General features: G+C 34.7%; 3 protein-coding genes across 3 annotated transcripts; 2 read left to right on the top strand and 1 right to left on the bottom strand.

The window, feature by feature from the left end:
• The first annotated feature begins 24,487 nt into the window (after window positions 1-24,487).
• On the top strand, window positions 24,488-34,156 carry LOC132267212 (uncharacterized). Its single transcript, XM_059768305.1, has 4 exons — window positions 24,488-24,608; window positions 26,140-27,164; window positions 31,644-32,511; window positions 33,781-34,156. Exons 2-4 carry the CDS (start codon window positions 26,196-26,198, stop codon window positions 33,825-33,827), a joined length of 1,884 nt encoding a protein of 627 aa, XP_059624288.1. The 5' UTR covers window positions 24,488-24,608; window positions 26,140-26,195; the 3' UTR covers window positions 33,828-34,156.
• Window positions 34,157-35,994: 1,838 nt separating this feature from the next.
• On the bottom strand, window positions 35,995-39,481 carry LOC132267210 (annexin Gh1-like). The gene is made up of 5 exons (XM_059768304.1): window positions 39,280-39,481; window positions 38,166-38,311; window positions 37,800-38,018; window positions 36,833-37,045; window positions 35,995-36,458 (listed from the first exon to the last, which is right to left on the bottom strand). Exons 1-5 carry the CDS (start codon window positions 39,350-39,352, stop codon window positions 36,162-36,164), a joined length of 948 nt encoding a protein of 315 aa, XP_059624287.1. The 5' UTR covers window positions 39,353-39,481; the 3' UTR covers window positions 35,995-36,161.
• Window positions 39,482-52,145: 12,664 nt separating this feature from the next.
• LOC132266221 (uncharacterized) lies at window positions 52,146-52,540 on the top strand. The gene is made up of 2 exons (XM_059767074.1): window positions 52,146-52,227; window positions 52,365-52,540. The coding sequence occupies exons 1-2, from the start codon at window positions 52,146-52,148 to the stop codon at window positions 52,538-52,540; spliced, it is 258 nt and encodes an 85-aa protein (XP_059623057.1).
• Window positions 52,541-72,089: the final 19,549 nt, after the last annotated feature.

The raw sequence follows: 72,089 nt of genomic DNA, 5'->3' as shown, positions 1-72,089 counted from the left end.
TGGCGCTTGTCTCCCATGATACAACGGTCTACATCCACCAATAGCAGCACTACAAACTCGTGGATACGGCAAACCACCTCCTCTGTGTAATACTCTCTCAAATTCAAAAATGTATCTATATTATATAATTGCTAGATTGGGTATAATCCGAACCAAATGGTTTGGACCAATCTTAATATAACTCGATGAAATTGGATTGGGATCTAAGCAGCTCAGACCACTTAACCTATGGTTTGAACAAACTTAGGTTGGGTTCAAGTCTAGAGAGGTAGAAAAGAAAATGAATTGAACAAATTGCAAATGGTAGCCTAAGGAGGTATTTATAGAAATAGAAGTGCCTTTTCAGATTGAGTATGTCTCTTCATCACTAGACACGACCATTTATATGTGTCTTTTTATTATTGGACACAACCATTTATATGTGTCTCTTCATCACTGGACGCAACCATTTATATGTGTCTGTTCATAACTAGACACACCCACTACTATAGGTTGCAATGGTTCACATTCAATAGGTTATGTCTATTGGTTTTGAGTTGCATCTTTTCATCTCACAACCAACCAGTGATCACACATGTTCAGTCCAAGGCATCAATTGATGACTGATGAAATAATTTTCATTCACAAATTCTAACAATCCCCTATATGAATGGAAATTGGCTGCTTAAATGCAAAAAATGATAATCCAAACATTAGAAAAAGTATAGGCAAAAAGTTACTGCATCAGGATAGGTAGCTTTTGGCCTTGAACCTTCCCTAGTATATGACTATCGGATTTAGTAAACCAATGAATGTGATGTCTTGAACTGTTCAGCCGTTGATATAAACCAAGACAATAGCAAACACACAGTGCCCTTCCTTACAGAGTTGGTTCTCATTATTGTGTTCATTGGCCCTGAACACTTCTAGCATTCATGAGTGCTCCAGAAAACTTAGCATTTATAGTTCTCATAGAGGCGGCCCCACTTCACACTCATATAGGTGACGTCTTATTAAGAGTATCCTACCATACCCCCACTTGAATTTTCAAGGTATGAGAGTCATTAAAAGTGTAGCTTATCTTAATCCTCGTTGTTGATAGCACTGTCTCATCATAGAAATGGGTAGAAGATTTATATCTTTCTAGTGCTTCTGGTGAGTCATTCAGAATTTTTGTTGTCCCTTTGAACCTAGATATTGGAATCTCCAGTCAGTTAGGTTGGGTTTCCATTAAGATGACTCATTAGCTTTCGACTTTAACCCCAATCCTTTCGATGATCTGTACAATTGCTCTCTAGTACAACCCTCAATTTTATATGTGGCCACATGATTATATATAAAAATATTATACTCCACAGAGATTTCACCAGTTGAGAGCAAATGTATACTTTGTGCCCTAAAATTACTTATTATTATAAATTATTTTCTTTAGTGGCACAGATGTAGGCTTACTTTGAAATGTCCTCTAAGTTAAGTTTATTGATTTTTTATGTTTGATTTATTCAAATTTTCTACCTTTGATTCTTTAAAAGAACATACAACTACACCTTTAATGTTAAAGACATATCCACTCTTGGATTTGAAATCTTTAACATACCACATCCAGATTGCATCATTGTTACATCTCTAATTTAGTTAGATACCTCGATCTATGCAATAATAGACTTAGGGTGTATCTCAACAACCCAATTTATTATTTTTCAGTGATCCTATCCTGGATTCAAAGTGTGTTATTAATCACAGTTATTAATATGCCTTGCAATCTCAACCAGTGATATACTTTGACTAATATTTATATTTGAGATTTACATCTACAAAATTTAGCTAGGCTTTTGTTATCATAACTAGTATTATCTCAATCTCACTCTATTAAGAATATACTATGTTATTAAATGTTAAATCTTTCATATCAAATATAATAATTAGTATATCATTGATTTTTTAAGGCATATAATGACTTATGCATCACATTTATGCCATTGTCTTGGTACTATCTTTAATACACTTAAGGGCTTATAAGTTTGCACACTTAACTCAAGCTGGAACAATGAACTTGTCCCATTAAATATTTTCCTCATAGGAAACAAGATGCACTATTGTTATAACCAATAATATAAATGATTTTTCATCTGACAAGGTAACTCGTAGCAAAATTCATCTATGGACAATATCCCCCCACAACATTGGGATTGTAATGACCCGGTCTTTTTCCTTCTTTTCTTTTCTCAGATTTTTTCGGATATTTTTTTTTCCCGTTGATCTTTCCTTTCTGAGTTCGGTTTCTCATCACTTAGTGTCGTCTTGAGTGCTCTGGAATGATTTCTGAGACTCTTTTCTTTGGATTGACATCTTCCTTTGAGGACCGAGTCATTTCCATATTTTTTTCACTTTTTGGACACTATTCACTTTTCATCGTTTTCCCTATTTTGTCATTTTCCCTATTTTGTCTTTTCCCTGTTTGTCACTTTGTTGGTATAATCTCACTCCTTATGTTTGGAGTTGATTTTTGACTTCACATATCTTCATTCTAATTGGTTTCCACGAAATACGAATCTTTACTTTTGTAAGAAAGCATTATGGTTGCTCCCGGTGTCCATAGAGGCATGAATACATAATTTTTCAGAATCTTTTTCTTTTCTTGGGGTATTTTTTGTAAATATCTTTTGAAGATATTTTATTTCAGGGGTTTTAAGGAAATATTTTTGGAAGATATTTTCATTCTGGGCCATTAGTGCAGTTTTCACTTTTTGAAGAGACCATTGTGCAATTAACGAAAGTTATTGCAAAAATACCTCGCCTGGAGCCTGGATCCTCGCACGGGATTTATTTTCACATTTCATCGAGTCGTGCACTCTTAGAATTTCCTTTTGGTCATTTTTCTCTAGTTTCAGAGTTTCTGAACCTCGTTTGCGCCAAAATTATTCGGGGCATATCTCTCTGCTCGGGATTCGTTTTTTGACGCTGTTTCTTCCTTTGTTCATGTTTTCTTATTTTGAATCTTTTTTGTTAATGGAGTTTTGCCCTTTGAGCATGTCAGCTCAAATTCCACTTTTCTAGACCAGGCGGGGCCCTTTCGGGGCACTTTTTGAGATTTTCTATAAATAGGGGACTTAAAGAAGAAAAATCAGATTTTTCTCTTCCTCTTCCTCTCTTGGCCGGCAGCCATGGATGGTCATGGAGCTGCCACTTTCTCTCTCCTCCTTTGATCTACTTTTCCTAAGTGAAAAGTCTTCGGCCTTAAGATTTATTGTTCCCCTCGTCGTGCTCTATCTTTCACCCTTATTAGAATTCATTTCTGACCATTTCTTGAATTCGGGGTTTGAAATCAAGTTGTGATTTTGATGGGGCTTCGTGGGGGTTCATGTAGATCATGTTGTCCCCGACAAAACCTAAAAGTTTCGTCGGATTCGGAACGATTTCATTTTGGTGGGGACTTGAGATTTCATCTCAAATAGAGGTAGGGGGTGTTATAATTTCATGTTTTTGTTGTCTTGCATGTTTTTGATGCTTATACAACTTGTATGCATGCTTTGGTTAAGAATCTAGAATTTAATTTAATTATTTTATATGGTTAAGATTTAATTCTCATGGTGGTATTCAACTTAGAATTAAATTGTGGCATGCTAGAAAATTAAGTTTTGATGTGTTTGTTAACATATATTAAATTTGGATTATTTGGAAAAGAATTGCAACTTTTTTTTAATATTTTTCTTTTGTGAAAGATTAATTATCATGGTCGTACCTTGCATGAAATTAAGTTGTGATATGCTTTTAAATTAAGTCTTGGCATATTCTTCAACATACTTTAATTTGAGAGCATTTGGATAAGTATGAAAATCTAGAGATTTTAATTAAAATGATTAATTTAAAATCTATTTAAAGGTTCCATTGGTTTAATTAAGTTTTTGACTTGGTATTTGTGAGGACTAGGACTTGTATACTAGCATATATTAATATGGAACCATTTGATGTTGTTTTAGGATTTAGGGATTTAATTATCATGTTTTAATTAAATTCCATCCTATTGATCCAATAACCTAGGTAAGCTTTTGATTTGATTCATGTAATGAATAAGTTATGTTGTTTAACATGTGTTAATTATGGTTCATTTGATTGAGATATGAAACTTAGATAAATTAATTAGATTATATAATTAATTTTCGTTTCCATTACATTATTGATTAAATCATGTGTTTAACATTGATAGTATGTTTGAAGTATGATTTTAGACTTGTAATGAATTTGTGCGATTATGTTTCAATATTGAATTATATTGTTATAGCGTGTAACGAATCGCACACCGAAAATTCGACATGTGATGTTATTATAGCGCGTAACAAATCGCGCTCTGAAGATTCGACATTGTCATCCTATAGTAGTTGTGGATTTAGAACTTGTATTGTGTGGTTTCAACCTACTTGTGCATGGAATGTAGTTTCATGTTGTATATATATATTTCGTATATAAGTTGTTAACTTATTTATTTTGGAGTCTTGGGACATTGTTACTGTGACGTGGCTAGAGTTTGGCTCTAGTGCGGGAGGTATGAGTTCTCCCCAATTGAGATAGTGCGCACTAGGGTGGTCTTCCCAGCGGGTTAATGCCCAGAATAACCATTTTGTTCTTGGTTTAGTCCGGGACGTGATGTCCAAGTCTTCCACTATTTGATTTCGCATTCAATTCCAAGTTGACAATCATGTTTAATTGTGACTTATGGTTTTGGCTATTGGCGATTTGATGTTGTTAAGTACATCCATACTAAATTGATATATTTAGTTGTTTGCACACTTTTAGATTTCAAGTTGATAACTTAGAGAATTTATGTCTTGATGTGTGGTATTAGAAATTCTAATTATACTAAATTGTTATATTTAGTTATTATTGAATTTTAGATTTCAAGGTAATGGCTTTGAGAATCTATGTCTTGATGTTTTGTATAGCATGCACCTATGTTGTTGAAATTGCATAAGGGATGTGTTTTATGCTAGAAATGATTTAAGGTAGCTTAGGATGCTCCCTGAGCCTAACCTTTGACATAGACGTTAGGTGGCATGACCCTTTTTCACTGTTTCATGATAGTCTAAAAATCTGTAAGAAATCGAGTCGATGCATGCACATTCTCTACGAGTAAACTTGTTTACTCACCCCGAAGTTACTGGGGGATTTGTTCAGGCACAGGATTCAAGATTGGAAACTTGCACTTGCCTTGGGTGATTTGTAGATTTGAAGCTTCATTTAAAAGCATTCTTGTTTACATGCAAGTGTTAGCATGTTTAAGTTTCACTTTTAACATTATAATACTTGACTAAGTGCAATTATGTCATTTTTGTCTTAAAACATGTAAAGTGTACTTAGATACACTATTTGGAACCTAATTGATATGTACGACATAAGGCCAAGAGCCACAAACCTTTAAGTTCAAGTGTACGTATTTAAATTTCAAGTTTTGCCTATGAAATGTAATTTTTCTAACTTGGAGGTTTGACATGTCAAATGTTGTAAATGAATTGTAATAAGGCCATAGGCCATTGTAGCATGTTTAAAATACCATTTTACACTTGCGTGTATGTTCACATCATCATACATTAGCATGTAATTAAGTTTAATCATACTATGGGGGATTCAAGTGAGTCTTAAAGTCTCCTTTTTAGTTTTGGTGCATATCAGGTTCATCTTTACATTTTTGCCCAGTTTCGGTCGACCGGTGGCCTGTTTCGGTTTGTAACGACCTTGGATTTTTCAACCCAGTGTGTCCTGTGATGAACCATAGTTTGACCCGATAACGGATCCGAAATGCAGAAGCGAAAATAGAAAACAGGACTCTAAAAAGTCAAAGTGACCTTCCATGTGGTCGTGGAACTTAATGAGAACTGATGCGGAAGCAAAGATCGAAAATTTGACAAATAAGCCCCCAGGGGCAAAATAGTTATTTCTGAAAACTATGGACTCGGATGCTACCGAGCACACCGTTGGAAGGACAACAAAAAACTAATCAAGATGGACTCAAGAATCGCATGATTTAGACTCCGGATGAAGGAGATATGAAGCTCCAAAGTCTCATAAAAATCAACTTTCCGGGTTAAAAATCAGTGCGGTAAGGGTACTTTACAAGGGGTAAAATGGTCTTTTTAGATAAAAATAGATACAACTGATCATACCATTAGATAAAATTAGAAACATTAATGAATCTAGACTCAAGAATCACTTGATTCGGAGTTCAGATGAAGAAGATATGAAACGTCAAAGTTTCAGAAAAAACCAACTTTTGGGTTTAAAATCAGTGTGGCAAGGGTATTTGACAAGGGGTAAAATGGTCTTTTAAGATAGAATTGGATGCAACCATGCATACCGTTGTATAGACCAGCAAAAACTAAAAAACTTAGACTCAAAAATCACTTGATTTGGAGTAGGGACGAAGAAGATATGAAGCCTCAAAGTTAAAAAAAAAAAAACCAACTTTCTGGGTTCAAATCTGAGTAGGACCTGTACAGATTTTTAGACTTCAAATGTGGTTTTGAGGGCTTAAACCATAATTTTTGACAAAAAGTTGTGAACAAACCCCCCCCCCCCCCCCCCCTCCCCAAAATCATGTTTTTTACATGACAATGTCAAGAAAAGATTTTATTTTACAAGTGAAATACCCGAAATGCCCCTTAGATCAGCACTTTTTCTGGAAAAACTTGGAACGCACCAGGTTTCCAGATCTGCGAGTTATTTTCGGCATCAAAACGATTTTATTTGTAAAAACACAGAGAAGAAACCCCCCTTAAAATCATGTTTTCTACCTGAAATGGAAAGGAAAATGAAAAAAATGCACTGTAAAGTACCCAGAATGCCCCTAGATCAGAAAAGGGCAAGAGGATTAAAAAGCTGTTATATGCATAACAGAAAGCTGAACTTTGCATGGTATTTCTGGCACCAAGGCGACATTTTCTGGAAAAACACGAAGAAAAAACCCCCCCTAAAATCACGTTTTCTAAGTGACCATGTTAAGGCCGGAATTTATTTCCTGAAAGAAAATCCCAAAATGCCCTTAAACCGGATTATGCAAGAAAAATGTGAAATGAGTCCATAGGAGGCTCAAATCACAAAGGAAAGGGTTTTTCTTGAAAACAACCATGCACACAAATGTAACTTACTTATTAGGATGCGCTACAATGATCCATGGCTTAAAAATACCGCCGATACAAAATCCGACCCCCCCAACGGGCAAAAAGGCAAAAATGAACAAGAAAAGGGAAATTTGAAAACCAAATTTATCAAATGATTTCAAATTACCGTTTGGCCCTTAGCCACACTTCAAACATGATTTATAAGAACCTATGAAAGAATAAAAATGAAATTACCACACCCGATGCAAAAGTTATGAAGCAATGACGTAGCATTTTTCAATATTTTCATAATATTTCATGAAATCAAAAGTTACATAGGATACAAATTAGATGTCATTGGACTATGGCCTCATCTCATACATGTCAAATACATTGTAAACAGTGTACTTATGTACATGTTACATGATTTGAAACAAATATACACATTTTGACATATAAGGCTACAAGTGGTATTTCAAGCCTACTTTTACAAGAATTGAAACCTTCAAGGCTACAAATCATCCAAGCAATATGAGAATCTCGAACCTTGATTCCTATACCTAAAAAATGTCCCCACTACGTGAGTGAGTAACATAAAGCTACTCGTAGGAGATGAGCATGCATCGACCTAACATTTTACAATTCTATCACCTTAAGGTGAAACATGTTAAAAGGGCTCATGCCACCTAATATCTATGTCAAAATGAGGCTCAGGGATCATCCTAAGCTACTCATGCAATTGAATTGAACAACGACATACAAGTATACATGCTCAAGTACACTAAATCGTATTAAAACATGATACACGATATACAAGCATATATTTTCAAGTATATTAAACCATATTAAGACAAGTCATGCAATGTCTAAGCATATGTACACAAGTATACATTTTATATGGAAATCTAATAAATCAAGTATACGAACACAAGTATACTAAGCTAAAAAAGATACGCCTAAAACAAGTATACACGGCACAAGCATACTAAATGAAATTTAAACTCACGGAGCAAGTATACAAGTTCAAGTATACTGAGTAGGATTCAAATATCCAAAGCAAGCATCAATTCTCAAGCTACAAGTAATCCATGATTAACAACTTGAAATTAAATGCAAAATCAAATAGTGGAAAGACTAGGACATGCGGTCGCTGGACCAAGCAAGTATTTTCGGGTAATTACGACCCACAAAGTACCACCTAGTGCGCACATGCATAAGTTATTTTGGGCAATTATGACCCACAAGGTACTACCTAGTGCACACTCATGACTTAGAAGACTTTTGTCTCCGTACTAGAGCCAAACCCTAGCCATCACGTGAAATATGTCCTTACAAGCTTCCCAAAATCAATAAGTTCAAAACTTATACCAAAATCAATAAGTTAGACCAAACTTATATCAAAATCAATAATGCATAAAACCATATTCCATGCACAAATAAGGTTGAATCCACACAAACCATGTCCTAGGATTCAGGTCTAAATAGCATATGACATGTCAAGTCTTCAATATGCAATTATACACAAAGCAAGAATATTTTACAACAATTGAATCACATTGCCATCCTAAGCCACAAGTACTAAATAAGCTTTAATTTAGTAACAAGCTTTCAAGGTAAACAATTGTAATATTCTAACAAGCTATATATCTACACAAGATATATTTAAACAAGCTTTACAAGTCAATGATATTCTATATCATGCTAAGTCCAATTACCATTTTAAGAGGCCCCAAGTACTAATTCTACATCCAATTAGTAATATGCTCACAAGGTAATTAATTTCACTACATTAAAAGAGATTTTCAACCTAACATGAAAAGTCTCTAGATTTCATATTAATCCCAAATAAACTCAAATTAATATATGTTAAAGGACATAGCATAGTCTTCACATATATTATACCTAAAATCAATTTAAGTGACTACAACACTTAAAAATAAAATTAATTAAGCTAATTAATTAATTTTCTCTAGATTTTCAAACATATCTAAATGTCCTCAATTTAATATATGTTAAAGAACTCACTAAAGCCTACTTTAATATCACATTACAAGTTGATTCCATGCTTGGTACAACTAGGTGAATTAAACTATCACAAAAGATAAATATTAAATAAAATTTGCACTTCTTATTCAAATAATCCCAATTTAATATATATCAACCACCACACCAAGGCCTAAATTTCTAGCATGCTACAATTTAATTCTAAGTTGCCTAGCATCATGAGAATTAAATCTTAAACAAAGAAAATAATTAAATTAAATTCTATAACTTGAACAAGGCATGCTCACAAGTTGTATATGCTCATATAACAATCAATACAACATTAATATAATCCTAAAACGTCCCCTACCTCAATTTGAGATGAAAATCTCAAAGGCCACCTACACGAAACGGCTCCGAATCCGACAATACTTCGGGGTTTTGTCGGGGACAACGCCATGAACAAGAATCCCAAGAAAGCTCCACGAAAATCACAACTTGACCTTAAACTCGAACTCAAGAAATGGTCAGAAATGGATTCTAATAAGGGTGAAAGAAGCGCGTAATCAAGACAAACACAAAACGCGAAGGCACTATGACTTTATAACAAAAGGAAGGAGGTTTAAATGAGAGGAGAAGGGTGGCAGCCCCCCTTGGGCTGCCATGGAAGATCCAGGTCGTGCTTGGAGAGGGGAGAAGATTCTTTTTGACTTTAAGTCCCCCTATTTATAGAAAATCTCAAAAAGTGCCCCGAACGGGTCCCACCGGGTTCGGAAAAGTGACATTTGAGCGGATGCACTCAAACGGAAAAACTATGTGAACAAAAAAGATTCAAAATGAGAAAATATGAACAACGGAAGAAATGGCATCTGAAACCGAGTCCCGAGCAGAAAGTTATGCCCCGAACAAGTTCGGCAGCAACTAGAGTCAGAAACTCTGAAACTAGAGAAAAACGACCAGAACGGAATTCTATGAGTACACGACTCATCAAAAAGTGAAAATGAATCCCATACGAGGATCTAGGCTCAAAACGAGGCATTTTTGTAATAACTTTCATTAATTGCACAATAACCCCTCCAAAAAGTGAAAACTGCACTAATGACCCGGAATGAAAATATCTTCCAAAAATATTTTCTTAAAAACCCCTGAAATAAAATATCTTCAAAAGATATTTATGAAAAGCACCCCAAGAAAAGAAAATAATTTCAAAGAACTTTACATCCATGCCCCTATGGACACCGGGAGCAACCAGAGTACTTTCTTGCAAAAGTAAAGATACGTATTTCGTGGAAACCACTTAGAATGAAGATACGTGAAGTCAGAAACTAACTTTGAACACAAAGTGTAAGGTTATGCCAACAAAGTGACAAACAGGGAAAAGACAAAATAGGGAAAAGGACAAAAAGTGAATAGTATCGAAAAACGAAAAATGTGGAAATGACTCGGTCCTCAAAGGAAGTTGTCAATCCAAAGAAGAGAGTCTCATAAACCATTTCCGGGCACTTGAGATAACACTAAGTGACGAGAAACTGAACTCAGACAAGAAATTTCAACGAAAAAAATTCATCCATCAAATTCTGAGGAAAAAGAAAACCTCTCTTGGTTTTCATGGTTCAGCAAAAAAAAACCCAATTCCAGTAGCCTTTTTCACTTTGAGGCTTATTTCGGTCGACTGGTTCTTTGCATCGGTCGACCGAAACTCTTTTTTTTTTTTATCTCGAGCCTTAAACCGGTCGACCGATTTGTCACTTCAGTCGACCGAACTGAGAGCTCCTTTCTCTTCTTTTTTCCAGGCTTATTTCGGCAAACCGATGCTCCATTTCGTTCGACTGAAATGGAGCTGCCTTGTTGATTTTGTTTAGTTGCTATCTCTTCAGGCTTGTACCAATTAGTTTACTTACACTCAACTTCGTTAATCATGTTTGGGCCACGTAACGGCATATGTGTCTAGTTGAACTAGGTTTTATTTCCCTTGGTTGTCATTGGTGCTACAGGGTACCATTTAACCTTTTTACTCTAGTTTCCATTCTGGTTATTTCTTTAAGTTTCATGACTTCATGGAAAGTCATTTGGGTGTCTTAAGGATAATTGATGTCCCTATTGATCTTGTTTTTGGTTTCACTTCCGCATTTCGGATCCCTTATCGGGTCATCTTTTTGTTCATCACTGACGCACCGGGTTGAAAATTTTGGGACGTCCCAAGTGGTATCAGAGCTCCTAGGTTTGAATACCTTGGACGACGGGTTTGGGTGCATATCATGCTTATGTTGCCATGCTCTATGTGTTTATATGCTTCCTGATAACATGTTATGGTTTGATAACATATTTATGTGCTTATGTGGTATATATAGTATGCAGTTTGTTTAAGCATGATTTTAATTCTTATGTAAAGAGCATGACATATGATGTATGCTAGATTAGATTTGTATATGCATAATTGTGTTACATATTTGGCATGACACGGGATTGGTCATTAAGGCACGAGTTTGGGTTAAGGGTGATTGTAGTCACAGTCTTGTGGTAGCATAGGTTGTGTCGACCTAGCATTGGTTTAGTGGTAGGTGGTGAGTCACTTTTGTTTAAGCTCTTGTGAAGTGAGTAGTTAGGCATTGCCGTAGTGTTGGATTTGTTGGTTTTAGGCCAAGATGAGGTTACGGACCTCTTAGGATCCTTAATTGTTCAGGATGATTCCTCTGGGATTGCGATTTTCGTGGGCGGGTACGTTTGTGGGCGGATGTATGGCACTGTCATGCTACCGTACTGGCTAGCTACAAGTGCAGTTCAGATGGAATCAGTGTTGGTTTTGTTTTGATAGGCGTTGTCCTTATGATCGATGATGATGATGGTTGTTTTGGGGATCATTCGCAGTGATTGATTTGGTTGTTGTTGGTATGGCTATAGTTGCCATTTTCTTTGAGTTCTCCTTGCGTGATGACACTTTTGGGATCAAGTCGATTAATTGATGTTTTGGATAGAGAGAACATCGCACTGTTAGTGTCACTTGTAGTGTCACCTTTAGATTCAGAGATGGATTGTTAGAGTCTTACCATTGTGGTAAGGGCACACGTATGTTTTGAGACAGGTTGTTATCGCATTGGTTTTTGGAGTCAGTTTATGGCTAGGATTGGTCTTTCCTTTTATCTAGACACTCTAGGACACAATGTCCATAGGGTTCATTATTGCATCATTTTTATCTTATGCAGTTTCGTTTACTACCATGTTAGTAGTAAGATTTATGTTATTGTGATGCGTGAGTAGGTGGAGGTCTACCCACATTTGCCTTCTTGTTGTGTGGCATTAGCATGCCTTCTTTATATGCTTAGAGATGCCATGTTGTTACTATACTTTAGTGACATGATTTTGTGCTTACGTGAAGACGTGCTGCATGTATCCTTGATTTTATCTATATGAGTAGATTTACTTTCTTGGTAGTTGCCTTTCCTTGTTATTTGTATGACTTCCATGTTTAGTTTTTCCCTTTTGTTTCCCCTCGGTCGCACATAATGTGTATGTGGGTTTCCGTAAGGGTTTCGTTGTGAGATTCCTTGTAGAGGAGTTGTCACATTTGTTTTGTCTTGGGCTGTCCACTTCCCTAAGGTGGGAAGGATGCTCCATTTTCGTGTTTGTCATATCGACACTTGTGGGAGAATAGGATTTCTTCTCTTTTCTTGGTTCAAGTAAGGGACTTCACAAGGAGTGAGTCTCTTCTCTTCATTGCGTTGTGCACAGCTTTGGGGTTGGCTGGTCCGTAAGGACCACTATCGTTGTCTTGAGTCCTTGGTAAGGATTTGATGGATTTTAGTCGACTTACTTCCATGTAGGGGGTGACGTCTTTAACCTTGTTGTCTTTCACTTCAGAGATGAAGTCATGGGGTAGTCCTTCTTAGAACTGATGGTTCCCTTTCTTTCGTGTCTTACGTTCAAGAGTTTTGCCGTGGTTGTTGACGGAGTTGTGGTGCTCAGAGTGAGTTAATTGGTGTGACATCATTTGTACGGGGACTTATGTCCATATTATTGAGGAATTGTTTGATTCGTGAGGTGAGCTCGATGCTCTTTTGAGGATGTCTTTTGGAGACTTGCTTTGGTTTTGGAGATCTAGATGTGGTTGACTCTTAGGAGAAGTTTTGGAGGATCGCTGTTGGATATGACTTGTTTGTGGAGTTTTTTCGTCCTAGCTATGGCTAGGCGTAGTTTTGAGGAATCGTAGTTCCGATGATTGGTCGTCGATCGAAATTGAGAAATTTTGATTTAGCTTGGTGTTGCCAAGCACGATTTTGAGAGACTTGTTTTGTGACCTCGTTCGTCAAGATTATGATATGTGTGCCACTTGGTGGACTTATTTTTCGAGGATTTAGTTATCCATGATAAAGATGTAGATCCGATGTCTGATTACAGTGTAGTCTTGTAGTTGATCTGTTTCAGGGAGAAATGAAGGACTTTCGATGAAATGTCTTATTGTGAAGTTCGTTTTGATTTTGTAGGCATTAATTTGTTTATCGGGCTTTGGATTCTTGATTGATATTGTTAATAGGAGTTTTTTGAGACATTGGAGTTGTTGGTTTTGTTGTATTGAGGATTTAAGGCCTTAAGCATAATGGTGCCTATGACATTGTTGTTAGAGTTTGGGATTGGCCAGGATGGTCTGAAACGTCTTTGGACCATATTCCAACTCTCACAGATGCCTGGTTTCCACATTGCTTTTGGCTATGATCATTTATGACATTGATGTCATTTGTATCGAGAGGTTTCATGGGTAGACTTAGTAGAGGGTAGGTTATGAACTAGTGTCTTATACCGTCATGCTACTGTACAAAGTTGTATGTTGTAGGCGAGTACTAGTTGCCGTCGATACTACCTTACTGACGAGTAACTGTGGGCGGCCGCTAAGTACTGTCATTGCTACCACACATTTGAGTGCGTCGTGGGCGGGTCCTGGTCGCTATTCGTACTGCCATGTCGTCTTTGTTCGGTACCTTAATTTGATACGTGGTTATCTTGGAGTTCTTTTGGTGATTGTTTTTGGATCGGTATGATGGTTCATCTGGAGGGATGCTTACGGTTATTATTTTCTATTCTTTTGTCTGACCTTGGATTCTGTATATATGTTCTGACTTGTCATATGGCCATGTGGTCACTTTTCCTCTGAGAGGTTGTCTTGTCATGAGCACATGGGTGCAAATGACATTGGTTTATGGATTTCCTTTCAGTTTTGAGGTCGTTGGTGTAGCGTGTTGTGTGGGATACTTGGAGATGTACTCCGTAGTTATCCTGGTTTCGCCTTTTGTTTTGTTGGGGAAGGATTTCGATGACGAAATCCCTTTAAGGTGGGAAGGTTGTAATGATCCGGTCTTTTTCCTTCCTCTCTTTTCTCAGATTTTTACGGATATTTTTTTTTCGTTGATATTTCCTTTCTGAGTTCGGTTTCTCGTCACTTAGTGTCGTCTTGAGTGCTCTGGAATGATTTCTGAGACTCTTTTCTTTGGATTGACAACTTCCTTTGAGGACAGAGTCATTTTCATATTTTTTTCACTTTTTGGACACTATTAACTTTTCGTCTTTTTCCCTATTTTGTCATTTTCCTTATTTTGTCTTTTCCCCGTTTGTTACTTTGTTGGTATAACCTCACTCATTGTGTTTGGAGTTGGTTTTTGACTTCACATATCTTCATTCTAAGTGGTTTCCACGAAATACATATCTTTACTTTTGTAAGAAAGTACTATGGTTGCTCCCGGTGTCCATAAGGGCATGGATGCATGATTTTTCAGAATCTTTTTCTTTTCTTGGGTTGTTTTCGTAAATATCTTTTGAAGATATTTTATTTCAGGGGTTTTTAAGGAAATATTTTTGGTATATATTTTCATTCTGGGCCATTAGTGCAATTTTCACTTTTTGGAGGGGCCATTGTGCAATTAACGAAAGTTATTGCAAAAATACCTCGCCTGGAGTTTGGATCCTCGTACGGGATTCATTTTCACATTTCATCGAGTCATGCACTCTTAGAATTTCCTTCTGGTCATTTTTCTCCAATTTCTGAGTTTCTGAACAAGGTTTACGCCAAACTTGTTCGGGGCATATCTCTCTGCTCGGGATTCGGCTTAAGACGCCATTTCTTCCGTTATTCATGTTTTCTTATTTTGAATCTTTTTTGTTCATGGAGTTTTGTTGTTTGAGCATGTCTGCTCAAATTCCACTTTTCTAGACCCGGCGGGGCCTTTTCAGAGCACATTTTGAGATTTTCTATAAATAGGGGACTTAAAGAAGAAAAATTAAATTTTTCTCTTCTTCTTCCTCTCTTGGCCAGCAGCCATGGATGCTCATGGAGCTGCCACTTTCTCTCTCCTCCTTTGATCTACTTTTCTTAAGTGAAAAGTCTTCGGCCTTAAGATTTATTGTTCCCCTCGTCGTGTTCTATCTTTCACCCTTATTAGAATTCATTTCTGACCATTTCTTGAATTCAGGGTTTGAAGTCAAGGTGTGATTTTGATGGGGCTTCGTGGAGGTTCATGTAGATCGTGCTGTCCCCGACAAAACCTAGAAATTTCGTCGAATTCGGAACGGTTTCATTTTGGTAGGGATTTGAGATTTCATCTCAAATGGAGGTAGAGGGTGTTATAATTTCATGTTTTTGTTGTCTTGCATATTTTTTATGCTTATACAACTTGTATGCATGCTTTTGTTAAGAATTTAGAATTTAATTTAATTATTTTATATGGTTAAGATTTAATTCTCATGGTGGTATTCAACTTAGAATTAAATTGTGGCATGTTAGGAAATTAAGTTTTGATGTGTTTGTTAACATATATTAAATTTGAATTATTTGGAAAATAATTGCAACTTTTATTTAATATTTTTCTTTTGTGAAAGATTAATTATCATAGTCGTACCTAGCATAAAATTAAGTTGTGATATACTTTTAAATTAAGTCTTGGCATGTTCTTCAACATACTTTAATTTGAGAGCATTTGGATAAGTATGAAAATCTAGAGATTTTAATTAAAATGATTAATTTAAAATTTATTTAAAGGTTCCATTGGTTTAATTAAGTTTTTGACTTGGTATTTGTGAGGACTAGGACTTATATACTAGCATATATTAATATGGGACCATTTGATGTTGTTTTAGGATTTGGGGATTTAATTATCATGTTTTAATTAAATTCCATCCTATTGATCCAATAACCTAAGTAAGCTTTTGATTTGATTCATATAATGAATAAGTTATGTTGTTTAACATATGTTAATTAGGGTTCATTTGATTGAGATATGAAACTTAGAGAAATTAATTAGATTATATAATTAATTTTCGTTTCTATTACATTATTGATTAAATCATGTGTTTAACATTGATATTATGTTTGAAACATGATTTTAGACTTGCAATGGATTTATGCGATTATGTTTCAATATTGAATTATATTGTTATAGCGCTTAATGAATCGCACACTGAAAATTGAACATGTGATGTTATTATAGTGCGTAACGAATCACGCACTGAAGATTCGACATTGTCATCCTATAATAGTTGTGGATTTAGAACATGTATTGTGTGGTTTCAACCTACTTGTGTATGGAATGTAGTTTCGTGCTGTATATATATATTTCGTATATAAATTGTTAACTTATTTGTTTTGGAGTCTTGGGACATTGTTACTGTGATGTGGCTAGAGTTTGGCTCTAGTGCGGGAGGTATGAGTTCTCCCCAATTGAGATAGTGCGCACTAGGGTGGTCTTCCCAGCGGGTTAATGCCCGGAATAACCATTTTGTTCTTGGTTTAGTCCGGGACGTGATGTCCAAGTCTTCCACTATTTGATTTCGCATTCAATTCCAAGTTGACAATCATGTTTAATTGTGACTTGTGGTTTTGGCTATTGGCGATTTGATATTGTTATGTATATCCATACTAAATTGCTATATTTAGTTGTTTGCACACTTTTAGATTTCAAGTTGATAACTTAGAGAATTTATGTCTTGATGTGTGGTATTAGAAATTCTAATTAAACTAAATTATTATATTTAGTGGTTATTGCATTTTAGATTTCAAGGTAATGGCTTTGAGAATCTATGTCTTGATGTTTTGTATAGCATGCACCTATGTTGTTGAAATTGCATAAGGGATGTGTTTTATGCTAGAAATGATTTAAGGTAGCTTAGGATGCTCCCTGAGCCTAACCTTTGACATAGACGTTAGGTGGCATGACCCTTTTTCACTGTTTCATGATAGTCTAAAAATCTGTAAGAAATCGAGTCGATGCATGCTCATTCTCTACGAGTAAACTTGTTTACTCACCCCGAAGTTACTGGGGGATTTGTTCAGGTACAGGATTCAAGATTGGAAACTTGCACTTGCCTTGGGTGATTTGTAGATTTGAAGCTTCATTTAAAAGCATTCTTGTTCACATACAAGTGTTAGCATGTTTAAGTTTCACTTTTAACGTTGTAATACTTAGCTAAGTGCAATTATGTCATTTTTGTCTTAAAACATGTAAAGTGTACTTGGATACACTATTTGGAACCTAATTGATATGTATGACATGAGGTCAAGGGCCACAAACCTTTAAGTTCAAGTGTATGTATTTAAATTTCAAGTTTTGCCTACGAAATGTAATTTTTCTAACTTGGAGGTTTGACATGTCAAATGTTGTAAATGAATTGTAATAAGGCCATAGACCATTATAGCATGTTTAAAATACTATTTTACACTTGCGTGTATGTTTACGTCATCATACATTAGCATGTAATTAAGTTTGATCATGCTATGGGGGATTCAAGTGAGGCTTAAAGTCTCTTTTTTAGTTTTGGTGCATAACAGGTTCATCTTTACATTTTTACCCAATTTCGGTCGACCGGTGGCCTGTTTCGGTCGACCGAACCTCTCTTGGTTTTCATGGTTCAGCAAAAAAAATCCCAATTCCAGTAGCCTTTTTCACTTCGAGGCTTATTTTGGTCGACCGGTTCTCTACATCAGTCGACCGAAACTCATTTTTTTTTTATCTCGAGCCTTAAACCGGTCAACCGGTTTGTCACTTCGGTCTACTGAACTGAGAGCTCCTTTCTCTTCTTTTTTCCAGGCTTATTTCGGCAAACCAATGCTCCATTTCAGTCGACCGAAATGGAGCTGCCTTGTTGATTTTGTTTGGTTGCTGTCTCTTCAGGCTTGTACCAATTGGTTTACTTACACTCAACTTCGTTAATTATGTTTGGGCCACGTAACGGCATATATGGTCTAGTTGAACTAGGTTTTATTTCCCTTGGTTGTCATTGGTGCTACAGGGTACCATTTGACCTTTTTACTCTAGTTTCCACTTCCGGTTATTTCTTTGAGTTTCATGACTTCATGGAAAGTCATTTGGGTGTCTTAGAGATGATTGATGTCCCTATTGATCTTGTTTTTGGTTTTGCTTCCGCATTTCGGATCCCTTATCGGGTTATCTTTTGGTTCATCACTGACGCACCGGGTTGAAATACTTGGGTTATCACAGGGATAATCCTAAAATTTTATTTATGATGCATTTATCATGGTTTTCTAACTCTTGAAATACCATATACTAAATACTTCACCTCATCTACCTTTCCAAGGTTCTATATATCCGTTTCTCAACAAACATGTATAACAGTCTCTAATGCATATGTACTCACTTTATCTCTAGCTTGTTCTTATAACATGTCACAGACGTTATTGTAAATTAATGCTAGATATACTAATTATAATGGGCTCTAATTAATATTTACTTCTACATCTCGTATTTATTAATTGAGTTATTCATGTTTAAGTTTATGTTTAGTCAGTCATATTAACATGTCATAACCTTTCATGTGTTACACATCACATAACTCAATTATTTAAGCAAATAATTCACTTATTATTTAAGCTTTTGATACATCACCACATAGTGATCACTTACTTCTCAGCTATTATTACTAGTTAAAAGTGAGTTCTTAACTAGCATTATTACCTTAGATTAAGCGCACTCTTCTCATTAATCACTACTAGCTTATAGTGAACACTCACTTCTTAGCTATTACCACTAGCTTGAAGTTAAGTTTGCTCAACTATCATTTCTAGTAGCTCTTAGCTTTAGTACACACTTATCTAAGTAATCTAACTTGGTAGTAGAGGAATTTGTTTTGAAGAATATTATTTTAAAAAAAAGATTACTACTTTATAAGTAGTATTCTTCCCTCCTATAAAATCAAATATGATGTATAACTTAAATAGCTTATAGCTAAAATAGCTATTTATCATCCTCTTATTTTTTTCTACCAAGTTGAGAACGGAACCAACTAATAGATTTTAATCTGCCTCTTCAATGTTGTGTACCTCAATAATCATTTTAGCTTATAGCTGGATAACTTTTACTCTATTGCTAACTCACTTGCACCTCAGTAACATTTTAGCTTTTAGCTAAATTGTACTTTGTAGCTACTAGCTTTAATTAGCTTGTCACTTTTAGCTCAATGTATTAGCTTAGTGTATCCATAACATTTTTCATTAAACTCTTTAGAGTTATCGAAAAATCTCCTCTCATTCAGCCCATTCACTGCTATACATGTCTTAGACACTAGTATAGATCTTTTTTCCATGACTATCAGGAGTATTGACATAGTTGGACTAATCAATTTTTGTCTGTTATATTAAATACACAAACCAGTCATGAACTGATACAAAATTAATAATATCACACATTAAATAAACTATATTGTAAAATCGAATTCCTATGCACACTAAGTAATTCAACTACATAGCTCAATATTATAGTATCAAATAAAAGTAACCACTTATAAAAAAAAAATATTGAACTCACATAAAATAATATAGTTTAATATTATATCACATGATTAATTATATCATATAATTAATTTAAGAAATAATTTAATAATAATATTCAGAAGAAGACTTTGCTTCCTTATAGCTTTGTGGCTCATTCTCCAATAAATATGTTAGAAATTTAGGACCAAAGGATTTAGACGTTCTAGCCCTCCAGCTACGTCTAAGCTCATCCTTATTTTCATTGTATGATTTATGCACAAGAAAATGATATGCATTATTGTTATAAGCATAGCCTATCAAAGGTTTTATGTAATCATCCACTCTACCACATGGTATGATAATGTCTGTTTTGGGCCTGAACCATCACGGTTTTGTTCTTGGGTTTTATCCCAAAAGACCTCATACCAATTGGAGATAACAACACCACATAAAAGCATTTCACCTTTCCCTTTCCAGGTTATGTGGGACTGTGCACCTGTAACTCACCCAGTGTGGTAACTTGTTAGTGCCTCTTGCACCTACCCATGGCACACCCACCCACAAGGTCGTCCCATTTTAACTTTCTTAGGAGTAGGAACTGCAACCTTAGTTAGACACCCCCACACTTTTAAAAATTTATAAAAAGGTTTTCGACCTTTCCATAATTCATATGGTGTCACATTAGTTTTCTGTTGAGGTATTTTATTGAGAACATAATTTGCGGAAAGCAAAACTTTCCCCCACAAATTCTGAGTTAAACCAGAACTTATCAACATAACATTCATCATTTCTTTTAATGTATAGTTTTGCATTTAACAACACCGTTCTGTTGAGGTAGGGAATGGTAGTTTAATGAATAATATCATATTCTGAACAAACATCAGCACATGATGTTTTGTATTCACCACCTCTATCATTTCTTAACACCTTGATCTTTTTGCCAAATTGACTCTTAAACTAATTTTTGTAATGTTTAAACATTTATAAGGTTTGATCTTTACTTCATAGCAAATATACATAATAGTATCTTGTGCAATCATTGATAAAAGTAAAGAAGTGCCCTTTTACCACCTCTAGTTGGCACAAATATAATATATTACATATTAACATATTGCAAAATTAAAATAATTCAACCAATATTAAATTATATAATCTACTTATATAACATGCTTCGATTTCACATAATATCGAACACATCAATATTTAGCATATAAGAATGTATATAACATTATTATATTATATCTCAATTATTAATATAATCTCTACTTGTTTATATCTTAAATAAAAACATATAATAAAATCTACATAAGGAATAAATTGTCTTAAGATTGTTGTAAAAATTATATGCTTTAAATGACATTTAAGATATAATTAACCTTATACTAATATGCCATAAGATAATTAATAATATGCTAAAAAATAATTAATTAAATATACAACTCGATATTTAATTAAACATGCAAATTAAAACAATAAAATAATAATAATAAATAAAGAACTTAGACCGAGACTAGTATTGAATATTATGTCATTAAGACAATTTACGCCTTGCGTGATGCTAACGAATTTTGTAGCGTTTGTCTCCCAAGATACAACGGTTTACATCCACCAGTAGCAGCACTACAAACTCGTGGATACAGCGAACCACCTCATCTGTGTAATACTCTTTCTAACTTAAAAATGCATTTATACTATATAAATGTTAAATTGGGTGCAATCCGAACCAAATGATTCGAACCAATCTTAATATAGCTCGATGAAATTGGATTAGGGTTTAAGTGGCTACGACCACTTGACCTATGGTTTGAACCTACTTAAGTTAGGTTCAAGTCTAGAGAGGGAGAAAAAAGAAAATGAATTAAACGAATTGCAAATGGCAGCCCAATGGGTATTTATAGAAATAGAAGTGCCTTTTTCGGATTGAGTGTGTCTCTTCATCACTGGACACAACCATTTATATGTGTCTTTTTATCACCAGACATACCCACTGCAATAAGTTACAATGGTTCACATTTAATAGGTTATGTCTATTGGCTATTAGTTGCATATTTTCATCCCACAACCAACTAGTGATCACACATGTTCAGCCCAAGGCATCGTTGATGACTGATGAAACAATTTTCATTCACAAATTCTAACAGATGTCTCCTAATTTTTATGTATAAGCCTGGCCAACTTATATATGAAAATTTTCCGTTATCATATTTGTCGTCTGTGCACATGAATTTATCCTATCATAATTAATGGACAACGGACATCAGAATCTCTAGATCTAACCAGTACAGTATCATCAATATTATATGAAGATTAATAAATCAGAAATTAGAATAAATGTCAATAATGGTTTTGCAGGACATACAACCTTAACAATATGAACACCCATTATACACATGAATCAATCCGTATAATTACAGGGCACCCCAATCTATCTCATGAATTGATCAATACACATTATTTTCCATATATATATACATGTATATATGTGTGTGTGTGTGTAAAAACATTTAACCACATTTTGCATTAACATAAAATGTCAATTACAATCAAATTGCTATGACATATAATAACTAAACATTGTATGAAAAAATAGTTTAATGTTCTTGGAATATCAATGACACGGTATCACCCACTAATTAAATACTAATACATAATGATGAGATTCACTAAAATAAATGTATTTTTACTTATATGACAAGTTATAATTAATTGATAATACTAATAACATGGTACCACCAATGTCTTGATTTAGTGAAGTATTAGTTCCTCTGCATATATAATCAATTGATGACACTAATAACTTAGTGTAACTAATGTAGTGAAATTTTTGACCCTCTTAGATATAATTGATTGATAACCCCAGTAAACTAAATATCAACCGTGCAATGAGGTATTTGGCCCTCAATCAATCATGACTACACACTCAGTGTTTATGAGTTAATTCACCATCAATTGTTTTGGCACCCTTAATAGTTGGATGTAGAGGACCTTTAGATATTTAACTCCCAAAATTAAATAAGATAGTTAACTTCTACATGACTCTTTTGTGATTTGTTGATTTTTAAAGCGTACAAATCTCGAGTGTTAGAACTAGATTTGTACATTTAGGTTCGTTGAACATAAGTTTTAAAAATAATTAATAATGAAAATGATATCAGAGTACAAAATTAAGTGTACATTTTTATTTTGTTCTCTCTTCTAGTGTCCAATTTGCACATTGATTTATTACATCTCCATTTATTTGCATCTCCATGGTTGGATTCACTCTTTAAAAGGTTGCCGTTTATTGAATTTTTCTATATTTAAAAATTTTCAAATTGTAGATTATTACTTTTCAATCTACTAGAAATCAATTCTTCCATACAAGAAAATTTTGGATCCTTTATGAAATGCTTTAACTATGAACATCATCCAAAAATGAGTAAAAACAAACGATAATATATCTCTTATCTAAATCTTAATAATAAATACACTATGGACAAGAAAAAAAACTCATACTCTACAATTGGGAATTATTATTATTATTATTATTTTAATGCAAATGTATCATTTATATGATTATTTTAATTATTTAGAATGATGATGTCAAATATCTTTGCACCTTATAATCTACCACCGAACACATACAATTTTCCGTCCCATATACTTTGGGTAATTGTTTTATATGTACTTACATTCCTCCAACATTGCATATACATAAACTCATCTCGATCGTTCAGAATCCTAAAGACTTGATATCTTGCCATTTCCAGTTATAGTCATGATTTAAGAGATATCAATGCCCCTTTTTTCTTTTTCTCTTTTCATTTTTTTTTTTCTTTTTTTGTTGACTATAGTGATGTCGGATCTCATAAAGCATTTTATAATCCACCGCCGGTAATAGTTTAATGACTGGTCCTAGAGTTATTACATTAAAATCGCAAGTTAGGGTCATAATTTAAACAAAATTGATAATTTGCGGAAGATAGCAAATTTGCTTAGATATGCATAGTTAGAAACATTTTTTTTTTTTTTTTTTTTTTAACAAATAATGCATGTACCAACTTGCTCCCATGTGCACTTGATGTTTTCATCCTTTCACATTAGAACGTGTGAGAAAGTATTACTAAGTTACGTCCATGATTTTAACATTTACTAGACAATAAAAAGTAAATAAATAAAATTTATGAAATAATTACACTTACCTCCTTTATAGATTGCCTAGATAACAAGAAAATCCTCTATAATTTTAAATATAACCTCCCCTGTTATTAAATGTGACATTCTTATTTAATGATGTTATATTCAATATTTACTTAAAATCCAATAAAGTCCTTAAAAGGCTTTAAAATATTATTTTGTCCATAAAAAAGCATATATTTTATATTAAAATAATAAAAATATAATGAATATAATAGTCATTTAACACATTCATGTTAAAGAAAACACTAACAAAAGAAGTCAATGTTATATTTAAAACCATAAGTTACGTAGACCGTCTATGTGGAAGGTAAGTGTACTCATCCGAAATTTTATATAAGGCAAAATGGCGCGTGAAAAAAAGCGCTTGAGGTGCAAAATCTATTTCCAAGAATTAATAGTGGTGGTATTTTCATTTACAAAGGGAAAAATAACTTTCATTACAAAGATATCCTCTGTGCTGTCAAAATCATCCAAACACACCTCCCACTTCCTCTACTACTCTACCCTCCTTTTCCGTTATTTCAAAAGCAAATTGCTTTTGCGCAACACAACAAACACTTTCTTTGTCCGAACCAATTTAACTAAAACCCTTTTCTTCTCACTCATCTCTAGCAGCTGATACTTCCGAGGTATCTTCTCTACTCTCTCTCTCTCTCTCTCTCTCTCTATATATATATATATATAATATATACGCACATACACATACATGAATGTATGAGTATGAGTATATTACTGCTCTTGATTCATGACCAATAGCTGTTTTTGTTTTTCATGTTTATAGTCTATGATTAGGGTTTCCTAATAATTGAATCTTTACTTTAAGACTTGAGGGTTTTGCTTCTTTTTTTTCTGTTCTTTTCTTTTTTCTTTTTTTTTTTTTGCTTTTTTTTTTTTTTTAAGTTGATTGGAAAATTTAATCTTCTTCGGATCTAGTTGATTTGGATTCTTGTTACCATTTTGTTCATTTGCTAATGCTGAGATGGTTATTCTGTGCTTCAGAATTATTATGATTTTTGTGTAAATTAATGAGTGAGTTCTGTGGAGTGTGGACAAACTATCATTGTTGATTTTTGCTACTGATAGAAGAACTGAAATTTGATTCTGAAACTTAATATAAACATATAAGAAGACGGTACAATGTCAAGTTGCCATTACTTTGATGAAGCTGTCATGGTTATTTGAGAACTTCAACAATTTGGAATTTTGTTCGAATTTGAATTTCTGATTTTCTTTCAAGTTGCAGCTGCAGTGGGATACAAGGATGGTGTTTGGTTCAGAGCTTATTTAGAAATATTATATATATATATACATAGATATATCTAAATTGTGGGAGGAAATATTTTGAATATTGTGTTTTATGTTCATTTGTGTGACTAACTGTAAGCCTAATTCCCAAGTGATTGAATTTTGTGAGGGTTTGTCATTTCTGTAGACAACTTTTGGACAATTGTCAGCGATCTCTGTCCAAGACCCTTCTAACATTCTAGAAATTATTTTCCTAGGGAATTATTTTGTAATCAAGGAGTTAGTTTGGAAAATACTGACGAAGTAGTCGTTAAGCTGTTGCTATGGATAAGATTGAGCAAGAATTTTGACAGTACTTTCAGTTACTTAAAAGGAATTTGGTTAAGGGAAAAGGTAGAGAACAGGAAGTAGAAGTATTTTTTGTCATTCTATAATTTCTAGAATAATTTTGGAAATAACAATTTGAAACTATTTCCTTAATATTTGTATTGGCGTAATTTAGTACAAAAACATGAAAAAATGAAATCGTGGAGGAAGTTGCACTGGTAGCCAAGTTGGTTACATGGTAGCTGAACAGCCAAACATCTCCGATTCAACTCTCCCAGAGTTATGTACTGTGGTTTGCACGTAATTGCACGTCAACTAATATGGCTTACCATGGAAATGTATCCAAAAGTTCATATTGCAGGCTTAATAAGATAATCGTTTATGGGATGTAGTAATTTAAAATTGTTTTCGCGATGTTCGGTATTTCTTCAGAAATTAATGTAAATTATGCTCAATTAAATGCAAATATATCTGTGGACCTTTCCCAGGGGAAAAAAATGCTGTTGTAGCAAAATTGTGGACAACTTCATATTTTGCATCTAATCTTCTTATGGGTCTTAAACTAATCTTCTCATATGATCTTTGCAGTTGTTGGAGGAATTAACTTCATGCCCTGTGGGTACTAAATAGTTCACTGTGTGAGCATGGATAAGGTATCCCATGGTTGTCCATACCCGGGATGCTTCTTCTGTGTCATGAAGGTAGGAAACCCAAGTAAACGCAAAGCAAGTGTACTGAAATTTTTCCAAGAACTTCCTTCTCAGGATGACGATGGTCAGGTTCTCCCTATTAGTGGTCTTTGGAACACTGCGATGACGCATCCTAATGATCCTGAATTCATTGAGTTGGGAATATTTGAATGCATGGCAGCACTCATTTGGAAGGGTTTCAAGAACCGCCGTTGGCTTTCCCATGACCAAAATGTATATATTCCTTATTATGCTGCACATATAATTGGATCCTACACCATGAACATGGAAGAATTTGCTGAAAGTGCCGTCCATGCTGGTGTAATCCCTCCCTTAGTTGAACTTCTAGGAGGGAGGTTAACTTGGGTTGAACAGAGAGTAGCTGTACGAGCTCTAGGTCACTTGGCTACATATGTCAGCACTTTTCCTGCTGTCGCAAGTCACGGTGAGATCCTTGAGCTTTCTATTCAACTAGCGATGAGTTCACTTGAAATTGTTTACTCTCACTTTTACCAGTATGTTGACAGAAGGCTAAGTTATCACTGTGACCTACTTACACGTGGCATGGGTGGTGTTGAAATGGAGTCCAGGAAGGCAGAGGAATGGGCTAGTCAGCTGCAGTGCTGGTCCCTTCAACTTATTAATTGCTTTGCATTTAAACCCGAATTTCTTTCTACTGTATGCAAACCAGAATTTTTAGTAAAATTACCAGGGATGTGGGGCGGACTTGTCAATGAAACTTCACCAGCTGGTATTGGTTTACTACGAACAATTTGTCATCATAAGCTTGGAAGGGGACCCGTGGCTAGCTGTCCTGGTATTATTGAAGCATTGTGTAATATTGCTCGCTCATCAGACGATTGGCAGTATATGGCTATTGATTGTCTTCTTTGGTTGCTCCAAGATCCAAGCACCTGTCATAAGGTAATACTCATTCAGATCTATGCTAGCTACTCCTCGTCATAAATTTATTTTCATTTCTGGAAATTTATTACATGGAAATTCTTCAAAATGAGTTCATTTTCGGAAATCTTTACATGGAAATTCTTCTTGCTGAGTATTAATGGTTAAAAGGTTAACTTGATTGCTTATTGAGGATTGCTCACATGCAGATTCTAACATTATGCTCTTTTCAATAACTTCTATATCTATATACTTTTGTTTATCAAATCCTTATAATCACATTAGTTACAGTCATCTATTAAATCCAAAAACAGATCCTTCGAATTCTGGTTTCCTCTAGCTTAGTTTCTCTGTTTATGTATCGATGTCAATGAAATATCACTCTCTGTCAAATCTTTTAGTGCCTTTAAGATTGAATCTCAATAAAAATTTGATCAATTCCATAAAAAGAAAATGGGAAAAGAAAAAAATATATATCTAAAGACTCATTTGCGGGGTCAAATCTGATATGCACAGCTGTTGGACCTTTAACTTGTTAGACAACCACTTGCCGCAAAAGTCTCAACATGCTAAAGAAAAAGCATGAAAATGTATATCAAGTTCTTACACCCTCTCATGTGCGACACCCTTCTGCATGTGAACAGACAGGAAATACAGAAAAATAGTGCAGATTCAACAGATAATGGAGGAACACATGCAAATGGAGTCTTGAACCTTAGACCTCCTAAGATCGTAGCTCTGATGCCATGGCTTATTTTTTTTTTTTTTTTTGATAAGTAAGATTGTATTAGAAAGCATTTAAACGGGGAACACATCCCATAAAAGCTACACAAGGCCAAAAAGCCTCTAAAGTCCCAAAGAGTCCAAAAAATCAACTATCTCCCCCATTGATTTACAATTTCTCCCCAAAACCCAACAAAAAAAGAGGACAAATATTAGCCCTGATAGAATGTAGGACCAGATTGTGAGGCTATGATAGTAGAGTTAGCACAACAATATGAATAAGTTAAATATAGAGAGCAGAAATAAATAAATCATGCAACCACACAAGAACACACGATATTTACGTGCAGAATCCCAATGTGAAAATATCACACCTTGTGAGAAATATATTACAACTAGGTTAACAGTTTCCAAACTCTAGAACCATTAGTTACTTCTGACACAAACGATGCCAAACTTTCCCTTGAAAGTCTCCAAGTTGTCCATCCGCTCATTAATAAATATTGCTCCTCATGAATCTGCTTATCCACCGTGATTCGGTCTCAGCATAATTTAGTCTTAGCCACTAGTCGTTCAGGTTGTGTGTTTGTTTTATAGAAACACTGCAGTGTTGATGATGATGTAAACTCCACAAGATAATGATCAACACTCTGAAAAACATATGTTCTAAATATATGATCTATCTCTATTTGATCTCTCAATAATGTTTAGAGATCTCTCTGTATATTCTCTACATGTGTTTGGAGCCTAGAGGTCTTTATATAATGCTTTGAATCCAATGAATTAAGGTTTCTTAGTTGTAATTGAAAAAAGAAACTTAAGCCTTATAGGATTCTGATTTAGAGAAGTTTCCAAACATTATTCCCCCACAGTTCTAACAATAACATAGACTGATGCGATACTGGTGCGACGATGCACTGTTTCCTTGACCTATGTTTGGTGCTTAATTAGTAGTTGTCAAAGGTTTTTCAGATTTAATCGATGTTCGAAATGGTTGTATTAACCATTTAAAACAACTCTTTAAATGGATCAGGGAGCTTGAGTTATTTGATGAGTGGAGTGTAAAAGTAGAAGACAAAACAAAGTGATATGTTGCTAGCCTCTCGAGCTTGTGACAACCTTGTCAAGTAACAACAATTTAAAGAAGGAAATTTGATCTTGCAAGTAACAATGAAGGTCAAAGGACTTATTGTGTCTACTAAGTTTAACCCAAATTTGAGAGGCACTGTATATAATATCGGATGCTTCTAACTTGGGATAGTACATGTTGAAAACACCGGAGGGAAAGGATCTTCATGATCCAATTAATGGAATGTGGCCAAAAGCCTGTTGTGCTTGAAATATTATAGCATAAAGTACTCAGATTTGGGCTTATAACAAGCAAATGAGTTTATTCTTCTCCTTTGAGAAAAGGATGCCAACAGTACCTATCAAAAAAGAAGAGAAAATGATGCCAACAGTAAAACATATTAACAATGAGAACAAGCATTCTATACTCAGGGCAACAGAGTGCAGTTAGCCTAGAGTAGTTGAGCATTATTAGCTAAGAGTGGTTAGTAGTTCTGCCCAAAAACACAGAGCAAGTGGTTTAGCTGAGAAAGAAAGTGTTTGTAGCATTTAGTGAGTAACAGAGAGCATGCCCGAGCAATCTGAGGTGAAGTCAATTTGATTCCCTTAGACTACCCGATAAAGCAGCATAACCTAGATGAAATGAGTAATCCAACCTTGAAGATCATAATATAGAAAATCATTTTAGAGAATACAAGGTTGAGAGTACCAGTGCAAGTATAATGGTAGAGGCACCATGAGTAAAATGGTAGTGGTACTTGTAACATATTAATATATTACAAGTAAGAAGGCGGAGGAGTCTGTGAACCACCTTCTTCTTCATTGTCCAGTGGCGGGGGATGTTTGGTCTATGTTTTTGGCTTTGTTTGGTAAGCATTGGGTGTCTCCCAGTTCCACGGTGGGCATGATCGAGGTTTGCAGAGGGTGTATAGTGGAGAGCCGAGCCAGGGATGCTTGGAGGGCCACTCCCCTTTGTTTATGGTGGGGCTTGTGGCGCTAGAGGAATAGGAGATCCTTTGATGGAAAGGAGACTCCTATTTGGTCTCTCAAGTACATCATCATTATTTCTTTATTCTTTGGGATAAATGGGCGAAATTGTAAATTTGTGGGTGATTTTGTGGATTTTGTTGATACCTTTAGATTATAGTTGGTCATTATCGGTTTTTGTGTATTTCCTTGGGAGCGCTCCCCTCTTGGGCGCCTTTTAATGAAACCTTACTTATCAAAAAAATATATTACAAGTAAACTGGCGGAAGTACTATTGAATCTCGAGTAACAGGTAAACTGGTAGAAGTAGATTAAATCTCAAGTAACAGGGATAACCAGACAAGAGAAAAGAGAAACAAGACATGGAATATTATTCTAAAACAAGAAAGAGAGAGAGTAATAGAAATAGTAATCTTAAAAGAGAAGTAAAAAATGAAGCCAAAGGATTAGCAAAGCAATTCAGAAGTAATTAAATTGATAAATGAAGTTTAGTGAACATCAGGTGATGTGCTCTACAGTCAGGGACTAAATACAAATAAACTGACGTAACAGGAAAAGTGTTACATGGGAACCATAAAATAGCTAAAACCAACACAAAGCCATGAATGAAACGAGAAAACTAAGAAACAATAAGTTGGGTGGCTCTCCAAGTTTAACATGATTGAAATTGACACGGAAAAGGCACCTTCAAGAGGATTAGAATATTTGACCCAACCTATAGGTTGAAACCAAAGTAGTTGGAATTCAGTTATTGCTAATTGCTGAAATTGTGGGCTTCTAAGCCGCCAAACCCAATGTGAATTACACAACTAAAGCATGATTATTGAAGCTTTAATGAGCTGTTGCAACTTTATAAGTAGAATACTTGTGCTCAGAAAATTCAAAAGTAACAATTCAAGAAATCCAGCAAAACTCTGCAAAAATGCAAGGTTAAAAAAACATAGTTTAAGGACTCGAGAAGTTTCTTAGAGAATTTCAGCAAAAATCAAAGCAATTCGTCCATAACTTGAATTCGAGTTTGGTAATTTGTCATGAGTAATTCAATATTGTAACCGTATATCACCAATTAAGGTCCTAGAGAATTGGTTTAAGAGTTGAGAATGTTTATTAGTATAGTTTGGCACAACAGAGAATAATAAGATATTGAGTATGTTAGATGTGTAATAATTCCTTTCACACATTCAACGCCTCTGTCTTCCATGTCAGATACAAATTTGGACACTTAAAGACAAAGACACAAAGTGAATATGGGTTTATTATGGACCCAACCAAAGTTATTAGCCTATCGTAAGTTATTACATATCTGTCACGGTCCTCTCTCTGGTTCTTCTACAGAGACACAAATACAAACAAATATAAATCTAAAAACATTAGGAGGACATGTATAGATGTATAGACATGTCCTTGCTACATTTAGGAGTTGCTGTATCTAAAGGTTGTGGTTGGAAAAATTACCATCTTGTGCTTATACATTGGTCAATATTGCTTTTTTTCCTTTTGTCTAATGAGTTTTTTGGACGAGAAATATGTCAACAAATAATCATTTTCAAGTTCCGACTCTACATAGCACCTTTTTAAGGGACTGAAAATGTCAAACAAGTTTGAGAAAAATTCAGGGAAGGTAACTTATACCTAGATACCTATATCATGTTCTACAAACATTTACCACTTAATTAATCATAAACATTTTATGGAATTCATATTTTATGATTTGTTGTGTAGGTGATTAATGAGGCGGTACCTGCACTTGTGGACCTTGCTGAAATATCAAGTCTAGGGGATCACAAAAAGCTTGGGGATTCCATTGTTAATGTTCTTCAGGAATGTATCCAATCACAAGGGACAGGACGGAACTCTCTCAGCAAATGCACTAAAGAACAGATCGAGGAGATTTTAAGTTCTAAACAGAGACTAAAATTGGAAAAGAATATGCCGAAAGAGGATCTCCATGTCAAACAGGTAGAAGCATTAGTGGTAAAGCTTGAAGGAAATTCTCTGTTCTCGTCAGGAAATATATCAGGAGCAGCATCAAAGTACTCAGAAGCATTGGCAGTGTGTCCAATGCGATTGAAAAAAGAGAGGGTTGTGCTGTACAGTAATCGAGCGCAGTGTCATCTTTTGTTGCAACAACCATTGGAGGCCATAAGTGACGCCACACGAGCACTGTGTCTTCATAACCCGGTTAACCGTCATGCCAATAGCCTTTGGAGAAGAGCTCGGGCTTATGATATGCTTGGGTTAGCTAAAGAAAGCTTGTTAGACACTATATTGTTCATAAATGAGTGCTCTCTGTCACCTGATCCTGATATCTCCTCAAGGCAAAACAAGGTTCCTGACTATGCTGAGCGTTTGGTCAAGAAGCAGATGCGTGCAGCTTGGTTATTTAGTGAGGCAGCTATCAAACATGGGGGCATCCACTGCAAAGGTGACAATGGCAACACCTATGGCCAAGAGACTGATGATTCTGAATGGGAGACAGCAAGTGAAAGTGATATAGGAAATGATGGAAGGGATGAAATGGGTGAAGACGATTGTGAATGGAAGAATGAGGACGAGAGGAAAGACAAGTACGCAAAACCTTCAATCAAAGGTACTATGATTATGTTTTTCTGTTAGGGGACGATCTTTAGTTTAATAGTGTAACTTTAGTGGTAACTTGCATCTAACAACGAGACTTCAATGCAGACATGGCTTTTCATAGAGTAGCCAACCTAAGAGATTTTGTGGTTTAACAATAAACCTCATATATCGATGGTTACCGTTTCTTTAGCACGTTGTTTTGCCTATTCAAACTGATCATACACCTCTAGTTTTTGGTTTTTTTATTTTTATTCTTTTTCTTTTTCTTCATTGAAACCTCTAGTTGTTGGATCTAGTGATTATGTTTAAGCTTCTGCACATATTTCAACTGGTTTTCCTCTTACGAAACATGCATTGGCTGTTTCTGTGTACCGTTTAGTGTATAGCAAGAACAACCACCTAATAAAACTAGATATATTTATTTGAGGCCCCTTTCTTTTGATGTTAGTGACTAATCTTCTTTTAATAATATTCATCCACTGACATTTTTAAATTTAGATTTTGCTGTCATAGCTTTAAAATTTCGTGTCTAAAGTTCTAAATTTAGGGAACAAAATATCACAAAATCGAACATCCAGTTATCCTAAGCTTGCTTGTTATGCATCTTACGGGTGGAATTGTTCGTATCAACTATTGGTACTAAGATTGCAAGTGTTAACATTTCAATTACATAATTTTCAACTCTGAATTTGTCTTACAACTTAAAGGTAGATGTTATCGGTTAAAGCATTATTAGTCCACCATCTTGATTATTTGAAATCTCAAGTTGCGTTTTTGAGCTGGAGTCCGGATCCTCTGTTGTGCACAATATTGTGTTGTATTGTGCGCAACACAATATTTTGAGGATGCAACACAACTAAATCGCAGTTGTAACATGATTAATTGGGGATCAACATCATTATTTCACTCCTCGATTAATTGCGTTGCACCTCAAAATAGTTGTGTTGTATGCTTGAAATATGTGTGTTTGGTAAGATTTTTTTTGGTAAGCAGCATGCTCAAAGTAAGTGTGTTGCGCTTGTACAACACAAAACGAGTACAGCAGAGGATCCGGACTCTTTCAGCTGATGTAGGTTTTCTGGTTGTTCCAGGTTCAGATACCTACTAGTAATATTCAATATTCCTCATATTTTCTGCACTTTTTTCCTGTTTTTTGGTAGTTCAGCTTCATGTCCACACACACACACACACGTGATAATTTGATCAGGTGCTTGTTTTAATGTTTATACAGTTTCTTGTGGCCTTTCTAACATTATTTTGGAACTTTGAATTGATACAGACATGAAGAATGGATACAATGTGCAGCTTATGGGAGATGAAATGTGAATTTTGGATTATTTGGGCCAATTTGTGTGTGCAGGATGGAAGAGGGACATGTCTTTGGTCATTGTGTTATACTTGAGTTATACATTTGTTGTTTTTGCTATCCATTTTCATGTTAAAATCCAATTGTGAAAAAAAAAAAAAAACTATAGATACTGAATGTAGAGGATGTGGATTTTTTTTTTTTTTTCTTTTTCTATTTTTTTTTTTCATTTAATTTCAGCTTTTAATTTGTGTGAGATTCAAGAGGCTTGTATATAAACGCTTCGGGGGATTTTTGACTGAATTGTCAACTGAATGTAGAACGTGTGGTTTTAATTTTGTGTGATTGAAGAGACTTCTATATATACCCTTTAAGGGTTTTGACTGAAGTATCAACTATTCATATTTAAATAAGGAAAATGAGTCTAACTTTTAAGTAATATTTATGGTTTTCGCATGCAATTTTTTTTATTGTTAAGGCAATTGATGTAACTAATCGAGGAATTCTATGAGTAACCTTTATTTGGATATGGTAATAGCCTTGTTACATAAGGCTTTGCCCAGTTAGGTGAAACCTTTATTTGGATATGGTAATAGCCTTGTTACATAAGGCTTTGCCCACTGAGGTGAGGGTTTAAGTTTTTGCAGGAACAAATGGGTGTGTTAGTTAAGATCTGTTTGGTTCCGTTTTTTGAAAATAATTTTAAAAAAATTTTCAAAAGAAAACTGTTTTCAGATAAAAATAAAATACAGTTCTTTGAAACAAACGTTTTTATAATTGAGTTTTCAAAAAACTGAACCAAAAAATCTTGTACAATTTTCTCAAAACTGTTTTTTGAATGACAAACAAAGCAAGCCCCTTAGTTCTTGTGACTATCGTGATCGCCCGAGAACAACTATAGAGAGGACATAAGTCACTTACCTCTCTTGGGTACTTCTCTGACATGGCTTCCATGACTCACAACATTCATCTGCAGAGGGAGGATGGTTGGATCATGACCAGTGCTCCAAGCCCAGAACCATGTCAATGCTTTGTGCTGATTTTTGACAATTTATTTTGCAACTTACAACCATTTAACGCGGGTACTAAAAGTAATGCATATTAAGGTGTGGTGACTTAATAATTCGAGTGGTGCGTTTGCTAGATTGATTGTTTAATCATGAAATTACTAATTATTAACCATAATCAAATGTAGCATTGTGTGCATGTTATGACAATTTATTTAGAAATTGCAAGAGTTTTATCTTGCAAAAATGGTGGTTCACTTTCTGGAAGTAGCACATTCATCTATATTTGGTGTGGCAAATAACTACCACGATACACCATTGGTAGACTTGATCTCTCTACTTTTTACTTTGAATGAAATAGACAGACTTGAACTCTCTACGAAAAGACATACTATTAGGTGGCTGATCTTAATGAAGTGCCTTATAATTCTAGTGTTATGTTTATGTAATTTGTTTATAGACAAATTACTATTTTTTTTTTCCAAATGGGTACTCACACCTCCCTCTCCAACAAATTGTTTGTACCTGACAGGAATCGATCCTGAAATGATACTTCATGAGGCACCAAGGCCAAGTCTTTTCCAACCAGGCTAACCGTGTTTCAAATTATTAATTATTGTAAGAAAATAAGAGATTGTGAGAAGAAAGTTGGATAGGTTGTGACCAGAGTATGGAGTTTGTGGATGTGAGAAACACTGAAAGGTGAAGCAAATTTAGCGGTACTTGATCTTTGCAAGAGAAATGAAAGGAGGGGTATTTGGTCTTTTTATGAGGATCATTTTCATCTTTTGATCAAAAGGTTCAAGGACATTTTGATTCACATATTTACCAGAAGCGGGGTGAAAAAAACACCCACCTTGATGGGTCCTCCTGTAAAAGCAGTCAAGGCTAATGCAAAAGCAGGACCCACTAGCCAAAATAGTGTCGTCTTCTCTTTCAAATGAGAAGAGATTGATGCTTAGAGTTCCTTGTGCGACATTAGCGTGTGACAGTACGTGTGTAAACCATCAAAAAATGAAGGGAACCAACAGAAGGGTACTCTTTTATGGCCTCTTGGAGAACAATTGGGACCCTCTGGCCTCTGCTAAGCTGAATTTGATCGATTGTTTCAGGTCCATGGCACACCTGATTGAATAAAGCACACACCAGGAGAAAAGCAGCACGAATACACGACGCCATATTTCTCTAGTTTAAAGTTTCATCAAACCGGGAAAAGTACATAAAAACAGAGTCCACAAAACACAGCAGCATTACATGCGACAATACGGTAAAGCAGAATAGATAATAATAGACATTAAACAGTGCTCACACTGCAAGTAACTCTCAAAGCAGAGCAAGGAAGTATGCTCAAGCATCCCCATGTCCGATCAAGGCTAGAAGCATTTTCTCGTAGTCTCCAGAGGTGTCTCCAGCAATTGCACGATCCAGAGGGACAGTGTTCCTCTTCTGGTAATGGTCTTTGATACGATGCATGTCGACCTCAGCACGAGTTGCGACGACTCGAGTGAGAGCCCACTCATCTGTACCAGTCTTGTTGATGGCCAATCGGAGAAGCTTCTCAAAGTATTTCTCTGGGCAGGTCAGGCACTTTATTGTTGCTCGGAGTAGAGTGAGGTACTCATCCTTGGGGTCAGTCTTCAGATTCTGCAACCACACACCCCATATCAGTTTAAACTACAGCAAATTACTGTTCGAACCCATAATCAATGCATCAATTTCCAACCAAAGAGGCAATCTTGAATGTCAATAAGAGTTGACATTGTTAAGGTTAGAAGTTCAAATATAAGGTTTAATGTAGAAGTTCAAATATAAGGTTAATGTGAAATTTTTAGAAGTCAAAATAGCTTCTACAAACATTCTTAGTTAATAAAAAACATTACATATATATAAATTTCTATTTCTCAGGCATTTCAAAAATAAAAATATGGAAATCAAGATTAAATAATTGCACAATTTTGCTTGATTACTTTACAACATGATTCTAGGAATGCTTGGAAGACTGGAAAGAAGAAATATACCTTGTTGATGGCATTACCGAACGTATTGTTGTAGTGGTTGAGGGTTGCATTAAGCTGTGCTTTACTCCTTGTACTCAGAATCCTGATAAGCTCCTCGTGGTTGTAAGCCTTATCAGAGATCTTCTCATGAAGTATCTTAGCCTCCGATTTTGCCAATGTCATGTTCACCTCATCTCCTTCATAGCGGAATGCACACACAAGAGGAACCAACAGCTGTGTGGGAATTAAAATAACAGTAAATGACCAGCCAACACATGTTTCAAAGTTACACAAAAGAGATGACAAAATTTTATATTGAATAAATCAACATATGCTTGCAAGTTTCAAAACACAATTATACTTGAGTCCCGATTTTCTGGTCTTTTTAACTAACTTGTTCAAGAGTAATGCCATAAATTAATTTTTGTGGAGATCCAAGTATCATCTTGAAGCTCATATGTGAGCCTGGTAAGTCGGGCGGGTTAATTGAACTTTATTTAGGATTATTCTATCAGAAAACCTTTTCAATGATTTATTTCATGAATAATATATCCAAAAAAACTAAGAATCCAATTGGTTCTGCCATTCACCATTAGCTATTAGCTTTATATCCATATAAGATCCCACCCAACAGTAGATGATCATGCTTTTCTTTTTTTTTTCCAGTTGGTACTCACACACACATGCCTTTACTAAGGCTCGAAGCCTGACTTCTCTTTGAGAAGTAGAAGTTTGGTACCCCCATATCAGTTTAAACTACAGCAAATTACTGTTCGAATCCATAATCAATGCATCATGCTTAAGGTGCTTTAGTGACTAAATTGTGCACCTCAATAAAGCAATCTCCATTATTTTCCCCATCTTCTAATCAGAAGACTTCATCTAAACTACAACCAAAAATTTATATATATATCCATACATAGAAAACAATAGAAGCTAAAAATATTTTACACCAAATCTACAAGGGCCTGGAAATTTAGGGATATACCTTGCGGAAGTCCCCAGTAGTATGATATGCAACATCTTCTTCTAGGGATTTCTTATAACGAGCGTGATAAGCCTGCCTCACCGAGAATAGATGATGCGAAGACCTAGCACAAGCAATTTCCATTAGAACTGAGTTGCTCGCAGTAAACTTCTTTGTAGCTTCATTAGCCAGGTATGCATCGCGCTCAGCTGGATCCAATGTCCATAGCATAACTATCCGCTGTTTGGAGCAAACAAATTATAAGCAGCAGTAGTCATGAGCATTCCTAGAGGCAGTGCTAATTCATAAATGGCAATGGAAAGCATTTTCATTTAAAACTAATATAAAAAAAGTTTAAAAAAAAAAAAAAGTAAATCAAAAACTGACCTCAAAGTCACTAGAGAGTTCTTTGTCCAGATCTTTCAAGAGATCTTCTCCATAGGTTGAAGCATAACAATCGCGAATCTGTTTGCGCTGAGCTGCACTCCTATGAGCCAAAATTTGAATAATCAAAGCCTCATTTGTTCCCCATCCTGCACATATATTGATCACAACAGCCCACCTCATCATTCATCATCATACAGTAAAGGCATCATCCTACAGTAAAGGTATCATCATACAGTAAAAAGGTAAAAGGTTAGAGAGAAACAATTCCATCGTATCAACATATCTCGGAATGATTGAATAACCACAACTAATGCACCCAATGTAGAGATGAGAAAAACTTTCAATCATCCAACAATTTCCGCATATCCTCTCACTAAATCAAAGATCACATCTTTCGTTTTTAACACCATACTAATAAGTAGTAGATCATAGAAATTGTGACCTAAGTTACATATTTTTCTAAACTAGTAGTAGATCACATAGAAATTGTGCCCTAACTTACATAATTTTTCTAAACAATGTTGGGCTCTCAAACTAGAGAGACGCTCTTAGCCCTATCCTACTAGGTGTGACTTAAAAAAATAAAAAATAAAAAATAAAAAATAAAAAAAATTTATCTTCCGCAATTAACGATCATGTCCTACCACACCCCTAAATCAACCACATGTAAGCATAAAGAAGAATTCTTTAAATAAAAACAAAAATGACAACAAATTCTACGCAATCACAATTTCTATGATGTAGCAAATTTCTTTGACATAAATCAACAGTTCAAGAGAATTTTTAATTTTTAAAATCAGAGTCAATCAACGATCTAACACCAACAGAACACTAAAAATTATCAAATCAAACATGACCAACACGCTATACTCAATATAGTCAAATCAACAGTGAATATTTTCATGCTAAAAGCCTGAAAATAACATCAAGCATCTGATCCACCATACGCACATACTTATATATATATATATATATATATATACACACACACACACACACATTTATACATCTGTATATATAGATATGCTTGTATACAAAGATCGAGAATGTCTAGCTATGAATTTTGAATTTTGGAGCAGATCAAGTGCAAATCAAGCCAAGATCAGATTGAGACCTGTGAAGGCTTTCCTGAGTTGCTCGCAATCCTCGGCTGCAGAAACTGATTGAGGAAATGTAAGAGTCGCCATTGTTTTCTCTCTCTAAAACTCTCTCTCTCTCTCTATAAACTTCTCTCACTGGCACCCTATCTTATATAGTATATCTGTGCGGAACCGAAAACGTGACATTTGGCCTTCTAATCCCAGAAAGGAAGCACAAAAGCCATCGAAATCTACGTTAAAAATTTAAAATACACCAATATGATTTATTTAATAAGACAACTGAGGAAGCTTCGTTATTTATTAATAATTTTATATTATTTTACAATAAATGTAGTTTTTGTTGTTATTAGCACTCCACAATTGACCTCTTACACTCCCATTTTATATATTTTATAATGAATAAATATAAGAAGTTTGTTAAAATTCTTGTTATTATCAATTTATATCACAATGAAAAAGCAAGCAATTCTCTAAAATATTTAACAAATTAATTAATACTACTTCATAATAAATGTAAATATTCGAGACGTATAAACACTAGGTGTTTGACCCAAGCACTTCCCTTTTAAGATTTATAATTAATAAATATAAAAAATTTGTTAAAAGACTTGTTAGACTATTCTGTAATTTATTTATAAAATTATGAAATTGTTCTTTCAAGTTTAAATATGTATATTATAAGTTAAAAAAAATTTAAAGTAATCAAGAAAAGATTACCTTTATATTTTTTATTTTGACTTCTTAAAATGAAACAACTATTATGGAAACAACCCAACAAAATAATAATAATAATAAAGACAACTAAAAAGAAGGAGAGAAAATATCAATTTAAAATGCCAGTGAAAAAGCACATAATCACCAAATTAGTAATTCTATAAAATATTTGACAAATTAATTAAGTATATATTTGAAATTATGTTTTACGAGAAAAAAAAGGAGGTGCTGTATGTGTTTCCCAAAAAAAAAAAAGAGAGAGAGGAAATGCTATAATAAAAAAATTATTGTTAGTGAATTTATGAACTTAATTAAGGTGTGATTTTATTGTTCTAAATAAAAATTATATTGGATTTGATTGTCCTTTTAATTGGAAGGCAGGACATAATAGTCCTTTCAAAGGCCAATCATGCTCAAACAGCTAGCACTGTCTCCAATGGAGCATTTAATTATGTGTCAGAGGATAAGAAGAGATTAGGAGCATTTAATTATTGCCTGTGTCAGGATACCACGAGATTAACATAGACAATCATGGAGTGGGTTGTCAACCACTCAACTTACTGAAAAAGCAAAAAAAGATAAATTTTAATATATATATATATATATATATATATATCAAACTTTGAAAAAAATCCCTAAACTACAAAAGAATTACTATAAATTACTTCCATCTTTCATTCAATTATTAAAAAAAATGAAAAAATCAAGTATTTGAAAAAGATATATATCTAAAATTGAGATGACTTAAGATCGAAATAATTCAGCTCATTTTTTTTCTATTTGAGTTCCAAAAATAAATTGCTTTATAGTATATTTTTATATAACATTAAGGTAAAGTGCAAAAAATTCTAAATTATATAACATTAAGGTAATGTGCAAATATTTACAAAAAAAATTATAATAATAAAATCGTTCATTTTTTAAATTGAACAAATAAAGATTTCTTAAAATGTATTTATGATAAAATAAAAATAAAAATAAAATATACTAAAATTTCCATTCAGTAGGAAGGGAAAAAATTTAATGGAAGGGAGAGAAGAAATGATGACTGAGATATCCTAGGGAAGAGAGTTTCCCTCTTTTTGTTCGATTTGATGAAAGATAATAGAAAAAACTGACAATTTAATTTGATAAGTAGAATAAAAGAAAAGATAAATTTTAAATTATTTTTACCATTAAACACATCCCTTACTTTATTTATAGGATTTATTAAATATTTATGAAGGGTGATGTAGTAATTTAAAACTTCTATAATAGACTCACTCTTTTTCTCTCCTATCTGCCGCCCATATTTGGACGGATGAAAATTTGTGAACGAGAAAGAATGACTCATTCTTTCTATTATCCTTTTTTTATATATATATATCATCTCTACCGAATGAAGGAAATTTATCTCTTCCTTCCTATTTTCCTTTCACCCCTCTTTTTTCCTTCCTACATAACATAGGTAATATTTTGAATTTTTATAAAATAAAAAATTAGTCAAAATTGATAGTCAACCGATATTGGGGTAATTCACACACATTTTCAAATGTTAATGATTTATATACACGTACTAAATAATATGGACACAATTTTTTTTATAATATTAAGGTAAAGTGCAAGAAATTCTAAATTATATAGCATTAAGGTACTGTGCAAATATTTTTTATGGTGTAAAAACAAAAACAAAAATAAAATTCGTACATTTTTTAAATTGAGCAAATAAGGATTTCTTAAAATGTATTTATGATAAAATAAAAATAAAATATACTAATTTCATAATGAGAGAGAGATTATTTTCTCTGTTCAGTAGGAAGGAAGAAATTGAATGGAATGGGGAGAAGAAATGATGAGCGAGACATCCCTAGAGAAGAGATTAAGTGTTTCCCTCTTTTTGTTTCAATTGGATGGAAGAGAATGGAAAAAACTGACAATTAAATTTGATAAGTAGGATAAACGGAAAAATAAATTTTAAGTTATTTTTACTATTAAACATATTACTTACTTTATTTATGGGCTTTATGAAGGGTGATGTAATAATTTAAAATTTCTATAATAGGCTCAGTTGTATTCTCTCCTATCTTCCGCCCATATTTAGATGGATGAAATTTATGAAGGAAGAATGATAACTCATTATTTATATTATCCTTTCTTTCCTTAGGATGGCAAATGAGCGAGTTGGGTCGAGTTTGGGTTAGGTTGAAAATGGGTGGGTCAATACGGGTTAATACCCATACTCAATCCCGTTCAAAACGGGTTGAAAATAGACAGGGTTAACCCATTATGACCCGTGAATCCATTAATTATTATTTTTTATTAATTATTATTTTATTAATTTTTCATTTTTTTTCTTTATTTTTTTATACTTTTAGAAAAATAATGAAAATTTAGTAATGGAGAGATAAGAGTTATGAATACGAACCATCAATTAAAAATGTAAGATTAGTTACCAAATATTTACAACTTTATTAATAATGAAATTTTAGTAATGGAGAGATAGGAGTCATGAATATGAACCATTAACTAATTATTGTATGTTTGTATATTAATAAAAGAAATAAATTAAAGTATATATATCAAATGAAAAAAAAAAAAAAAAATTGTTAAGAAATAGCTTACACTTTCAAAAAAATAATGAAAATTTAGTAATGGAGAGATAGGAGTTATGAATATAGAAGCTATGAATATAAACTATCAACTAATTATTGTATGTGTGTATATTAATAAAAGAAATAAATTAAAGTATATATATCAAATAAAAAAATAAAAAATAAAAAAAATTGTTAAGAAATAGCTTACACTTTCAAAAAAAATAATGAAAATTTAGTAATGGAGAGATAAGAGTTATAAATTCGAACCATCAACTAATTATTGTATGTGTAATATATGAAAGCAATAAATTAAAGTATATATATCAAATAAAAAAAATAACAATTTTGACTAGCACGCATGGATTTATGATACCGTTTCTGTTTTCTTATAAATTTATGCAAAAATAGTATAACGAAACATCTAACAGTAAAAGTATTTGAACTAACCTTGACTCCAAATTCACAAATACAATAATTTTATTAAAGATAAAATCTACAATCATTGAAAGAAGAAGAAAATCAAGAATGACGAAATATCAACTAAGAGAACCCGACGTCGTCCATGTAATTTCTCACATGTCACATGTGACTGTTCAAAAGAAAAAGAACGTACTTTGCAATGAAAAACAACTTCATTTATCTATGGTCCAATAGTTTTCTGTTAAATTTATTCTCACTGGGCACAATTTTTTGGAGAATTCAAATCTGAATTGTGCGTCAGGGAAAAAATTGCATTTATTTTAAATAATTTAAAGTTAATCACCCATAAACTAAATTGAAATTTTCTCAAATTGTTACTGGTTCTATCTAATTTAAGAGAGAGAGGGAAGAGATCTGCAGGCAAATGGAGAAGGATCCTATTATGGTGAAAATAAAAATGTATTCAATGATTGTCTTCAACACTCTTAAAAATAAGAACTGCTAGGTAAAAATTAATTATGGAATACCTTGAACTAGAACTATTAAGAAACCACATGGGACCACATAATTTTGACTAGCAGGCATGGATTTATAATGTAATTATTATTTTTATTTATTTATTATTTTTTAAATTTTTAATTTTTAAAATTTTTTAATTTAATTTTAAATTATTTTTTCAAAAGGTTTTAAAATTTTTTATTTTTATTTTATTTTTAAAATTATTTTTAATTATTTAAATTATTTTTTAATTTTTTAAAATTTTTAAAATTATTTTTTTATTATTTATTTTTTTTTAGAAGAAATTTGAGAAACTTAGAAAGAGAAGGATTGATGAGAGACAAATTTAGAGAGAGGATTGTGAGTGAAAGAATTTTAGATAGAGAAATGAGTTGAGTGCAATATAGAATAGATGTGTGTTGTGTGTTTCTTATGTGATGGGTGAAATATGGGTTGAATATAATTAACCATATTCAACCCATCTTGACGTTCAAATTAAATGATTAAAAATTACCCAACACATTTTAACCTCAAATTAAATATGATTCACTCATAACCATTAAAAAGATATGGGTGGATTAATAGTTCCTCACTTATTTTGTCACGCCTAATCTCTACCGAATAAAGAAAATTTGTTCATTCCTTCCTATTTTTCTTCTACCCCTCTTCTTGCCTTTCTACCGAACATTGGTATTTTGAATTTTTATAAAATAAAAATTTAGTCAAAATTGATGATCAACCAATATTTGGGTAATTCACACATTTTTAAATGTTAAAGGATTTATATACACATACTAAATAATATGGGCACAATTTTTTTTATATATAATATTAAGGTAAAGTGCAAAAAATCGTACATTTTTTAACTTGAGGAAATAAGGATTTCTTAAAATGTATTTATGATAAAATAAAAATAAAATATACTAATTTCATAATGAGAGAGAGATTATTTTCGGTAGGAAGGAAAAAAATTGAATAGAATGAAGAGAAGAAAAAATGACTGAGACATACCTAGGAAAGGAATTAAGTGTTTCAATCTTTTTGTTTGGTGAGATGAAAGAGAATGGAAATGAAAGATAAATTTTAAATTATTTTTACCATTAAACACATCACTTACTTTATTTATAGGATTTATTAAATATTTATGAACGGTGATGTAGTAATTTAAAACTTTTATAATAGGCTCACTTGTAATCTCTCCCATCTTCCGCGCATATTTAGATGGATGAAAATTTGTGAAGGAGGAAGGATAACTCATCTTTCTATTATCCTTTTTTTGCTTATATCATCTCAACCGAATAAAGGAAATTTATTCATTCCTTCCTATTTTCTTTTCACCCCTCTTCTTACCTTTTTACCGAACATAGATTTTGAAATTTTATAAAATAAAAAGGGGTAATTTGCACTTACACCTTCTCAGGTTTGCAATAAGGACAGGTAGATATAACTTAGAAAGAGTGTGATCCAATTGCTCCTTCAAATTTGCAAACTTGAATAACAACACCCCAACCATGGTAAGAGTATCTAATTGCCCTTTAACTTCTGAATTGACTCATATAAATTATTAAAGTACAATATTAACCTTTATAGGTCCTTTTATTTGACCAAAATGACCCTTAGCAAAAAAAAAAAAAGAAGAAGAAGAAAAAGAAGAAAAGAAAAGTCAAACTCCACCGTTGTAGCCGCCATATGCATACATACAGTGACGAACCGAGGAATTTTAAATTGGTGGGGCCAAACTAGTAATGAAAAATTAAAATTTTAAAATAACATAAAATCATTGTAAGAATTTTTTAATTTTAAAATAACATAAAATCATTGTAAGAATATTTTTTTTTTGCAAGTTTAATGTATATTGTTAAAATGTGTTTATAAATAATATGTAATAAAATTGAAGAGAAAAGTTGTCGATTGAATCATTGTTGTTATCAAGTGAATAAATTTTTTCTTTCTTTCTAATTCATAACAAATAATATTTATGTATGTGTGTGAATATATGTGTGACTAAATATAGTATGTTGTTATAATGATTACCATAACAATATATATATATATATATATATATATTACTAAATTTGATCTTTTATGGCAAGAGGTTTATTGGAATTTGAAGGGGTTAAAAGTAATTTTATTATTAAACTATATTTAATATCAGGAAATCATATAGATTTAAAAAAAAAAAAAAAAAATTAGAGAGATCAACTTTAATTTTTATATAGAAAACAACTATTAAATAGTATCTATGATTTAGTAGTTAGTACCATAACTAGAGTATTACAAAAAATTTGAGGGGGCCAACTTTAATTTTTATGTAAAATATTACCATAAATAATTTTAATTTAATACTATAATAAGGTTTTGCGAAAAAATTGCAAGGGCTATGATGGAAATTTTTTTTTTTTTTTTTCTAATGGTCATTTTGGTCAAATCAAAGGACTTGTAAAAAGTTAATATTGTACTTTTATGATTTAAATGGGTCAATTCATAAGTCAAAAGGCAATTACGTACTCTTATCACGGTTGGGGTGTTGTTGTTTAAGTTTGCAAACTTGAGAGGGCAATTGAATCACGCACTCCCTAAATTGTAACTACCTGTCTTTATCACAAACCTAAGGGGATGTGAGTGCAAATTACCCAATAAAAAATTAGTCAAAATTGATGGTCAACCGATATTAGGATAATTCACATACATTTTTAAATGTTAAGGATTTATATGCACATACTAAATAATATGGGCACAATTTTTTTTATATAATACACTTTACCTTAATACAACATACATATATATATATAGAGAGAGAGAGAGAGAGTCAAGTGCAAAAAACACCGATATTGTATGCTTATAGTGTGTATCACACCCCTCATGTGCAGAAAACACCACTACAGTTTCAATTTAGTGCAAATAGGTCTCTCCTGACATATTTAAGTTATAATTTGACTAAATTGCCCTTATATACACATTTTACATATTGTTTTAAAATGCATCATTTTATGAAATGAAGAAAATGGTCATTTAGTGATACACACTATAAACAAACATATTATAAGGTTGTTTTCTGCACTTTATAAACTGTTGTTGTTTTAAATCATTTGATCTTAACGGTTAGATTTAATTGAGAATGTGGTTTTATTGAGATTTGAATAATATATGATGGAGGTATGTGATTAAACACCCATTTGTGTGTGTGTGTGTTTTTTTTTCAATGAAGATTGAATACCCATTTGTTGATATGTAAAGAATATTATATATATATATATATATATATATATATATATATATATATATTTGTGAAAATTTATTGTAAATTCTAAAGTTTAAAAAATTAAATGTATATTGTTTATATATAATTAATAAGTATTTTTAATTTAATTTTTTTAATTATATATTTAATGAAAACTGATATTTGTATTAAAATTTAATTAAGAATAATTTTTTTTCTTTTCTATAATTATAAAAGGAACAGAAGTTTTCATTCCATATGATATACTGTACATTAACTTGACAATTATGACAACAATTTTGTTTTTTTAAGAGAGAGAATACACTGTTAGCGAAAATATATAGAGATAATTTTTTTTTTTAAAGGTGAGTGAAAATTCTTAAAAGTTGGTTAAATATAGTTAATATATACATAACACTCCTATACTATAATGTTATTAGCATACACACCTCCTTGGACATTTTCGAAAGAGTAAAAGGGCAAAACGAGTATTACAATATTATTTTATATCAGATTTCTGTTTTAAGGGTGTTTTTGCATAATTTTAAAAGAATATGGGTATTTTTAGCACCCCTTTTCAAATAGGAGGTGAAAGTGTAATGCAAAGTATACATTAAGGGTGTTTTTTGTACTTGATCGTTATATATATTGGTCAAAATATAACCCACTTTCAACCATGCTTTAACAAAATAAATAAGGCATAACATAAAACAATTTGCAAGGTTTTTACTTTTCAATTTGATAATTCATCATGGTTATTTTCAAATCTAGAAAATGCTAAAAAAAAATTGCATTTTGCTCTAAGAAAAAAAAAAATATGTCTTCATTGGCGCTCTATCACCTTGTAAAGTATTATTATAATTTGCCTTTAGACAAGTAATTGTACTATTTTCCAAGTGTGAAAATTATACCAATTGCAAACACCAAATTCCAATGTTTCGTTGAAGCCTGATATTTTTATAGACAGATGTGTTTATTATTGATTTGAATATTTTGAAAGGAAAGGAAATTTCCTTATTTATCACTAATTAGTAGCTAGTATTGCAGACTTATATCAAATTAGGCGGTTCGGTTTGATCCAATTTTGAGGATTTTTATAACTAAACTGCTCCCTTTTTCTGAAACCGGATCATACTATATGAGTCATGAAATCAAACCAGCCCAAACCGTGAAAAAATGGTATGGTTTGGTTTGGTCCCACGATTCTAGTTGAATTTTATTTCCCCATTTTTTTTTCCCTTAAATTGTATTTACAACAAAAATAATAATAATAAAAACATTCACATTTCCAAATCCAAGTCTAAAATAGAAAGAGAAAAAGGGAGGGAAAAGTGGATGAAATAGACCTAAAAGCTAAACCCTAGAAATTAAAAATAAGGTTGAATCTTGCTGAAATTGAAAAGGATGACAAATCAGTGGTTGAAAACTAAGAAACTTGATTCATTATCGTTGTTGGTTGTGTTTGAAGCGAAACATGCTGTGAGACTAAGAGATCTGTGAATTGAAAGTGAGAGAGAAGGGGGAGTGAGTGTGAGAAAGGATGTCACAGACGATGTGATGACCCTGTGGGTGGGTGTGCCGTGGGCGGGTGCAAAATACTGACAGGCTACCACACTGGCGAGGTACGGGTGCACAATCTCACATCGTCTAGGAAAGGGAAAGGTGAAGTGCTTGTATGTAGGTGTGTCACTCCAATTGGTATGCGGCCTTTTGGGGTAAAGTCTAAGAGCAAAACCGCGCGGGTTCAGGCGCAAAGTGGACAATATCATACCATGTGGTGGAGTGGGTCGTTACAAATGATATTAGAGCTAACCCAGCCGGAAGTGTGCCGACGGGGACGTCAGACCTTCAAGGGGGGTGGATTGTGATGACCTTGTGGGTGGGTGCAAGACACTGATAGGCTACCACACTGACAAGTTACGAGTGCACAATCCCACATCGCCTGGGAAAGGGAAAGGTGAAGTGCTTATATGTAGGTGTGCCATTTCAATTGGTATAAGGCCTTTTGGGGTAAAGCCCGAGAGCAAAATCGTGCGGGCTCAAGCCCAAAACGGACAATATCATACCATGTGGTGGAGTGAGTCGTTATAAATGGTATCAGAGCTTTACCCAGCCGGAAGTGTGCCGACGGGGATGTCGGGCCTCCAAGGGGGGTGGATTGTGATGAACCTGTGGGCGGGTGTGCCATGAGCAGGTGCAAGACACTGACAGGCTATCACACTGGCAAGTTACGGTTGCACAATCCCACATTGCCTGGGAAAGGGAAAGGTGAGTGCTTATATGTAGGTGTGTCACTCCAATTGGTATGAGACTTTTTAGGGTAAAGCTTAAGAGTAAAACCGTGCGGGCTCAGGCCCAAAGTGGACAATATTATATCACGTGGAGGAGTGGGTCGTTACAGACGACAGTGATAACCGAACTTCGAAGGTTACGTGAGAGAGATTTATCAACAACTGAATCCCGCGACAATGAAAACTAAGAAGTGAATGAGGCCGTGTGAGCAAAGAAAAAAAAATGAAATAGTGGAGGAATGTTGGCACGCACCCAAAATCAAAACATTGGGAGAAGTAAAAGTAAAAAATATCTGATAGTGATGAATATTGGCTCCCGTTTGATTGTTGTGCCGAAATTCCTTGATCCGGTTCTGTAAGACCCTAATTCGGGACTGAACAAAAAATTCATGTTTTCATTATTTTAGAACCATGAACAGACCGAACCGCTATAAAACCGGCCCATATCACCCGATTTGATTCGATCCAATTTGACTTTTCAGGTTTGACGATTTTTTTACACACCCCTACATCAGATGTAATAGTTAGTATAGCATACTTAGTATTACACTTAAATAATACTCCCTCTGTCCCAAAATAAGTGTCATGCTTTCTTTTTTTGTCCGTCTAAGTGTCCACTTTCATTTTTTAAACAATATATTTTACATCATTCCAAAAATATCTTTTGAGTTTAAATTTCAAACTTCAATATTTAAAACTTAAAAGGGCAACATAGTAATTTTTCAGACAAACAATACATGGTCCCACATGTCCCCTTAAAAATTACTACTCCCCATAAGTGACACTTATATTGAGACGGAGGGAGTATCAAGTAAAAAATGACTTAGGAATGTATTAATGTGAATTTATCTTAACATACATATATATATATATCTTAACATACATATATATATATATATATATCTATATATATACAAATATAAATATAGCCATGTAATCATCGCACCAAATATTTGTCTATAATTTTGCTTTCGCACCAAATATTTGATGTTTACAATGGTGGTACCCACAAATTAATTTCTCAAGAGCAGCGGTAGGTTCTCCAGAATGCGAAAACCAAACTCTACCTAAAACGCGGACTAGTGTTGAATGTTTTGGGTAGCTTTGGTCCCCACCAAGATCAATCATTTTCTCTAAGTGTGAACTTGTTTTCATTACGTGTACAATAGTGGGGCTAAGATGAGATTTCCAATTTAATTCTCAACATATGTTTCTCATGCTCCGAGTGCATTCACACCTTCACTTTTCGCGCTAGCTCTCATTCTGTGTGGGCAGGTACAGTACAATATATCTATATATATATATATATATAATACGACAAATGTAAAAGATAAAGATCAAAATTATTTAAATATGCATATTAAAAAGAAAATTTTTAAAAAGTAAGAAAAAATAAATAAATAAGAAAGAAAAGAAAAAGTCAGAGTTCGATTGAGGGAGGAAATTTAGACTTTTTCTTAAGAAAATTAAAAGAATTTGAAGAGTTAAAGAAAAAATAAAGAAAAAGTTAATGAGGTCATTTTAAAAATTAAAAAATTTAGGTTGTATAAAATTTTTCATATATATTATTTTTTTTATTTTTATTTTATTTTAAAAATAGCACATTATAAGGGACAGATCTGGTTAAGGGAAGTACATGCCCTTAGGCTAGGGGTGGCAAAAGTTGACACGACTTGCCAACTCGACTCGAATACGACACGAGTTAAACGGATTTGAGTCATAAACGGATCGGCACGATTAACCCGTTTAGTTAATCGTGTCGTGTTTGGGTTGAAAGGTTCAACCCGTATAACCCGTTTATATACGTTTAACTATATATGTCGTAAATAAATTTTTATTTTAATTGTAAAATTATTATATAAATTTGTGTCTTATAATTTAATCTTTTGTAAAGTAGAAACTATTTTGTAATTTAGTTGATTAAAATTTATATTTTTTTAGTATTTATTATTATTTTTGTTATTATTTTTTTTAAAATAGGTCATTAAACGGGTTACATGTGTAACCCGTTTAATAAACAGGTCAGGTCAGTGTTGAGAGTTCATGATACGATTAATAATCCGTTTAATAAACAGGTCGGGATAATATTAAGAGTTCATGACACAATTATTAAACGGGTCGTGTTCAACTTGAGCTACTTAATATAATACTCAAAAATTGACACGACACGATTACTATTACGATCCGCGAACACGAATTGCCACTCCTAGACTTACAATGACTCCCTCCTTATTTGTAAGACTTAGATTTCGATTTTCGTTCTCATACTCTTGCACTTGCTCAACGTAACGTGAGTTAGTTTACAATTGCATGGCTTGATTTTCCTAGCAAATTTCTACTATTTATTACTTTTATTTTGCGGTAGTTGAGTTTTTCAACAAAAAGAACAAAATAATAAATAAATCAATAGCGTTTTGCAATGGATTGGTTAGGTCCCTTTATCAAATTTAGTTCTTTATTGATTTTGTCTTTTGTGTTTTACCAAATGAGTATTTTTGCTGTTGTTTAATTGTCAATTCAATCTTTAAAGTATTATTTACATTATCCTTTAAATTATTATTTAGATTATCCAATTGAGCCGTCTATGGATTTTGTCGTATGTGTTTAAACCCATGCCCAACTATCTTTCAAAAATAGTAGTAATGTTGTGTTTGATAAGAAGGAATATAATCGAATGTAAGCGGGAATGAAATGAGAATGTGAATAAAATAGAATGGCCATTTTCATTATATTATTTGGTTGTAAATATGAAATGTGTAAAAATAAAATGATAATAATAATTTTAGTATTTGATTCAATCAATTTAAAATTTAGAATATAATGAATTTCAAATTGAATTATCCAAAATACTCCTCTTAATGACAAATAAATTAAATTAACAAAATAACATTCTTTTATCATTTTTTTTAAAGAAATGATGGCGGTGGTAGTGGAAGGCGACGGTGGTGTTGGTAGAAGGTGGTGGCGGTGGCGGTGGCGGTGGCGGTGGCAATGGCGATAGCGATAGCAGTGGCAGTGGCAGTGGTAGAAGGCTTTAGTGGTGCAAATAATGATGGTGGAAGGTAATGGCGGTGAAAGTGGTGTAGGTAGTGGAAGGTAATAGCAGTATTGGAAGGAAAAGGAGGTGACTGTGGTGGTGGTGGTGGTGGAAGGCATTCGCGGTGATGGAAGTCAGTGGCGGTGATGGTGGCGAAGGAGGTGGCGATAACGGTGGCAACAGTGATAGAGGTAGTGGCGGCGGTGGAAGTTAGTAGAGGCGGCGGTGGAAGTTAGTAGAGACGACGGTGGTGTGGTGATGGTGGAAGACGGCGATAGTGGTGGTGGTGGTGACGGGGGTGGCAGTGGTGGAAGGAAATAAAGGTGGCGGTGGTTGAAAATGGTAGTGGTAGAAGTTGGTGGTGGTGGCAGCGACGGTAAAGGTGGCGGTGTGGTGGTTGAAGGAAGCAACAATGGTGGCAGTGGCAGTGGCAGTGCCGATGGTAAAAGGCGGTGGTGGTTGTGGTGGAAGTTGGCGACGGTGGTGGTGGAAAGCGGCGGTGGTAGTGTTTTTGGACTTTGAACATGAGGGTTTTTTGGGAACTTGTTTTTTGTGGTGGAAGTTGGCGACGATGGTGGTGGAAAGCGGCGGTGGTAGTGTTTTTGGACTTTGAACATGAGGGTTTTTTGGGAACTTCGTTTTTTTTTTTTTTTTAAAAAAAAAAAAAATTACTTAGGAATGGATTTCATTCCATAGGTTTAGTTGTGAAATGGATTTTCATTCCAATGGAATGCCCATTCATACTTTACATTGCATACCAAATAAATGAATGGTTGCAATGGGTATTCCATTCAATTCTCGTATACCGGCCAAACGCAACACAAGGGTCTTGTGTGTTTTTTCACCTTTCAAAATTTGGAATTCTCATGTTATACCTGTCCAATTGCTTACAGTGAAATTTTAGTAGGTCAATTAATCCATATTATGAAGCATAGTAGTCGAGGTTTTGTTTGTTTGTTTGTTTGTTTGTTTTTTTTTTTTTTAATCCTTGTAAAAAGTCGCGCATAAGTGAGTGCGTGACTTAGAGTATCGAGTATGGGGAAAAAGTCCTCTCCAGTTACTCTTTCACTGATTGGTCAATAAGGAGTAAAAAAGTTGACTTGGTAGTTGAGTCATATTTACCAAGCTTTCAATTTATATATACAACTTTCGTGTATAACTTATATATATATATATATATATATATATATATATATATATATATTGCATTATTTAATGAATCTAACTTTTACTTTAGGAGTCTCAAAGAGAAAGAACGAAACATTTTCTCCAAAAAGTCAGTTTTCCATCCAAATGCAATATAACAACGTCCAGTAAGCATCTAACGGTGGTGATTAATGCCACCTCTCCAACATAGCTTTGTCATCACCAAGTCAGCGACATGCTAGCAAGTTAAGAAATTTATTCATCTATACTTTATTTTACGAATACCATTCTATACGTTATACTTTATACGTATAATAATACATTATTACACAATTTAAATTTACCTTTTAATTTAAATTAAAATACATTTTTTTTTTTACTTCTTCTCTTCTGTATCGGGAAGAAATCGTTCACCTTTGGTTCACGAAAAAAAATTGTCTTCATTGTTCTGTTTTTCCCTCTATCTGGTAAATTGTCTATTCTTCTTCTAGAATAGTTTTGATTTTGTTTGTTTGAGGAGAGAGATCATTAATTACAATCCATTACCTTGTGGATTTGCTTTACGTTTGGTCTGGTTTTGCTTCTTTTATACTTAATTCTGACGAGAGAAAGTTTTCATTTTATTTGGATGAAAAACTAACTTTTTAGAGAAAATGTTTCGTTCTTTCTCTTTAAGACTCATAAAGTAAAAGTTAAATTCATTATAAAAATGCAATATATATATATATATATATATAAGTTATATACGGAAGTTGTATATATAAATTGAAAGCTTGGTAAATATGACTCAACTGCCAAATCAACTTTTTACCCTTTGTTGGACCAATCCAGTGAGAGAGTAACTGGATAGGGTATGATACTCTCTTTAAGCTCTCCACATTTGTGGCCAGTCCACTAGTTGGCTATATTTATTTTTATTTTTTCCATTTTGGGTATCTTCTTTTATCTCTCTAATCATTTTCTCGCTCTAAAACTCTCTTCCTTTACCTGTTATAGAGAGAAATACACAAAGAGTGTTAGATTACAAGTTTACCCATTTACCTATTATCTACGTTTCTTACCTATTAAAAATTACCATATATGAGTACACCTACTATATTAGTATATATAGGGTACTTGTTCATCACTCACTTATCCCCAAACATTTTCCTATATTTAGGACCTTTATGTAACATCTCATACACATCAATACAATATATTGTCTCTCTCTTTTATATTTAACATGGTATCAGAGCCTTTTTGATCTTTGGTAAATAATCTACCAGTTTATCGTAGTCACTGTTGGGGATGGTACCATTGATGAGCGCTGAATATTTGCATATTCAAGCCCCTAAATATACGTATGTTAAGGCATAAAGTGATACTTTTATCCATAGTTAGACTGATTTATGTTTAATGTGTGTTTACAGGTACTTTCCCAGAGAAATGGTTAAAACCGAGACTTTGTGATGATATCGAAGCTTACAGGGTCGTTGTTGCCGGTCATCCAGAGCAAGCCGAGAGCTTAAATGGTAAAGCTTGGAAGAATTCAAGAATCAGAGCTGAGCCCAAGTCTTGAGGCTCGAGCCTTGCAAGAAGAAAAGAAGAAAAGTCAACAAGGCATTGAAGCTCGAGCCTTGTAACTTAGAGCTGGAGCCCTAACAGAGGGTGCTCGAGCTTTACTTAAGGGTGCTTGAGCATGGCCCTCAAGCTCGAGCACAAGGCGTCGGAATTTGAAGAGTTGATTTTGATTGAAGAACCAAGCTCCCAGGCCTCGTGCCACACCTTAAGGATCGAGCACCATTACTCAAGGCTCGAGCCTTGAGTACCTAAAGCTCAAGCCTGGTACCTAGTGCTCGAGCCCATAAAGCTTGGATCAAGCAATGTTAAAAGATGTCAATCCCAAAAATATTCGAAGTATTGAATGAAAAGACGTTTTGGAAAATAGTTGATGAAAATTGGCTAAGTGTCAAAGTGAAGATCAAATACCATTCCTTGAAGCTCGAGCATGAATGCAGAGAAGCTCAAGCCTTGTTCCCAAAGCTCGAGCCTGACTTCTTAAAGCTTGAGCTTTCCACGGCATATTAGATTTCAAGTTATGGGATTATTCCTTTTTGAGGCGTATTTCACCCCAGATGGGCCAGAAGACCTAAAAGCCCATCAGATCCTTATTTTCTTCTATAAAAGAAGGCGTAAGCCTAGATAGAGGAGGTCCGAAATTCCAAGTCCTTTTGACGGTGTTATTCAGAAGGCTAATAATGTGGTGGCTTTTAAGGTTTTCATAACCTTATAAGGTGAAGATCCTGAGAAAAAAAGTGCCATCCGTGACGATGGAGACAACTACAGTATAGATGATATCCGACTTCGTCATGAGTAGCTAATTCCTCTCTTAGGGCATTGATGTAACCCGATCTAGTACTATGGTTTGATTGTTTTAACTCTGGGATGTTTTAATATATATTATGTTTTTTATTACATGACTACGAGCAATTGAGATAACTCAATTGGATTTAATATTTTAAATAGTTTTTGAATTGTTATTACCTTGTCTTAGATATAACTGTTCGTCTTCTATTCTTAACCCATTCTTATTGGACGGTATTTGGCGAAGCCTTGCCGGACATAAGAATGGAGGTCATGTAATGGTATTCTAACGTTTTTTATAAAAGAATGTTTCATAGTCTATGTTTAGGAAAGATGGATTGTTTGCAAAGTAGTTAAAATAGTTAGAGTAGGTAGGTGGATAGTCCATGCTAACCGCAGATAGGTTGTAGTTAACTGAACTTTATAAAACATCTTTCTTTAAAACCCGAATTGAACGAATGTTATTGAGTTCAATTCATTTGAAATACAATATGATTAAATCCCCAGAGTTGAAATAATTAACCATAGTTACAAGGTTGTGGTGAAGTCAAAGCCCTAAGACCCCTCTATCTGATCACTTTAGTTTAATTTCAGTTTAATTTTAGATTAATTTCAGTTTATAATCATGACAATCAAATCAATCAATTCAACCAGTTACTTGTGAACCGATAAGAATTAGTTAAAAGCAAAATTTTATAACTCATCTTTCTGTGGGTTCGACACCTTTCTATATAGTGCTATTCTGCAAGGATTCATGCTGTTACGAGTGGTAAATTTCTAAGTAGTATGCAAAAAGACACAACAACTTTTGGTGCCGTTGCGGGGGAGATTTGTTATTAGTTTAGTTTTTAATTAGTTTATTTTTGGTTTACCAGTCTTCGGACTTTCTGATATCTCACCTTAATTCTTTTTCTTTTCAGGTACAAATTAGCAGTGAGGACAAAGACGCTTAAGGGATAAAAAGTTTCGGTTTATTAAACCTTTTGTGAGTTTAGTCTATTTTCTTTTACTTGGAAAATTTTATTTTTGTTACTATTAGGATTAGTGAAATTAATGCATGTTAACTCGCTATAATTGGTCAAAACCTTCAGTGCAAGATCCTGAAATAGAGAGAACTCTTAGTCAATTAAGAAAACTTAAAAGACATTTGAATTCAATAGGTAGTTCCTCTGATAATATGGCTGACCAGCGTGATGCACTGGGTAATGGCAATGGTAATGGTAATGGAGAATGGGTTCCACCTGTTTCTCATCCATAACCACAATTGAGGAATCATTTTATTTCAACCACATATACTTCCCCTTCGTGCTTTATTTTTTCGAATACTGATGTAACTCATTTTGAGATTAAGCCTACTATGATCCAAATACTTCCTACCTTTCACGGGTTTGCAATAGAGGATCCTTATAAGCACTTGGATGTGTTTTTGGAATTATGTTCGACTACCAAGTTGAACACTCTTACCAATGATTCATTCAGAATGCGTCTTTTCCAATTTTTTTCTTAAGGACAAAGCAAGAACTTGGTTGCAGTCTCTTCCAGCAAATTCCATATCTACGTGGGATATGTTGCAATAGGAGTTCTTGAAAAAGTATTACACTGTGGGTAAAACCACATAAATAAGAAGAGAAATCATGGCATTTTCCCAAATCGCGGAAGAACAGCTCCATGATGCATGGGAAAGATATAATGATCTTCTAAGAAAGTGTCTACACCATGATATTGCTCAATGGCACTTAATACAGATTTTCTATGATAGTCTTACAGATTCTTATAGAAACATAGTTGATGCATCCAGTAACGGAGCCTTTCTACGTAAAGTCCGGCTGACACTTGGGAACTATTTGAGGCTCTAAGTGAAAATTCAATGCAACATGCTTCTTTCTTTACGTCTAGGCCTTCACCTGGAATACATAAGGTTGAAAAAATTTATGGCGTAGATAAATCTAGTGAGTTAGCCACTCAAATAGAAGCCTTGAACCGTAGATTTGATCAAATCTTATCATCTGGCTTTGTTCCTGTTGCTAATCCACAAATTGCCTTGCCAAAGGAAGTTTATTCCATCTGTGTTAATCCTTCCTATTTTGCTGACACTTGCCCTATGCTGGGACAACCATCTGAGATCCTATATGAGCAAGTGAATGCTGCATTATCTAGACCAGCTTATAATCCATATTCTTCTACATATAATCCTGGTTAGAGAGATCATCCTAATCTATCATGGCCTAATCAAAATTAAGGAACCACTATTCCTCAATCTCAGGGGCAGTATCAAAATTCATCCAATCCTATGCCATAATATATTTCTTTCAACCAATCTGGTATTTACCGTCCACCTCAGTTTAGGAATTAACCTACTCAAGCTCCTAATCTTCCACCCCCTCTTAGAAATTATGCTTTTAAGGATCAAGTACTCAATACTCTTGTTGATCTTAAAGCTAATACCCAATTTCTTAATTCTCATTCTCAAGCCATAGCAAAGGTAAAGGCACAAGTTGGGCAAATAACGAGTACTCTATCTCGAAGAGAGGATGAAAAGCTACTTAGTCAGCCAATAGCCAACCCGAAAGGGCACACTTACATGATTGATGAAACCAATTCCTCAGGTATTCATCATGAGCAAGTTCAGGCTATCACTACATTGAAGAGTGGTAAAGTGGTTGATAACCAAGTTAAAAAAGGATAGGAAGAAAAAGAGAGGCTTAGGGTTCCCATTGTTCTTATCATTCATAATCCAAATCCCAATGATGTTTCCTCGAGTTCTATTCCACAATCCATAAAACGAGTTGAAGGTGGAGTCACTTCTTCATCTGCTTCTAACCCTGAGACAACTTATGAGCTAAAAGTGCCTTATCCTGAATGTCTCAAGGAACCTTTGATAAGCGCCGAATCTTGTATATTCAAGCGCCCTAAATTGCATTAGTTAAGTTCTTTATTTGTGTATTTTATATAGATTATCTCCAATTGTATGTTTTTGCACATTTTCAGGTCCATTGGCCAAAAAGAAGCAAGAAGGATGCTTTGTGGAGTTTTGAACATCAAAGGTGCCAATTCTGAAATTCTGGCAGCAGTAAAGCCCGAACTTTGTTCGCCATTTTGACCTTGCAAACTTGAGAACTGGACTTCCATTATAAAATGGAATATTTAGAGCTCTGAATTATCTTTCCAAATCTTCAAGCGGTTCATCATTCGGAGCTCGGAGCAGAGAGTTATGGCCTTGTTACCAGAGGTGCGCAGAACTGCCTGGCAGCAATGAAATTCTGCCTTGATCTTCATTTTCGACCAACCATCCTTGAGAATTGGATCTCTACCAAAACATGAAGTTTTTAGAGCTCTGAATTATCTTTCCAAATCTTCAAATGGTTTATCATTTGGAGTTCAGAGCACCAAGTTATGGCCGTTTTACCAAAGTAGGTCCGGGCGGAGCAAACCAAGCATAGGGCATTCTGGCCAATTTTCGAGTGCTCGAGGCCTTATTTCGAGTGCTCGAAATTAGGGTAGATTGCTTCACGAGATCAGCAGTGGAGTCAGGACTTTGCTCACCATTTTGACCCAGAAAGCTCGAGAACTGGACTTCCATCATAACATGAAAGATTTAGAGCTCTGAATTAGCTTTCTAAATCTTTAAACGGTTCATCATTCGGAGCTCGGAGCAGAGAGTTATGGCCTTGTTACCAGAGGTGCATAGAACTGCCTGGCAGCACTGAAGTACTGCCTTTCTCCCCATTTTCGACCAACCAGAATTGAGATTTGGGTCTTCATCAAAACATTAAGTTTTTAAAGCTCTAAATCAGCTCTCCAAATCTTTAAACGGTTCATCATTTGGAGTTCGGAGCGCAAAGTTATGGCTATTTAACCGAAGTAGGTCTGGGCGGAGCAAGGCAAGAATGGAGCATTTTGCTCCAATTTCGAGTGCTCGAGCCCTTATTTCGAGTGCTCGAAATTAGGGCAGAATTGCATCCATAAATGGCCCATTTTCAGCCACTTGCATCTTGGGTTCCTCAATTCTAATTTCCCTCTTTAATGGTTGGTTGGAGATGTTGGTTGGTGGGGATTTTTTGAGCCTTATCTCTAGAAGATAAGAGAGGGAAGCCACACAATACATTAAGCTGCATTTTGGGAAGATAGAGGAGAGAGAAGAGAGCAAAAAAGGTGTGTTCTTGGAGCTAGAAGAGGGGAGCTCGAAAATGGAGGTCAAGGCTTTGCTTCCTCCTTCCTCTAGTGCATCAATGGGTAACTAAACCTCCATCTAGGGAGGTGATGAAGCTCTACCTTGTAAGCATGTCTAGTTTTTGATTTATTTTGGGGAATGAAATGTATATTTGGCTAGTTCCATGGTCTAGAGCATGTTACAAATTGTAATGAAGATTTTGAATGTTTGAATGACTATGTTGATTTACATACTCTTGTCTTAGATTATTTAATCTCATAGTTGTATGGCTTATAGTTTCATAGTGACAATGGAACTAAGATTATGGAACGGTTTTAATGGCATGGTTTTGAGTAGTTTGTTAATCCATAGCTTAAGAATTTCTTTTGATGAGTTAATCTTGTGACTTGATATCATGTGCTTCCACCAATTGATTAATTGTTTGACAATCTCTAGCTTAGTAAGCATGTCTAGGGTTGCATCTTAGTTTAGGTAACTCAACCATGTGAAGCTTTGATAGGTTGTTCTTACTCTTTAATTAATTGAATTTCTTGAAGATATTATAGTAGTCATGTATTATTATATATCAAGGTCATTTCTACATTAATTCCCCAAATCAATCATATAATTAGCTTGTGTAGAGGTTTGGAGTGGATTCACTTCCCTAGACTTCCTTCTCTAAATCTTCTCTTTTAATCTCCTTCAATTTATTGTTTTATGCATTCTGAATTTGTAGTTTAGTGACAAACAAAACAAACCCTCTATGAACACCCCTTATCACTCTAAAATGACTCTAGACACTTAGGTTGCCATAGATTAGCGCAGTCCCAGTGGTTCGACTTACCCGACCAATAGCCCTATTTTACAATGATTCGTGCTATTGCGAAGGTTGATGTTAGTTGATCAACCGATCAATTTTTGGCGCCGTTGCCGGGGACTTGCAAACGGTTTAGCAACCAAAGTTTAGGGTTAAATTTAGTTTGATTGTGCATATTGTGTCTTGTGAATATTCCTTGTGTGTTTTGATCATCTTCGTGTTGTAAGATTCTAGGGACTCGAAGCTCGCCGTGGGATTGGTAGAAAATTGTAAGTCTAGAGGACCCCAGGTAAGTCTCGTGACTTCTAGTTTCGAATTGTGAATATCGTGCATGTGTTAAGCTTAGAAGTAGATAAATTGCAAGCCCTTGTCGAGGCTATTTCAATTGTGTATTTTCAATTCCAAGCATCGGTCCTTGTCGTGGCCATTTTAATTTTTGTCTTGATAATTGAGGAGAAAGGGAATATCATTGTATGTGGAGTTGATGATAAAGAATTGTTGTGTTGATTATGTTGTGTGTTGTTGATATTTAACTCCTAGATGGAGAATAATTATGTCCCAACTCAATTCTACACACCATATGCGTTTTGTGCTTTTTGCTCTAGTAATACACATCATACAAGAGATTGTCTTCCAACGAGACAATTCTCGGATTTTTATTTAGAGCAACCAAATGCAAATTTCTCTGAACCGGGTAGTGATCCATACTTCAATGGTTATAACTCGGGTTGGGGAGACCAACAAAACTTCTTGTGGCATGACATAGGAAATTCAACCCCACAATCTCATATGCAACCTTTTCAACCCAATGATCATTCTTTCTCGCCCTCTTCTCCTTTTCCACCGTCTTCATTGGATGAGCTAATTGTTGCTAACAAACAAATGATGGAGTCTATGCACACGCAAATGATGGACTCCAACAATCAACTATTGGCCTCCCTTGCTAGCATGCAATCCACAGTAGAGTCTATCAATCAAGTGGTACCATATCACCAGTTCCAAGTTAGTGCAATGATAGATGACCAAATATCTCAAATTCAACAAAGGATTAATGCTAAAAATCATGAAGAGGAGGAAACATTTTCATTTGAATTTATGGCCAATCCAAAAGAAAATTCTATGAATGATGAGATTACTCCTAGTAACTTTCATCATGAGAATGATCAAGTGGTTATTACATGTGAAAATGATGAAATGGTGGTTGAAGATCAAATTGTTGCCACTCATAAAATGGAAGAATTTGTGGCTAAAAATGAGGAAAAAGATGATGAGATTGCATCCTTTAAAACTCCAGAACAACCCCTAAATAATCCTTTGCTTGATGCACCTCCTTCAATGAAGGATCCTCTAAAAGCTTGTTTGGCTCATTTCAATTGTGAGGATTTTAATGTTGACAATTCCATTTCGGAGGTGAATTTTTTGCTTAATATTCATCCACCTATTCATTCTCTTCCTTGGTCAACATCAAATGTATCTCTTTCTTGGGAGCTTGCATCTCATCCCATTCCCTCACTTGAGTTGTCTCAAGTTGTTGAGCTCGAACCGCCGGATAAGTGTGAGAAGGATGTTGAAATTTTGAAGGATAAGTTGTCGAGCATTCCCGTGCTCAATATGACCCTTCAAAAGCCTTTGCTAGGTGCACTCTCACCTACTCCATCTTCCTATAATCCAAATAAGCCCCATAATCCAAAGTTCTTCATTGAGGATGAAGAGTGGGTTGAGGTCTTTCCGCTACCTCTTTTCCACTTTTGTCTTCAAGCTCTTCCTCCTTCGCTTTTAAAAGAATTATCCTATTTGGGGAAGCTTGAATCTCTTGAGAGACATGGTATAGGGTAAGGAGGACTAACCTGATCTCGGTGTGTCTAGCTATCGAAATTTTTGAGGATTAGTACCTGCTCTAACTTCGTCTAGCTATCGACATTAAATTTAGCAAAGCAAGGGAATAAATTCTTTCGATGTTCTAAGCTTCTCTACCTTCTTAAATTGCTCGTGCCTTGAAATTTTCTGGGAAATGGTTTCGATAAGCCAAATATTTGATTTTTCTGAAATGGTCTTCAGTTGTGTTTCACAATTTTAGGCTGGCCTCTTAGACCTTCTCAGCTCTAATTTTCATTCCCGGAAATTTCCATCGCTTTCGAGCAATTTCATAGGATCTTTGGCATGCAACTCATGTGCACAACCTCTCATTTTCAACGCATTGTTGGATCATGGTTCCCCAAAATTTTCCATGCATTGCAATGAAGTGTAGAGTTTGACAATTTTCCCTCCTTGCATTAGAATGGATTGAAGTTCAAAAGTTTAAAAATTGTCCATGCATTAGAATGAAGTTGAAAAGTTTTCAAAATTTTTCATCCATGCTTTGGAATGGAATGAATTTGTAAGGTTTAAAAAATTTTCCTACATTCATCCATGCATTTGAAGAGACCAAATTCCACCCATGCATTGGAATGGACTGAATTTGAAATTTTTAAAAATTTTCCATGCTGTAAAAAATTTGCCCAGTTTGAAGCATTTTCCAAATTTTCCATGCATTGCATGAAGTTGCCAAGTTCTTGATTTCCATCCATGCATTGGTTTGGAATAATGCATGCAAGGTCTAAAAATCCATCTATGTATTGCTTGGCATCAGGTGCAACAGTTGCAAAAAAATGTCTTCACCATCAATTCGAATGCTACTGTCAAAATTTGGAGCAATCTAACTCTCATTTGGATTGCTCCAAACTTCCTCACCATCATTCCGAGGCTACTACTTGTATTTCGAGCGCTCTAGCTTCCATTTGGATTGCTCCAATTGTGAACCAAACTTCCATGAGCCTACTGCCTTTATTTAGAGCACTCTAGCTCCCATTTGGAGTGCTCTAAATGTGAACCATCAATCCCAAGCTCACTGCCTTCATTTAGAGCACTCTAGCTTCCATTTGGATTGCTCCAATTGTGAACCAAACTTCCATGAGTCTACTGCCTTTTTAGAGCACTCTAAATTCTGGTTTGAGTGCTCGAACTCCATGCACCAACCAACCCTCACTCTCTGCCAAAATCTCGAGCACTCGCAATACCATTTCGATTGCTCAAAATTGCTTGCACCAAACACCCGAGACACTGCCTTCATTTCGAGTGCTCGCAGGCTCATTTTCGAGCACTCGAAGTTAGCCTCTCACTCTCTTTTAAACACACCACCCCCAAACAACCAACTCCCATAACCCACAAACCTTCCCCACCCTCTCGGCATCTCTGCAGCCCATCTTCTCAACACCAAACCAACTTCCTTCCCTGCATTAACCTCCATTCCCCAAACCAACCACTCTCGGCATATCTCTCTGCAACCCAAAACACCAACCCCACAACCTCATCTCCATAAACCATGCATGCATTTCAACACCACCCCATCAACCACAAACCAACCTCTCGCAGCCAACCATGCAAACCAACTTCTCTCTCTTCCATCATCCTTCCTCTCAACCCCAACATCAACCAACCAAACCCACAACCCAACACCACCATGCTCGGGCATCCCTCCTGCATGCATACATCTCTCGGCATCTTCCACCATTTGTCTTCCTACAGAAATTAATAGTACTAATAATAATAATAATACTAAATAAATAAATAAATTTTTTGGCATTATTTTGTTTTGCATTTTACGCTTATGGCTAATGTCAGCATTTGTCTTTTGTTTGGATTTTTTATCTTGCACTAAAATTTAGGTTAGTGTTTTAATTTCTGTTTTGGTTTTTCTTATGAGACCTATGCTTTTACCTGTGTACATTAGTTGTGTTTTGATAGGTCTTCATATCCAAGTTTGGGGGACGCCGTTGCGCACTCACATGGCTGAACATTTACGTCGTCGTCACTCCACTTGGTATTATTGTTCCTTTCCCCCCTTTTTGCTCTTATTTTGATTTACTTGTCTTCTCACATTGAGGACAATGTGACATTCAAGTTTGGGGGTGCATTTATGCATTTTTGGTTTCATAATTTTTGCTAAGCAATGATAGTATAACTTGACACTAGTCGGAGATGAAGCATATGTTTAATACCTTGTGTATAGAAGCAATTGACATTTTTGAAAATAAAGAAAAATTTGAGTTGAAATGATCATGTAGATTCAAATTAGTTTGTATAAATGTCTCAATTAATTTCTCGCTGGATTTGACACTCTTTTAAGCTTCACAATGCACAGATGCACATTGGAAACTTAACTGTGAGGCATGCAACTTGATCGACCTTGACCTTGGCCTAGTTAATTTGATTTGATGAACCTGATAGATGAATATCTTTGGCATGATTTAAGTTGGACCTAATGTAAAAAAAAAAAAAAAAAAAAAACTGAGAAAGAAAGAAAAAAAAATGATGACCAGTTGACGTTCGTAGCCTTTCTAACTCGAGCTATTAAGCCCTAGGAGTGTCTCTACACTTAGCACCCTAAAGCCGTCTGGTTTGGGAGTTGTTGGCCTAACGCTTGCTACAAGGGTTGGTTAGAAAGCTTAAAGGACTTAAACATTGCACGGTCATTCAAAAAAATTGTAATAAACATGGTTCGTTGGAGTTCGTAGCCTTTCCAACTTGAGTTATTAAGCCCTATGGAGTGTTTCTACACTTAACACCCTAAAGCCATCTGGTTTAGGAGTTGTTGGCCTAACGCTTGCTACATAGGTTGGTTAGAAAGCTTAAGGGACTTTAGCATTGCACAACCATTCTATGTTTCGCTTATGAGTTGCAATAAATTATCAACAAGCAACAAAAGTTGTCTTGTAAATAAAATCATGCCTTAGGGACCTCATTTAAAGGGGAATTCAATGATTTGAAAACTTGTGCTTGGGAATTGGAAAAGAAAGTAAAAGCCGCATGTTGAGAATCCAATTCACTTTCACTGAAGCTAGAGTTGATTTCCATTCAAGAGATGATAATTGAGTTAATTATATAGACTTTGATGTTGATGCATGTATGTGGAAATGTATTTAGCCAATTTTTGTATCAATGCTTCATATATGCAAGGTAGTTTTCCCAATGACCCCATCTCCAGTTTTTGTCTGTTTCAAGTTGTATTTGACCTATGTATCTATTTTATTTTACCATGGTAGATATTTTTGTAGTAGCAGTCCCATGTTTGTCATTCCATTGAGTTTTGCATTTTGGTTTTGCTAAGGGACTAGCAAAATGTAAGTTTAGGGGTGTGATAAGCGCCGAATCTTGTATATTCAAGCGCCCTAAATTGCATTAGTTAAGTTCTTTATTTGTGTATTTTATATAGATTATCTCCAATTGTATGTTTTTGCACATTTTCAGGTCCATTGGCCAAAAAGAAGCAAGAAGGATGCTTTGTGGAGTTTTGAACATCAAAGGTGCCAATTCTGAAATTCTGGCAGCAGTAAAGCCCGAACTTTGTTCGCCATTTTGACCTTGTAAACTTGAGAACTGGACTTCCATTATAAAATGGCATATTTAGAGATCTGAATTAGCTTTCCAAATCTTCAAGCGGTTCATCATTCGGAACTCGGAGCAGAGAGTTATGGCCTTGTTACCAGAGGTGCGCAGAACTGCCTGGCAGCAATGAAATTCTGCCTTGATCTTCATTTTCGACCAACCATCCTTGAGAATTGGATCTCTACCAAAACATGAAGTTTTTAGAGCTCTGAATTAGCTTTCCAAATCTTCAAACGGTTTATCATTTGGAGTTCAGAGCGCCAAGTTATGGCCATTTTACCAAAGTAGGTCCGGGCGGAGCAAACCAAGCATAGGGCATTCTGGCCAATTTTCGAGTGCTCGAGGCCTTATTTCGAGTGCTCGAAATTAGGGTAGATTGCTTCACGAGATCAGCAGTGGAGTCAGGACTTTGCTCGCCATTTTGACCCAGAAAGCTCGAGAACTGGACTTCTATCATAACATGAAAGATTTAGAGCTCTGAATTAGCTTTCTAAATCTTCAAACGGTTCATCATTCGGAGCTCGGAGCAGAGAGTTATGGCCTTGTTACCAGAGGTGCATAGAACTGCCTGGCAGCACTGAAGTACTGCCTTTCTCCCCATTTTCGACCAACCAGACTTGAGATTTGGGTCTTCATCAAAACATGGAGTTTTTAAAGCTCTGAATCAGCTCTCCAAATCTTTAAACGGTTCGTCATTTGGAGTTCGGAGCGCAAAGTTATGGCTGTTTAACCGAAGTAGGTCTGGGCGGAGCAAGGCAAGAATGGAGCATTTTGCTCTAATTTCGAGTGCTCGAGCCCTTATTTCGAGTGCTCGAAATTAGGGCAGAATTGCATCCGTAAATGGCCAATTTTCAGCCACTTGCATCTTGGGTTCCTCAATTCTAATTTCCCTCTTTAATGGTTGGTTGGAGATGTTGGTTGGTGGGGATTTTTTGAGCCTTATCTCTAGAAGATAAGAGAGGGAAGCCACACAATACATTAAGCTGCATTTTGGGAAGATAGAGGAGAGAGAAGAGAGCAAAAAAGGTGTATTCTTGGAGCTAGAAGAGGGGAGCTCGAAAATGGAGGTCAAGGCTTTGCTTCCTCCTTCCTCTAGTGCATCAATGGGTAACTAAACCTCCATCTAGGGAGGTGATGAAGCTCTACCTTGTAAGCATGTCTAGTTTTTGATTTATTTTGGGGAATGAAATGTATATTTGGCTAGTTCCATGGTCTAGAGCATGTTACAAATTGTAATGAAGATTTTGAATGTTTGAATGACTATGTTGATTTACATACTCTTGTCTTAGATTATTTAATCTCATAGTTGTATGGCTTATAGTTTCATAGTGACAATGGAACTAAGATTATGGAACGGTTTTAATGGCATGGTTTTGAGTAGTTTGTTAATCCATAGCTTAAGAATTTCTTTTGATGAGTTAATCTTGTGACTTGATATCATGTGCTTCCACCAATTGATTAATTGTTTGACAATCTCTAGCTTAGTAAGCATGTCTAGGGTTGCATCTTAGTTTAGGTAACTCAACCATGTGAAGCTTTGATAGGTTGTTCTTACTCTTTAATTAATTGAATTTCTTGAAGATATTATAGTAGTCATGTATTATTATATATCAAGGTCATTTCTACATTAATTCCCCAAATCAATCATATAATTAGCTTGTGTAGAGGTTTGGAGTGGATTCACTTCCCTAGACTTCCTTCTCTAAATCTTCTCTTTTAATCTCCTTCAATTTATTGTTTTATGCATTCTGAATTTGTAGTTTAGTGACAAACAAAACAAACCCTCTATGAACACCCCTTATCACTCTAAAATGACTCTAGACACTTAGGTTGCCATAGATTAGCGCAGTCCCAGTGGTTCGACTTACCCGACCAATAGCCCTATTTTACAATGATTCGTGCTATTGCGAAGGTTGATGTTAGTTGATCAACCGATCAACCTTCCCACTTTGGTAAACAAGGGGAGAAAATTTAAGATATGATGGAGGTCTTTAGTAGGTCAAAATCAATCTTCTTCTACTTGATGCTATAAAACAAATTCCAGCCTACTCTAAATTTTTAAAGGACTTGTGCACTCTTAAGAGAAAATCCAAAAGCCAAATTCCTAAGAAAATTTGTCTCACCGAGCAAGTCAGTGTTATTTTTAAGTATAACACTCATCTAAAGGTTAAAGATCCTGGCACTCCTACAATTTCCTGCATCATTGGAAATAATGTGATAGAGCGAACACTTCTTGATCTTGGAGCAAGTGTGAATCTTATTCCTTACTCGGTATATGAGAAGATAGGTCTGGGAAAGTTAAAACCTACGTCGGTTGTTCTATAGCTTGCTGACCATTCTGTCAGACAACCACAAGGTATTGTTGAAGATGTACTCATAAAAGTGGACAAGTTCTATTTTTTGGTCGATTTCCTAGTTCTTGATACAGAACCGGTCCACGATTCCAAAAATTATATTCCAGTTATTCTTGGGCGTCCTTTTCTAGCCACAACGAATGCTTGCATTAACTGTAGGACTGGAGCTATGGATTTATCTTTTGAAAATATGAAAGTCAAGCTTAACATCTTCAATGCTATTCATCTCCCCACGATGATAGTGAATGCTTCTTCCTTGATGTTATTAATGAGTTGGTTGAGGAATCACTCCCAACTATTTTATTCAAAGATCTTTTAGAAGCTTGTTTGAATCACTTTAATTATGAAGATTTCAATATCGACTCTTCAATAGCTGAAGTGAATTCTTTACTTAATTCTACTCCTATCACAGATTTTCCTCTATGGAAATCTAGATTAGAGCCTTTTCCACCACTTTCTAGTACTCCGTTTATTCCTTCCTTAGAGTCTCCACCTAAGCTTGAGCTTAAGCCACTATCGAAAAAGCTCAAGTATGCTTTCTTGGGTTTAAATGACACACTCCTGGTGATCATTGCTTCCAATCTTACAAGTTCCCAAGAAAGTAGTCTCTTAAAAGTTCTTGAGCAAAATAAAGAGGCTATTGGGTGGAGTGTGGCTGATTTAAAAGGAATTAGTCCTATAATTTGCATGCATCAGTTTTATTTGGAGGAGGATTCCCGAACATCTCGAGAACTCCAACGAAGATTGAATCCTAATATGAAGGAGGTAATTTTGAAGGAAGTTGTGAAGTTGCTAGATGCGAGAATAATCTACCCCATCTCAGATAACAAGTGGGTGAGTCCTACTCAGGTAGTACCTAAAAAGACAGGTATTACAGTGGTTGAGAATTCTGAAGGAGAATTAGTTCCACATCGCATCACCACTGGATGGCGTGTGTGTATTGATTACCAGAAACTCAATTTCGCTACTAGAAAAGATCATTTTCCACTTCCATTCATTGATCAGATTCTAGAGCGCTTGGCTGGCCAGAGCTATTATTGCTTTTTAGATTGATATTCCAGCTATAATCAGGTGGCCATTGATCCTAAGGATCAAGAGAAAACTACTTTCACTTGTCCATTTGGTACGTTTGCATATAGATGAATGCCTTTCGGATTGTGTAATGCGCTAGCAACATTCCAGAGGTGTATGATGTCTATCTTTTCAGACATGGTTGAAAAGTTTCTTGATGTCTTTATGGATGACTTCTCTATTTTCGGGTCCACATTCGAAAACAGAGAAGTCATCCACATTCAAAAACTATCTCCAACATCTGTCCCTAGTACTTCAGCATTGTAGGGAAACCAATCTTATTCGTAGTTGGGAAAAGAGCCATTTTATGGTTCAAGAGGGGATTTTTTTAGGACATATCATTTCAGAGAGAGGTAATTGAAGTAGTAAGAGCTAAAGTAAATTTGATCTCTAAATTGCCTCCTCCTACCTCCGTAAGGGGAGTGCGATCATTTCTTGGGCACGCTGGGTTCTATCGACGTTTTATTAAAGATTTTAGCAAAATTTCTCGTCCTTTGTGTAATCTACTTGCAAAGGATGCTCCTTTTGTCTTTGATAAATCATGCATAGAAGCTTTCTAAAAGCTTCGCTCTCTTTTTTCTTCAGCTCCTATCATGAATCATTCAGACTGGGCCTTTCCATTTGAGATTATGTGTGACGCATCTGATTATGCTATGGGTGCTATATTGGGACAACGGGTAGATAAACATCGTCATGTTATCTGCTATGTGAGCAAAACTCTTTCAGATGCACAATTGAATTATACCACTACTGAAAAAGAGTTGCTTACAGTTGTCTTTGTTTTGGACAAATTTAGATCATATCTGTTGGGTTCCAAAGTCGTAGTTTATTCTGATAATTCTGCTTTGAAACATCTTCTTTCCAAAAAGGAAACCAAACTATGACGGCCCAAGTTTTGCAGCCCGGTGCGTCAATGATGAACCGAAAGTTAACCCGGTAATAGGTCCGAAATGCGGAAGCGAAAGATAAGAACCAAAGTCTCTAGAGATATAAATCATCCCTAAGACACAAAAGTGACCTTCCATGAAATCACGGAACTCAAAGAGAACGAAAGAGGAAATGAGAGTTAAAACGGACAAAATTTGTCAATCAAGGGCAAAATGGTCAATTAACAAATAAAAAGAGAAACTTGACTCTAAACAAGTCAAATGAGGTCCATAAAACCTAATGTAATCATTTCACAACATTCCAAGAGGTTCTAAGAATTTTTGCCAAGAATCCCACAAAATGCCCATTCCCGGTTTAAGCGAAAATTAACACTATCTCACTAAAACATGTAAACTCTCACTGTGATTTGAATATGAGAATGGTATTGATACCATTGGAAATCTGACTCAAAATCCTTAAGTTTAGGCTCAAGAATCACTCCATTTGAATCAAAAATGAAGAAGTTATGACCTTTTGAATTTGGAACAATAGTGCTGTTACAAAACTAAAAGGGCAACTATGTGTGTGCTATTTAGGTCGACCGAAATGGCATTTTGGTTGACTGAAATGAACAGAAAATCACCAAAAAGCTGAGTATTGAGGAAAAGTTACTTCGGTTGGCCAAAATAAAGCATCAGTCGACTGAAATGAACCTAAATAGTGATTTTAGCTACTGGAATGTGAGTTTTTACTGTTCAAATGAATCCCAAAAGCCATCGGTCGACCGAAATGGTATTTTGGTGGGCCGAAATGACTCGAGAAGGTGCAAAAACACCTGTTATGCACCAAAAATGATGAGGCTTCATTCAAGCCTCAACCCCTATCATGAAATGGTCGAAAAACAAAATTTAAAACTATGTAAGTGATCGGTTGATCAACTATACATCAACCTTCGCAATAGCACGAATCATTGTAAAATAGGGCTATTGGTCGGGTAAGTCGAACCACTGGGACTGCGCTAGTCTAAGGCAACCTAAGTGTCTAGAGTTATTCTTAGGATGATGAAGAGGTATAGAGTGTTTGTTTGTCACTAAAGATAGGAATGTAAAGATGCATAAATTAAGAACTTGCAAGAATTTAAAAGAGATAAAATATGGGTAAAAGAGACTAGGGAAGTAACTTCACCACCTACAATATAAACATGCTAGAATATGATTCATTCGGGGAAAAATAACATAAATATGTGGCTATGATAAGTAGTTACTCATGGTTACTACATTACCTTCAAAGGATTCATGGAATTAATAGGCAAGAACAATTTATCAAAGATTTTACATGCTCAATTACCTAAACTAAAGTGTAATTTAAGACATATTCACTAAGCTAGAAATTGTCAAACCATCAATCACATGATAAGAGTACATGAAGCTAAGAATTAAGAATAAGCCATCAAAGGAAGAACCTAAGCTATGGCCTATCAAATCTCTCAACAACATGCCATTAAAACCATTCCAAAAATCTCATCTTCATTGTCACCATGAAAATGTAAACCATACAACCATGAAAACATACATTCTAAGACAAGAAAGTAGGTCCAACATGATCATTAAATCAAAATCAATTCATTACATCAAGTAAGAGTTCTAGATTATGGAATCACCACAAAAATACATTATTTTTCCCAAACTAGAATCAAAAGTAAAGCATGCTTACAATGAGGGGTTCCATTACCTCCCTAGAGGAGGAGTTAGTTACACATGGGAGCCTTAGAATGAAGAAGAACCATGGATCCTCCTTCCATTTTCGAGCTCCCCTTTATTGCTCCAAGAACTCTCCTTCTTTTCTTGCTCTCTTCTCTCTCCTCTATCTTGCAAAATGTAGCTTAATCAAAATGTGTGG

This window comes from Cornus florida, unplaced genomic scaffold, assembly GCF_030987335.1.
Source record: "Cornus florida cultivar Cherokee Brave unplaced genomic scaffold, ASM3098733v1 CherokeeBrave_3.0.0_Hap2_Chr07, whole genome shotgun sequence".
Taxonomy (NCBI): domain Eukaryota; kingdom Viridiplantae; phylum Streptophyta; class Magnoliopsida; order Cornales; family Cornaceae; genus Cornus; species Cornus florida.
The sequence above is the reverse complement of the archived record's forward strand: the minus strand, read 5'-3'. Positions and strand labels throughout refer to the sequence as shown.

Coding starts and splice junctions, on each gene's coding strand:
- LOC132267210 (XM_059768304.1), bottom strand. CDS start 39,352: ATGGCGACTCTTACATTTCCTCAATCAGTTTCTGCAGCCGAGGATTGC. Junction 37,046..37,799: donor CTACTGGGGACTTCCGCAAG/GTATATCCCTAA, acceptor ATTCCCACACAG/CTGTTGGTTCCTCTTGTGTG. Junction 36,459..36,832: donor TCGGTAATGCCATCAACAAG/GTATATTTCTTC, acceptor GTGTGGTTGCAG/AATCTGAAGACTGACCCCAA.
- LOC132266221 (XM_059767074.1), top strand. CDS start 52,146: ATGGAAGTCAGTGGCGGTGATGGTGGCGAAGGAGGTGGCGATAACGGT. Junction 52,228..52,364: donor AGGTAGTGGCGGCGGTGGAA/GTTAGTAGAGGC, acceptor TGAAAATGGTAG/TGGTAGAAGTTGGTGGTGGT.
- LOC132267212 (XM_059768305.1), top strand. CDS start 26,196: ATGGATAAGGTATCCCATGGTTGTCCATACCCGGGATGCTTCTTCTGT. Junction 27,165..31,643: donor ATCCAAGCACCTGTCATAAG/GTAATACTCATT, acceptor TTTGTTGTGTAG/GTGATTAATGAGGCGGTACC. Junction 32,512..33,780: donor CGCAAAACCTTCAATCAAAG/GTACTATGATTA, acceptor GAATTGATACAG/ACATGAAGAATGGATACAAT.